General features: G+C 36.8%; 3 protein-coding genes across 3 annotated transcripts; 2 read left to right on the top strand and 1 right to left on the bottom strand.

Annotated features, from left to right (window-relative positions):
• Positions 1 to 8,811: 8,811 nt before the first annotated feature.
• On the top strand, positions 8,812 to 19,684 carry LOC110941224 (SWI/SNF-related matrix-associated actin-dependent regulator of chromatin subfamily A-like protein 1). The gene is made up of 24 exons (XM_022182849.2): positions 8,812 to 9,129; positions 12,944 to 13,004; positions 13,095 to 13,186; positions 13,275 to 13,330; positions 14,313 to 14,388; positions 14,580 to 14,646; positions 15,320 to 15,386; positions 15,482 to 15,548; positions 15,632 to 15,715; positions 15,805 to 15,846; positions 15,934 to 16,089; positions 16,148 to 16,225; positions 16,866 to 16,934; positions 17,026 to 17,091; positions 17,200 to 17,328; positions 17,472 to 17,528; positions 17,769 to 17,858; positions 17,928 to 17,993; positions 18,155 to 18,223; positions 18,708 to 18,812; positions 18,907 to 19,032; positions 19,100 to 19,158; positions 19,228 to 19,264; positions 19,358 to 19,684. Exons 1-24 carry the CDS (start codon positions 8,947 to 8,949, stop codon positions 19,535 to 19,537), a joined length of 2,082 nt encoding a protein of 693 aa, XP_022038541.1. The 5' UTR covers positions 8,812 to 8,946; the 3' UTR covers positions 19,538 to 19,684.
• Positions 19,685 to 21,701: 2,017 nt separating this feature from the next.
• Positions 21,702 to 23,886, bottom strand: LOC110941225 (diacylglycerol O-acyltransferase 3). The gene is made up of 2 exons (XM_022182850.2): positions 23,420 to 23,886; positions 21,702 to 22,519 (listed from the first exon to the last, which is right to left on the bottom strand). The coding sequence occupies exons 1-2, from the start codon at positions 23,795 to 23,797 to the stop codon at positions 21,908 to 21,910; spliced, it is 990 nt and encodes a 329-aa protein (XP_022038542.1). The 5' UTR covers positions 23,798 to 23,886; the 3' UTR covers positions 21,702 to 21,907.
• Positions 23,887 to 41,642: 17,756 nt separating this feature from the next.
• LOC118492156 lies at positions 41,643 to 45,311 on the top strand. The gene is made up of 4 exons (XM_035989966.1): positions 41,643 to 41,829; positions 41,974 to 42,300; positions 42,366 to 42,878; positions 44,980 to 45,311. The coding sequence occupies exons 1-4, from the start codon at positions 41,643 to 41,645 to the stop codon at positions 45,309 to 45,311; spliced, it is 1,359 nt and encodes a 452-aa protein (XP_035845859.1).
• The last annotated feature ends 23,992 nt before the right edge of the window (positions 45,312 to 69,303 follow it).

The raw sequence follows: 69,303 nt of genomic DNA, 5'->3' as shown, positions 1-69,303 counted from the left end.
CTTGAAGCTGATTTTAAGGCAAAATTCTTAAGTTCAAGTCTAAATATTATCCTGAGTGCTATCGGATAATTATTAAGTTCCTAATTTTCCATTAAACTTTAGGTATTATTACAACACCTAATTGTTTAAATAAGTGGCTTAGCTTATACTAAGGCATCTTTTCTTATGTTCAAGTCTAAATGCTATCAGATGTCCTGAAAATCTCCGCACCCTCAATGCGCCAAAGCGGCTGTCCTGAAAATCTCCGCACCCTCAATGCGACCGGCGTCTTCCAGTCCCGAGCTCTAGACTGGTGGACGGCCGAACGAAACAAGCGTGGGAATGACGTAGCTTATGAGCTGACTTGGGAAGAGTTGAAGGCTATCATGATGGACGAATTCTGCCCTCCCCATGAACGCCAAAAGCTGGAGGACGAGTTTTGGAACATCAAGCAGAAGGACAGAGACAACGCTGCTTTAATTGCTCGCTTCAAGCAGCTTAGCATCATCTGCCCCGATCAAGTCAAGACGCCAGACATGGCCATCAAGAAATACATTCGAGCTCTACCTGATTGTGTTGCCGACTTTGTTCACGCCGTCAAGACATCCTCGATCAAAGAGACTTACTTGCTTGCCGCCGAGATCAATGACAAGCGAGTAAAGTCCGGTTTCTGGGATAAGCCATCCAAGTCTCTGCATCAAGCCACCACCACATCGACCGTCGACACCACCACTGCTCAACCCTCCAAGTCATCACGTCGAAAGAAGAAGCACAACAACAACAACTCCAGCAACAAGAACTGTGTTGTGACCACAACTGTTGCCCCTCTGCAAGCCGTACAGGCTCAGCAGCAGTCTCATCACTGACCAGCTCCAGTGACCAATACACCGCCAGCGAAGCGTGCTTACACAGGTCCCCACCCGCTCTGCCCGACATACTCATATCACCATCCGGTGGGAATCGCCTGTCGTTTCTGCGCCCACTGCAACCTCTACGGGCATTTCACTACGAACTGTCGCTATGGTCCCCGTCAAGCCCCAGTTCAAGCCGCCGCTCATCAAGCTCTACTTCCAGCCCCTCAAGGCCAACCTGCAGCTCAAGCACCAGTGTTCAATGCTCGAGTCTGCTTTGCATGTGGTGATCCTAACCACTTTGCAAACATGTGCCCGAACCGGGTTGTGAAACAAGAGCCCCAACAGCAACAGCAGGAGCCTCAACAGCAGCAACAAGCAGGCCGTGCCAGAACCTTCAACATCAACGCTCGTCAAGCCCAGGCTGACAACAACGTGGTTAATGGTACGTTCCTTGTGAATGGTATTTATGCATCATGTTTGTTTGATACTGGAGCCGATAACTGCTTTGTGTCGTTTGAATTCGAGAAGCTCCTTAGTCGTAAGCGCTCTTATCTCCCATCGTCATTCGAATTCGAAGTTGCTACTGGAAGAACCGTCGCCGTTAACTCTGTTCTTCGTGATTGTACCCTCGAACTCAACGATCACATCTTCCCAATCGATCTTATTCCGATGCAGCTCGGAAGTTTTGACGTCATAGTAGGCATGGACTTTCTTCGCGAAAACCATGTTGAAGTTGTGTGTTTTGATAAGATGATTTGATTCTCGCTCGTAAACGGTGATCTATTATGTGTGTATAGTGAAACAGCTTCGAAAGGTCTCAAACTCATGTCATGCGTCCAAGCTAGCAAGTATCTCCGCAAGGAGTACAACGCTTTCTTGGCCAACATTGTAGTAGCGGAGAAGGAAAAGAAAAAGAAGGCCGAAGTCAAAGACGTTCCAGTGGTTCGTGAATTTCCTCAGGTGTTCCCTGATGATCTTCCCGGGCTACCGCCAAGTCGTGATATCCACTTTCGTATCGACCTTATTCCTGGAGCTAACCCTGTTGCTAAAGCCCCTTATCGACTCGCGTCATCCGAAATGAGGGAACTCTCAAACCAACTCCAGGAGTTACTTGAAAAAGGCTTTATTCGCCCGAGCACCTCTCCTTGGGGCGCACCAGTCCTCTTCGTCAAAAAGAAGGATGGGTCGTTCAGGATGTGCATCGACTATCGGGAGTTGAATAAGTTAACCATCAAGAACCGTTACCCTCTACCTCGAATCGACGATTTGTTTGATCAGTTACAAGGTGCATCGTGTTTCTCGAAGATCGATTTACGCTCAGGTTATCATCAGTTACGTATACAAGAGGAAGATATACCCAAAACCGCTTTTCGCACTCGTTACGGCCACTATGAGTTCGTTGTTATGCCTTTTGGTCTAACCAACGCACCCGCGGTTTTTATGGATCTGATGAATCGCGTGTGTAAGCCTTACCTTGACCGTTTCGTCATCGTATTCATCAACGATGTCTTGATTTATTCCAAATCGAAAGTCGAACACGCGCAACGTCTACGTTTGGTTCTCGAGTTACTCCAGGGGAACCAACTCTATGCTAAGTTCTCCAAGTGTGAATTCTGGTTGGAGGAGGTTCAGTTTCTGGGTCACATCGTGAATAGTCAAGGTATTCATGTTGACCCCGCGAAGATTGAAGCAGTTAAGAGCTGGATTACGCCAAAGAACCCGTCTGAAGTCTGTTCTTTTCTTGGATTAGCGGGTTATTATCGACGGTTTATCGAAGGATTATCTAAGATCGATGTGCCGCTTACCGCTCTTACCCATAAGGACAGGTCTTTTGTTGGGGGAACTGAACAGGAATCTGCTTTTCAAGCCCTTAAGCATATGCTTTGCAATGCTCCTGTTCTCACATTGCCAGACGGAAACAACGATTTCATTGTCTATTGTGATGCTTCCAACCTTGGTCTTGGCTGTGTTCTCATGCAACGGGACAAGGTTATAGCTTACGCATCTCGTCAGCTCAAAATCCACGAGAAGAACTATACAACCCATGATCTCGAGCTAGGCGCAGTTGTTTTTGCATTGAAGATTTGGCGACACTACCTGTATGGTACCAAGTGTACGATCTTCACCGATCACAGGAGTTTACAACACATCTTCAATCAGAAAGAACTTAACATGCGTCAACGCCGATGGGTAGAACTTCTTAACGATTACGACTGTGAGATTCGCTATCACCCGGGCAAAGCAAATGTTGTTGCCGACGCGCTCAGTAGACGGAGTTATTTGCTCAGTATTCGCAATACCCAAGCCCAGCACAATCTCGAAACTCTCATCCGCGAAGCCCAGCATGCTTGTTTTAACGAACGCACTTTGAAGAAAGAGAGGATCTACCACGATGGAGCTCAACTGGTAAGCAAAGCAAATGGGATTTTCTATTATCTGGACCGAATTTGGATCCCTAAGCGGACGGATTTGCGAAAGATTATAATGAACGAAGCCCACAAATCTCGATACTCTATTCATCCCGGTGCCGATAAAATGTACCAGGATCTTCGTTACAAGTACCTGTGGCCGGGTATGAAACGGGATATTGCTCTCTATGTTGGGAGTTGCCTAACCTGCGCAAGAGTTAAGGCTGAACATCAGCGACCTTCTGGCTTACTCGAACAACCTCCAATCCTTATATGGAAGTGGGAGAGTATAGCTATGGATTTCATAACCAAACTTCCGCCCACGCCATCAGGTCACGATAGCATTTGGGTTATAGTTGATCGTCTGACCAAATCAGACCATTTTTTGCCAATACGGGAAGACTACAAGGTAGAACGACTAGCCCGAATCTACACCGATGAGATCATTTGTAATCATGGTACGCCTCGTGACATCATTTCAGACCGTGACGCTCGGTTTACTTCGCGATTGTGGGAAACGTTTCAAGTAGCTCTTGGTACGTCGCTTAATTTAAGTACCGCATTCCATCCTCAAACCGACGGACAGACTGAAAGAACGATCCGTACTCTTGAAGACATGCTCCGCGCGTGTGTCATAGACTTTGGTGGTAGTTGGAACAAATACATACCGTTAGTCGAATTCTCATACAACAACAGTTATCATGCCAGCATACAAATGGCACCATTCGAGGCTTTATATGGAAGAAGATGTCGTTCGCCTATTGTATGGCACGAGATCGGTCATTTGCAACTAACTGGTCCCGAGCTATTACAAGAAACGACTGACAAAATCCTCCAGATCCGAGACAACTTGTCGAAAGCCAGGGATAGACAGAAAAGTTATGCCGATAGAAGACGTAAGCCCCTTGAATTTGACGTTGACGACTACGTACTCCTAAAGGTATCACCTTGGAAGGGTGTGGTCAGATTCGGTAAGAAAGGGAAACTAGCGCCTCGATATGTTGGACCTTTTAAGATTCTGGAAAGGATCGGAAAAGTCGCCTACAGACTCGAACTACCGGAGGAACTTAGTAACGTCCACCCAACTTTCCATGTGTTGAACCTCCGAAAATGCCTGGCTGATCATGATCTGATTGTACTTCTCGATGACCTTCAGATCAACGAAACGCTACACTTTGTGGAAAAGCCTGTCGAAATCATGGACCGCCAAACCAAGCAACTCAGACGCTCGCGCATCCCTATCGTGAAAGTCCGATGGGAAGGCAAACGAGGCGCCGAGTTCACTTGGGAACTCGAAAGCGACATGAAGGCTAAGTACCCGCAGTTGTTTAAATGAAGATCTGAAGCGTGAAATTGGTAAAATCATTCACGGTGCTGTGCAGCTTTCAGCCTAATTTCGGGACGAAGTTCCCTAAACAAGGGGAGGCTGTAACACCCCGTGTTTTCGAATGTCAAAGTCAAAGTCCAAGTCAACTTTGATCTCTTTGATTGTAATTAGTCTATTTTATATTTTATTTGTATTATGTGGAGTAAGTGTTGTTAATCTAAGGAATCGAAGTAATCGAATGTTTAATCGACGCAAAACGATTTACGATATTGAATAGTAGGAAGTAACAATGCGATAAAGTTAATCAATCAATGATCAAGCTAATCAAATCATCAATCGAACTCAAAGCTCGAATTACGCGAATATTGATTGTTATTATACGTGTGTGTACGCCTTATGTGTTACTTGTGCATGTTTACTTTATGTATTGTGTGGTGATCAATCGAATCAAATCGAATCGAAACTCGAAACTCAATCAAACTCAATCGAAATCAAGTTGTGATAATTGGTAGAGAAGGGATTACGCGAGATATAGATGATTGTATGTTAGATATAGTGGTTGGGACGTATTATTTAAACTGAATGGTAACGATAGTTGTTATGGAAACTTCTGGACAATCTGTTTCGCTCAGTGTCATGCCCCGATGATTCCGCCATCGGTTGGGGTGTGACAGGTGCGGTCGGGTTTTTTTGCCTAAAATATACACTAATTTTTTTTCAAGGGGTGCGCCCACCCACCTTGGGCATAACCTAGGTCCGCCAATGATTATAGCCTAAAATTATGGTGATTTTTTGGTCGAAAAATCATAGGTCGTCTTAGAGGAATACGAGTCATGGAACAAGTATGAGCTGTGTGGAAACTCTAATCTAGTTAGACCATTGGGTGGACTTATAAAGTGGTTGGTTGATTCGAATTATGTCTGCTAGGGTTAACTAGGTAAGGAGCCGAGGAGCAATCAAGGCCTACGAACAACGGCAAATACATGAATTTTCGGTAGGGTGGCAAGATATAACAATCCTTAATGAATTTTTACTAGAGACAGGTGAAAAGGTCTCTTGATAATCAATTTCCTCTTTCTGAGTGTAGCTCTTTGCAACCAATCTCACTTTATAGCATACAATGTTCTCATTTGGATCCATTTTTGTTTTAAATACTTGTTACATCCTACGGGTTTAACACTGTTGAGTAATTCCACCAAATCCCAAATGTCCTTTTTTCTTCATGGATTCAAACTCATCATTCATTGCTTGCTTTATTCCATTCAGAAGAGTGGTCACTGTTAATGGTTTCGTTGTAAGAAATATGATCATTAAGCCAAACGATAAAACGAGCATTACTATGAAGAAAACGAGAATTTTTCATGACAAAGGCCAAAGCACGGGGCGTGCCTAGCATGCCACGTCCCTCATGTTTCCCCTTAAGTGAATCCAAACGAAGGTGGTCTCTAGAAGAGTTGACCATGCCAGTGTATCACCAAGCACCGCCCGTGCCAACTGAGTATGAAATAGTATGACTGAACAAATCCTGACACAGAGATTTTTGTATGAAGATAGGATGTGCCTCACGATGCACGGGTCTTGCCAGCTCTCTAGATCAAATTATAAACTGGCAGCTTGTGCACCCATTTCACCTTCCCTTTATTCTTGTTCTTTACCATTTCTACATGAAATTCTATCTTTAGTTTCACTTTTTTGGTTTGATATATGGATTCACAGGTTGTATGTTTACTCCACTCTTGTATGTTTACTCTTAATCAACCAAGTTTGAGTATGTTTCACCTTAAATCCATGAGTGGCTAAGTTCTTGCAATCAATTGGAGAAGATGGACCCTTAATGACTTTTTGACTTCTCTTTTGGACAACAATTTGGTGTATGTTAACCAGTCTTTTACACTGAAAGTGAATTCTCTAAAATGCTTAAAATATTCCATTAACTTTATGTTTGTTTACTTAAGCATTCATGTTAATAATGTCTATGTGGTATAAAACATGTTAACTACTTGGAAGGGAGTTAAAAGTTATGGTTTGGATTTTGGGTTTTAGAAGTTCTTGCCTCACGTGAAGAGGTTGTATACTCGAAATGCAAGGCCTTTGTTTTGTCCATTGCTACTACTCTTTAGAAGATAGCACCAAATCAAGTGGTCCATAGTTGTTAGTGTGCTAAACCTCTTGTAAAAGAGCTTTACTCGACATTTTAATTCCGACATTGCGATGATTGTCATGTGATAACGATTGTGACAACTTTCCAATATCGTTGAGGAGTGTGATGCCCGTAACTGGGGTCCTCTCACCGTTTTGCATTAACGCACGCACACACATATTAGCTTATTTCATCATTACGACTTTAGATGGTTGTCATATAACAAGTGATCGTGACAACTTTCCACAGAGGCGTATGATTTAGTAACCTTAATCGAAGCCATTTCTACTTTTGGATAGTGATTGTTTCGAAGTCCATAATCAAAAGTCGATTGTGTCATTAAGGGGGAATCAAGCCCAACTTCTTGTGATTGTTATCAAATATTTATCTTTTCCTTATTTATGCTTTTAAAAATAATCAAAAACAACTTTTACCTATGGATTCGACTATACATTGACCATTTACTGGTCACTGATGGGGACATTTTCCTATCGCTACACTACGTTAACGATGGGGACATTTTCCTTCGTTTATTGTAGCGAGTGATTGTTTCCTGATATTAAAACTATGATAAAATTAACTAGTTAACAAATGGTAAATTTAAAATTTCAAAGTCATAAAATAGTTATTATTTAATCTATACTATATAATAAAAGAAACCTGATTTTATACACGTGTTATTCATTGAAGATGTCTACATTTGTAATTTTCTACCTTTTCATATTTAATATTATTATTTACCAAATTGACACTTTTTTATTTAGTTTACCCTTATCTCTTATTTTATGAAAAAAAATATATATCGATTATTCTATCTCTTATTTTCATATTGCATTTTTTTAAAATTTAGTTTGTACTTATCTTTTCCGATCAAATTGGACATAAGTAAAATTATTGGGTTTCACATTTGTAATTAGTTATTTTTTTATTAAGATGCTATCGTTCTATTTGCTCATGTTCAAAATGATCAGAAAAAAAACTCAGTTATTTTTGTTTCTAGGAAATCATAATCCTTTTATTTGATTCAATCATTCTATAAGTTTTAAAACTAAAATATAATCTATCATAATCAAATTCACATTTCAAAACCCTCAAAATTCAACCATTCAATAATCACAATTACTCACACGTATAAGCCCATATATAATCTAACCTACTTTTAATAAAGGATTCCAATTAATTCTACGTGAAATTCATAAACACTTTTTGTTATACACTTAAATTCATATATAATCTAATCTAACTTTTAATAATGTATATATGTGTGGACGCTTGGAGGGCAAAAGTGAAATTGCACTAATTTTAACGTTATTTCACTAAATTTGTGAAAATAACGTTAAAATCGGCGGACGGTTAATCATGCATCATTATCATGTGGTGGCGTTGATAGCAGAAAGACAAAAGGGAACATGCACTAATCGGTCTTTGTCCCGATTGCTGAGTGTTATGTGCCTTATGTCCAAAGCTTGATGCAAAACTACTATCGAGTCAGGGGTGTTACTGAAAGCAGCCTCTACATCTTACTCTCCTCAGACCCTACCTTAGCTTTGCTATTTGTGTGATTTACCGAGTATGATGATAATGATGATTTAGTATAATATATAATTAGATTTATTCAACCCGTATAATACACGGGGTTTATAAAGATATAATTTTTTTTATTATTTAGTTTATAAAATTACATTTATCAAACCCTGTGTAATATACAAGGTTACAAAATTACATTATTTAACTTGTGTAATACACAGTGCTTTTAAAAATATAACTTTTTTTATTATTTAGTATATATAATTAGATTTATTCAACCCGTACAATGCACGGGTTTTTATTATTTGGTATATAAAATTACATTTATTCAGTACAATATACGAGGTTCTTAGAGATATAACTTTTTTATTATTTAATATATAAAATTACATTTGTTCAACCCGTGTAATAAACAAGATTTTTAAAGAATAATTGTTTTAATTTAGTTTATAAAATTACATTTATTCAACCCGTATAATACACGGGTTCTAAGTTTACTTATAAAAAATTGATCATATGCAAGATTCGATTTGAATTGGATAAATATCTAATTAATAAAGTTTTAAGTGATATGTGCAATTGCCGCTGTTAATAACCGAGCATCACAAATCGTTTTAAATTGATGGATGAAGAACATTCGTGCGCGTAAGTAAAACCCTGGTTTCAAAACCCTCGAAATTTGAGAGTGAAAGAAAGAAAGGAGAAACAGTAATGGAAACGGACGATTGGGGATTTAGTGCGGAGGAACTCGATTTTCTTGAAAAGGATGCAATCAATCGAGTCGCCCAACGAAATAGCAGTGCCGCCGGTGCTACCAGCACCAGTACTCATGGACCTTCAAACTTTTACAACGCCGCTAAGCCAATCTACCAATCTACTTTTAATAACAACAAGGTCAATATTCAACTTAAATTTCTCTCTTTTTTGTTCAATTTATGTCGATTTTCGTATTTATGTCATCTGTATGATATTATTATTGTTGATTGATGTATCTTCATGATGTGCATATCTGCTAGTGAGTGTTGCGATTTTCTATTATGATGTGGATTATATCATAGTTGTCAATAGCGGTCGCTATGATTGCAATAGCAAATAGCGTAGCGTATAGGTCGAAGGTCGCTATAGGGTATGAAGCCATAAATAGCAGGATTTCAGTTATTTTTTAGATTTTTTAAATATAAATAGCGATTGAATATAGCTATAAAGTAGCTGGATTTTAGGTTTTTGTTAAATATACATGTAAAATAGCATATATACCAGGGTATTTTGATATAATATACATACAAAAAATTTTAAAATTTTTTCCAGTGGATCGCTATTTATAAAATAGCCGCCCGCTATTTGTCGCTATTCGTTATGTAGCATATAGGTACCTTATCGCTATTTGTTGCTATTCGCCATTAACAACTATGGATTATATATACCTAAATTGTTGCTAAATTTAATAGAACATAGATCAAGGAACAGTTATCGGTGTAACCTAAACTTGTGCGAAAGCAAACCACTGGGTCTCGGCTCAGTGGCCACCGACACCCGTTTAAAACCGGCCCGAGGGCCCTTGAGGTCGCGGTTTCGAAACCTGGTAACCCCAGGCTCTTCGTTCCCCTCGAGTTGGCAGGGTATTCACCGCCAGGCAGCGTTGTCGGGTCGCTAGCTTGGGAAATGGGATCACTTCCGCGGTCAGGGGTACCGTGCATCTACCCTTTTAAACTTGTGCGAAAGCAGTGGTCAATCAGTTTGCCCTAATTTGTCTATGAGAGTTGTGTTTATATAGAAAGTTGGCAGAGTAGGTCATAGGTGCATGTAGATCGATATTTCTCTGGTATTAGTTGTATGATAAGATGATAAGAGAAGGCAAAACTATGTCAACTGATGCGGTTTTATTTGGTAATTGTGCTGGAATAAGATCTGATGCATCGTAGCGCACCAACCATGTATTACATTTTAACCATGTAATATGAGTACATGGAGGAGGATATCGTGCTAAATAATAATATGCGAAAGTGTTACTAAACAAAACTTGACTTGTAACTTCCCAAGACTGTTTTCAGAAAAAAAAAAAGTGCTCTTACATTATTATTACATGATTCACTTGAAAGTTGAATGTAGTAGTTTCATTCAATCAGGGATATCCGACCTCGAAAAAGCATGTTAATCAGTTAGTCGTCTTGCTGTTGAAGTATATGTATCCTGTAGGCATGGCATGATTCGTTTTTGTAATCGAGCACATAGTCGTCGAAGGCGCAAAAGGGGAGCCTTGGGTCTCACTGCAAGGCGCTTAAAAAGCGAGGGCTTTTTTAGGCGAGGGCCGCGAGGCGTATAGTATCAAATTTCAATTTTTACGGGTTTTAGACATGTTTTAGGTTTCTTTAGGGCTAGTTTAGGTTGATTCCAGGCTTGTTTAGGGTTGGTATAATTGGTTTAGACCTGTTCAGATTATTTTTGGCTGGAAAACTTGGCCTGAAAAATGGCCTAAAGGGCCTGAAAGTGGGGCTTTTGAAGCGAAGCGAGAAGGCTGCGCTGGGCTTGAAAAGTGGGCCTGGGTGAGCCTTGACAACAGAGATCGAGCATGAGGTCGACTAAGAGATTATAGAAACTTTTGAATCAAACCAACTACATATGTATTGTCATGTCTTATGCTGTAGTGAGGCTCTCACTGTGAGGCTATTTGAAGTCACATGAGTCATGATTGCTTTTCGTAAAATTGTAAGTGGAATTGACTTTGGTTTCATCACCTTAATGTATGTTAATATAATTAAAAAGATTTTCACTCGTAAGTCCTAACTCTAGTTTGTGAGACTAAAAGCTAGTTTGACTTATAGAAACATGAATGCCTAGTAATTATGTAACTGTTTTTTCTCTGCATGTTTGTTATTTCTGGGTTTGTTTTTTCTTTTGTACATGTCTTTTAAAACACTAATGTTTATCAAAAGTTTTCCCTCCGTTGGTGTAATACTAGTATCCCAAGTACGTATTTTGTTGGAAGAACACAGATACAAGTCTAAAGCCTAGTAATCACTTTTGTAATCGGTAGCAACCAATATGAGCTTAAGAGGGAAAACACATATCCTTTTGTTTGAACCTATTAATGCCGGTTTGGCTTGCAAACTTCTTTCCTGTGGAGGTAGGACTCCACCAAGGGTCTGCGTTGAGCCTTTTTCTTTTTGCGGTTGTCTTGGATGAGTTGTCCAAGTTGATTCAGGAGACAGTTCCCTGGTGCATGCTTTTTGCAGACGATATTGTGTTGATTGCAGAGACTAAACAGTGCCTGAACGCGAGGGTAGAGGAGTGGCGTGTAGCTTTAGAGGCAAGGGCCTAAGGATTAGTCGATCTAAGACTGAGTATCTACACTGTGATTTCAATGGTGTAGCCGATGACGATGACACCCGAATCACCATTGAGGATCAATTGGTCCCGCAGGCAACTAAATTTAAGTATTTGGGGTCGTTTGTACAAAGAGATGGTGACATAGATAGTGATGTAACCTATTGCATACAGGCTGACTGGTGTAGATGGAGGGCAGCCAGTGGGGTATTGTGCGATAGGAGGTTCCCAACTAAACTAAAGGGGAAATTTTACAGGGTAGCAGTTAGGCCCGCTGTGCTATATGGAACAGACTGTTGGCCTATCAAGAAGACACAAGCGTGCAAGATGGTGGTAGCAGAGATGAGGATGCTGAGGTGGATGTGTGGACACACGAGGTTAGATCGGATAAGAAATGAGGTTTTTAGGGAAAGATTAGAAGTGGCTAGTATATTGGATAAGATTAAGGAGGGGAGATTGAGATGGTTTGGGCATGTGAAGCGGAGGCAAACGACGACACCAGTTAGAGTAGTGGAAACTCTTACTGTGGAGGGGAGGAGAGGAAGAGGCAGACCCAAACTGACATGGGATGAGCAGATTAGGCATGATTTACTAGAGTTGAATCTTTCTGAGGACATGGTCCAAGGGAGGACTTCGTGGAGGCGTAGGATTAGGGTTAAGGACTTCTAGAGGATATTGCAGTAAGGTCTTAGGTGTATTTTAGGGATGTAGGTTTTTCTTATTCTTTAAGTGACTTTACCGGTGAGTGCCTTCTTGTGTTTATGCCCAAATGATGTTGTATGCTATCATACATGATTTACAGTATATTGTGTCACTCTGATCACTTTCTTGGTATTGGTGGCTTCCTATTTCTATATTCTTTGACTTGGTGTGTTGATATGCTGTTTGTTTTGGAGCCGAGGGTCTCTCTATAAGCAGCCTCTCTATCCCTAGGGATAGAGGCAAGGTCTGTCTACATCCCACCCTCCCCAGACCCTATAAGTAGCTTTGCTATTTGTGAGATTTACTGGATATGGTTGTTGTTTGGCTTGCAAAATGCTTAAAATGTGTTTTATTGATTGTTGAGCTCATGAAGTAGCTTGAGTTAAAAAAATGATTTAATAGTGAAGAAATACTGAACTACATTTCTGGTCAGATCACTTTCATGTCATTTTAATATGTTATGATTACAATTACGCAAGATCTCATGAATAAGACATAGTATTAACAGTATAAAGCCCCTTGCATAGAAAAAAATTGCCTAACAGGTTTGTCAATTGGCTTGTTAGTAGTTGACAGGGATTGTTTTTAAACGAATATACTTATGTTGAACTAATGTCCCTTTATTCATATATCTTAACTGGACACATGCATGAGAATCTGACTACTTTTATTTGGAAAATAGTTAAATTCTTTGCCAATTGCTTCAGGGAATCCAGCAGCGGCCACTACAAGAAATGTATCTGGTGAGCTATATCCCCAAGTTTATTTCTTATATGGCTGTTTTCATGTGTTATGTAACTTAGGTTATAGATTTGTGGTTTTCCTTTTTCTAGGAGACGACTGTTCCAAGTCTCGGCCGAAAGTGTCTATTAAGTTTTTTCTACATGCTAGTGGAAACATTGCTGCAAAGTTTGTGTATAACGAGGTGCCTCTTCAGCCTTACCTCTTAATAGATGTTCTAGTAGATTGCTAATAGATATGTAAGAGTTGTATCAATATTCAATTATTCTCAGGTACTTGTTGCAGCATTGCGTAAAGTTACCAAAGCAGCTTGGAATAGAGATGAAAGGTTTCCTTTTCGCTTTCAAGTGCCCACACTATTATTATTTATTTATTTATTTATTAACATATAAATAAGCAACTTGAACATGCATATATGTGTTGTAACATGTGCTTAGGGAGTTTTTCAAAAAAAAAAAACTAGAATTTTCCTTTTTAACCCTAAAGTTTTTATCTTTAACAATTTAAGTTTAAAGTTTAATCTTTGTTTCCTTTTAACCCTAAAGTTTTAATATTTGACAATTTAAGTTTAAAGTTTTAATCTTTAGTAATTTAACCCTTTTGATTAATTTGATTTTTCACTTCTAATTCAAAAGTTTCTATCTTATACGATTTAACCACTTTGATTAATTTGATTTTTCACTTCTAATTCAAAAGTTTCCATCTTTTGCAATTTAACCACTTTGATTTTTTTTTACTTATGTGTGGTAATCTTGGCTTTTGGGGGTTTTTTAAACAAAAAATGGTTATGCATATGGTTGTTAAAACCTTGGCTTTTGGGGGTTTTTTAAAAAAAATAATTTTTTTTACTTTTCACCCAAAAGTATTTCATAAATTACTTTTAACCCAAAACTATTTGTTTTTTTTACTTTTAACACAAAACTTTTTATCTTTTGCAATCTATCCTCACAACTTTTTTTTTTTATTTTCAGCTTTGGTCCTTTATAGTTTTTGTTTTCCGCAAATTTTTCGCTTTATACTTCGTTCTAAATTTTGTGACTTAACACATCGGAACGTGCGTTTTTGGTTTAACGTTTTTACGTTTCGTTTTAAATTTTACGAGTTAACACGACGCAACGTGCGTGTGTGGGTGAACGTTTTTACATCGTCTATTTTTTCCCGTTTGACAGGTTCAACATAACGTGCGCGTCTTAAATCGACTTAGTTATAACTAAAGAATCCCCGCCGCATTGCGGCGGGTCGTAATTCTAGTTTCATTTTATTTTGTAGTTTTTTTCTCCAAGTTTTGCCAGTTGCTTCTGTTCATGCAGATTGTGGCTGTTCCCGTTGTCATCTTTAGCAGAAGCGGAAAAAGTTATCGGAGAAATAACATGTTCTAACATTGAGGTGATAAAACTGACAATTTTTTTAGTTATGCTATATGTAAATGATGTTTCCTATTGATATCACACAACATCTTTAGTTATACCCGTGGTTAATCCACCTATGGGCATTTGTATCCTATTGCATCTAATCGTGACACATGATTTATTTATTTATTTTTGTTATTTTTCAGCTGTTTGATTGGAATTTTGCAGGTAGAAACTCTAGATCCATTGTTGCACCGTGCTATTGCTTCTGCCTCCGCTGTTCCAGATCTTCGAGGTACATGTTGTCATCTTGTAAAGCTCGTATGATGATATGGTTTCTAGTCAAGTGTGGGCCGTGTGGCTTGTTGAGAAGAAGTGAGGAAGTCATAATTGGCATGATTATTATCCTCATCTTTAATGCAATGGTGTGTTCTATATATATACTAACACACATAGTGATGTTTTTGTGGGGTGGCTATAATATTGAATTATTTCTAAAAAAACTAGAACTGGTTATTGTTTGCGGGCCTGTGTGGACATATCACACAAATATGCATGTTGTAACTAAATAATAAAGTGTACAAGTACCGGCAGGGGTGAGCATGGTTTAATCAAATTTTCTATTCTATATTTCTGTTAGTGATAGTTGGGCACAGTTATATTTGCATGTAATCATCATATGATTTTGCAAAACAGGTTTATGACGTTAGTATCCATAAGAATGCGATAGTCTTTACAAACTTTGATTAAATTAATATCATATCTATCAAGGATTTAGATCATATTAAATGTGATAAAATCTCTATTACAGTACTGCAACACTCAAAGAAACAAAAGTGTAAAGAGAGAAGAGAAAGTGAACATTAGTGAATCTTAGATCGTTTAACGTGCTCAGTTTTATCTTTCTGTCATTGCTTCTCTTGTTAAACGCGTTCATGATTCATCTTTTTTGTTCTGTTGTTGCTCAGACCGTTATGACCGGATGCCTGATAGCATTGAATCAAAGCTTTTACCATTTCAGCGAGAGGGTGTTAGGTATGTGATAATATGTGCTTTCTATTGTTCATTATCATACCACATTGATTTCCTTATGGCTATTTTCAAATATATTGTGTTTTCTGTTATTGCAGGTTTGTGTTGCAGCATGGTGGGCGTGTCCTCCTGGCTGATGAAATGGGTCTTGGAAAGACTCTTCAGGTAAACTATATAATGACAAATGTTAATGTTAATATATAAACATACAGTGTGCAACACGGTAGCATCATTCTTTATTTATGCAGGCTATTGCTGTAGCGGCTTGTGTTCGTGACTCATGGCCTGTTCTTGTTCTTACTCCATCTTCATTGCGGCTTCAATGGGCTACTGTCAGTTTTCTCTTTTAATCCCTGTTTCCTATGAATGTGACGAGTTTGATCATTATGCACTTACAAATAATGGTTCACCTTTTACACAGATGATTCAGCAATGGCTAGACATTCCTTCATCAGATATACTTGTATGATATATTCGTTTTACTTTTACTCTCTTTCTGCTAATCTTTTCATTCTACCTTTGCATATGAAGAAAATTTCTCATTTTGCAGGTAGTTTTGTCTAGTTATAGTGGGTCAAACAAGGGCGGCTTCACAATAGTTCGATCAAACACCAAGGGAAATGTACGTCTTGATGGATTATTCAACATTGTATCATACGATGCTGTTCCCAAACTTCAAGGCATTCTAATGAGCTCAGATTTTAAGGTACACAGCCTGGTACTTTGTATCAATTATTTATGTTAATGACGAATTCTTTATTTAGGTTGTGATTGCCGACGAGTCACACTTTTTAAAGAATGCCCAAGCGAAACGAACTAGTGCATCACTTCCCGTATTACAGGTAACTCTCTCACATCTCTTTCTATTCAGGAAGTTTAGGATTTATTTGTATACTTTACAAAGTAAATAGATACATTTGATACATGTATATCCTGGGGAAGGATCAAATACAAAACAACCTTAACCTAGGAAGTTTAGGAAACCAGGTCAAACAAACTCTGATTGACCTGATTCCAGCGGCGTTGGAACCATCTCGTCGTATCCTATTCAAATATATATAGGGTTTAGCTTTTAGGGTTTAGAGTTTAACTTTTAGGGTTTAGGTTTAGGGTTTAGCATTAGTATTTAGGGTTTAACTTTATGGTTTATCTTTTAGGGTTAGCTTTAGGGTTTAGGGTTAAGGGATAGGGTTTTTGGTTAGGCTTCGTCGTTTCGATGAGCCGGTTCCAACGCCTCTGGAATGAGCTCAATCGGAGTTCGTTTGACCCGGTTTCCTACACTTCCTAGGTTAAGGACATTTTGTACCGGATCTTTACCCCATACATCCTCGTCACACATACGCCATATACATGCACACCCTTATAAATAATATATCTACAGTCTACACATCAACACTTGGTATCCAGTTGTAATGTGAGTGAACTTTAGTGACAGTGTTAACAAAGTAAAGCTGACATGTTTACTATTTTCATGAAATATAGAAAGCTCAATATACAATGCTGCTTAGTGGAACTCCTGCCTTATCTCGGCCGATTGAGCTATTTAAACAGGTCATTAATTTTTTTCTAGACTTTATGTATTTATTAAGTGTCATGGAATTAATATTGTTATCTGGGTTAAACCTTTGCATGTTTTTAACAGCTTGAAGCATTGTATCCTAAAGTATACAAGGACGTTCATGAATATGGAAAACGATATTGTCAGGGTGTAAGATGGATTCTTTGCTAGCAGTTCCTATTTTCATTACAACTTTTTTTCTCTTCCAGAAATTAGTTGAGGAAAGTTCACTCTGATACTTGTGATGTTTTTTTCCAGGGAATTTTTGGAATGTATCAAGGTGCAAGTAATCATGAAGAACTGCACAATTTAATAAAAGCAACTGTGATGATACGAAGACTCAAAAAAGACGTTCTCTCTGAGCTTCCTGTGAAACGAAGGCAACAGGTATCTATTTTATTCAACAGATTTGATTCATGAAACAAACGTCATTTGTTACATCATCATATTGAACTGCATAGAGTTATGAAATGAACGTCGTGTATTTTGTAATTATTATCATCTTTTTCCAAATATTCTCTTATTTTCAGGTTTTCTTGGACTTGGCTGACAAGGACATGAAACAAGTCAATGCTTTATTCTGTGAGGTAGTTTAAACTAATTAAACCACACTGGAAAAAAGGTTTACTGTTTATATTGTTGACTAATAACAATGAACGGTTTTAAGTTGTTCCCTCTTGTTTGGAATTTCATGGTCTACTTTGTCCCAATATCATTAAATTCACCAAGTCCCTTCATTTCAAATTGGAAATCGTCATGTCTTCTTGAAATTTGAGTTATTATTATTATTATCACCCATGTATAATACGTTTTTTTCCATCCTACAGTTGGAAGTAATTAAAAGCAAAATTAAGGCATGCAAGTCAAAAGAGGACGCCGAGTCTCTTAAGTTTACAGAGAAGAATCTCATAAACAAGGTACACATGCAACCCTTAAGCTACTTTATCATGTAAAGTTATATATTGTTCATTTTCTTGTCGGGCCAGATTTATACAGAGTCTGCAGAAGCCAAAATCCCCGCTGTTCTGGACTACCTGGGAACTGTCATTGAGGTATATATATAACATTATTCAAAACCAGAATTAGCAGCTTGTCGTAACAATCTGATCCCATGTTTAAATAGTCAAACACTGTTCTTTTCTACTGTTTGTTTATAAAAGTTATATAACCACTTAGTGAGTTAATTGGTCTCTGTGATGTACTTGTGGTGCAGGCAGGGTGCAAGTTTATCGTGTTCGCTCATCATCAACCAATGGTCGATTCAATACATCAATTTCTTCTGGTAAGACAATTATTATACTTTTATGTCTCGAGTAAAATGCCACATTTGTCCCTGAGGTTTGGCCAGTTTTGCGACTTACGTCCAAAGGTTTGTTTTTCCGCATTTGGATCCAAAAGGTTTGAAATCTTGCCATTTTCATCCACTCATTAACTCCACCCGTTTAATCAGGGGGTATTTCCATCTTTTTGTTAACTTAAAGGGCAATTCGGGGTCTTTTTCACTTTTATGTAAAAAGACCGAATACTCCTGAAAAGACTGAATTGCCCTTTAAGTTGACGGAAATACCCCTAACTTACCGGAGAAAAATGGATGGAGTTATCGAGCCGATGAAAATGGCAAGATTTCAAACCTTTTGGATCCAGATGCGGAAAAACAAACCGTTGGACGAAAGTCGCAAAACTGGCCAAACCTCAGGGACGAAAGTGACATTTTACTCTTATGTCTTTTTAAATGCTAGATATTTATTAGCTTTGCCGAATTTCAGAAAAAGAAGGTTGGTTGTATTCGTATAGATGGTGGCACTCCAGCAGGATCAAGGCAATCCTTGGTTAATGATTTTCAGGAAAAAGATAATATCAAAGCTGCAGTGGTATTGAATTTTCTCCTCTATATTCCACCTTTAATGTACATATACATTTGTGAGAAAGAAAATGTGTTTATTAATTTATTTTTATTATGTCTAGCTTTCAATCAAAGCTGGTGGTGTTGGGTTAACATTAACTGCAGCAAGCACAGTTATATTTGCCGAGCTTTCTTGGACTCCAGGCGACATTATTCAAGCTGAAGACCGTGCTCACAGAATTGGCCAGGTAATTATAATTTTCTTTTATGAAATCTTTTAGTTGAGCAATAAGCAACGTTCTTGTGGATTTGCAGGTGTCATCGGTGAATGTGTACTTTCTCCTAGCAAATGACACGGTTGATGACATCATATGGTATGTCTATTACTATCTTTTGAATATTATTGTTCTTCATGCACTGAGATCAATTACTTTATCGTTCAGGGACGTTGTACAAAGCAAGTTAGAAAATCTAGGACAGGTAGGTCCTTGCTCCTTTCAGATTGTGTTTGTTATCTTTATTCGATGAAAAATTAAGAATAATTGATTTATTGTGATATAATGAACTGTATAGATGCTCGATGGCCACGAGAATTCCCTGGAAGTTTCCGGTAACCCGTCTACTATCAGTAGAAGCCCTGCAAAGCAGAAGACATTGGATTCCTTTGTGAAGCGTTGTAATTCACTCACCTCGGAACAGCCTAATCCAAAACATCCAAGGTTGTCTGGCACGGACGGAAAACAACCAATCTGATACGCAGTATTATGTTTTTTGCTTAACATATTTTTTGGTTTTTAGTATGTTTAGTCTTCTTTGTCTACTGTCTAGTCTCTAGTGTTTGGTTGATCTTTGATATCATATGGTAGTTTCATAGGTTAATTTTTCTATAATTTGGCTTAATCATGTCATGTAGATACATATAGAGATGCACTGAATGTTGGTGTCTTATCGCTGACGCTTATGTTTGGATTGGACATAGGTTGTCTTAAGGCACAGCAGTGACTCGCTTGTTGCTAGAAACAAGGTGTAAAAATGCTTATGTAAATGAAAAACGGTTGCAGGAAAAATGAGAGATAACACTAGCATAGAAAATTTGAAAACTAAGACCACATGCATATTTTTACAAACAAATAAATAAAAATAAAAACTTAAGTAATAAAAAAAAACATAATTTTGGTGTTGAGTTGATATTGAGTGTTGCACAATGAGAAAATAGTTTGAACATAAAAAATACAAAAACATTGCAACTCTTTAACAGGAAAATAACTACCGTTAAAAAGAAAATGATTTCGGCTAATGTCCCGAGCTACAGAAGTTAGCTGAATAATCTACTGCTGTTGCTCAATCAATTCACTCACTCACTCAAAGAAGCTTGATAAGCGGAATTGGCAGGGTGACTCGACCAGACTCGGTCTCTTCAATGAAAGGTATTTTCTTCGAGGCGTCTCATGTTGCTGCTGCTTTCTTGGATTTTATTTTGGAATGGAATAAAAGAGTTCCCAAAAAGGTTAACATATTCGGGTGGAAGGCAAGCTATAACGGGATTCCCACTTTGACCGAGCTCGTGAAAAGGACCGAGCTCACGAAAGGAATGTTAACATCGATTCTGTCCTTGTGAGTTTTGCTTGGAGTCGGATGAAGCGGGAACCCATATTCTTGTTTCTTGCTTATGGGCTTCTCAGATCTGGCATCACGTCTCCTTGCGGTGTAAGACTGCTCCGATTTATGCATTTACCGTGTCGGATCTCCTGTCTGTGCATGAAACTTATAGATTGGGTCGGCGAAGAAAGGAGATTTTATACAGAATGATTCTTGCAACTTGTTGGTGCATTTGGAAGGCGAGAAATGATATGATGTTTTCGACAACCAAGAAGATATCAAGCTGATTTTGGAAGTCATAAAAGCCTTAAGTTTCTTCTGGATTGATAACGGGTCCCATGTTAAAGACTTGGTTTGGAGAGATTGGGTTAAATGCCCTTTGTAATCCGACCGACCCAGGGGTTAGGGAGTCTTCCCCCACGTTGGGAAACACTGAAACTGTGCAGCTGAAGACAGGAAGGCTATGATTGAGACACCGGGGCGTGAGAACTAAAAGACTCCGCGCTATAGGACGAGTTGTCTTCCTTTTGTTATTTGTTTTTTTTTCTAGCTTCTTGCTAGCATGGTTGTTATTTGTTTTTTTTTTTTTCTAGCTTCTTGCTAGCATGGTTTAATGAAAGTCGCCGTTCCAAAAAGATAAGCTAGAATAAAAAATAGATAAATTTTTCTCCATGTTTTCACTACGAATATTGGCGCATCTTTATGGCACTTTTATAAGCAAGGAACAAGTTGTCTTGCTTATGGCCTAGGCACTAGTGACTGAGTTTGAATGAAAAATCAAGAGGGGACTCTCAAAATCTAACTCAGAGGGGGCCGGACTCTTAAAAATCCAATATTTTACACTAAAAAAATCAAACATTTTCGATAAAATTACACTACAAAGCGAAAAATCAGGCGTGTCTTCATACGGCTATAACTAAAGGCGTGTCTTCACGCCTTGTGCATGTATGAGACGCCTTGGCACGCGTTATTCAAATTAGATTGGGCTATGTTATGATAATTACTGTTTGGGACTTGTTATTAAGTGACCCCGGCTGCTTTCGTTAGACTGTTTATTTGATTCAGTTTGTTAGGACTGTTTAATTGATCATAACATTTATTCAACGATTTGTTCAACTAACCCTTCATGATATATTTGATTCAGTTTGTTAGACTGTTTATTTGACATGGACATAATTTGGAAAAAGAAAAGATGCTCACATACCCAATTCAAATAAGAAGAATATTCCTTAGAACAATTCTTTGATGAAATCACATTAAAAAAAATATAATTTTGGCATTTGTACTATTCTAAAAGTTATAAACCATGAAACCAACATTCAAAGTTCTAAATACCGAAATTATCTATCAACAATTAATTTACAAATATTTCATATATGATATATAATCATCAACTTAAATCTATTTACATAATCATATCTCTCTCCACCCCTAAAAATCTATTAATCAAAATTCAATCCAACCAACAAACATATACAATTTGAATTTGTTTCATAAGTAGTGTAGTAAACTGGAATCAAACACTTAAGATAGTGCTGGCACCATATCAGAACCCCCACCAAAGAAATTGGTCACAATGGTCTCAACATCCTCGAGTCCAACTCCGATGCACAGCGAATTCGTCACTGCAGGCGCCACATCTTCGCTGTGCACCTTCACATTCGGCCCGTCTCTGCACTTCCCCATACATTTGCAACCCACAACCGTAGCTTCTCCGCCCACTGCCGCTTGGAAATTCTCCAACAGCATTGCAGCTCCAGATTTCTTGCATTTTCCCCCCATACAAACCTCTATCTTCTTACCACAATCCGCCTCATTTACACTGTTACCAATCTTGCAAACTGCGGTCTCTGCAACTAGGTTTTCGGCTTTTTCCAAAACTTGGACCACGGATGTTGTTTCTTGATGGGTGTTAGTGGTTGATGTTGGGACGGTTTTCAGTTGGCGCATGTTCACGACGTTATCGCAATCAGACTCCGAAGAACTTTCGGACGAAGACGAAGAGGAATCCTTGCAATCCGTCTTCGTCTTTGTCATCATTTTCTTTTTGGCCTTCTCTTCTTTCTTCATCCTCTTGTATTCCATCTTGTCTTCTTTTAGTTTCTGCAATTGTCCAAGTAGTACCTCTGTTGCTTCCTGCACATTCATGTTAATCACAATTAACCAACTGAACTTCAAATTGACAGTCAACCTTGTATAGTTTGTCTCTCTTCCTAGGTGTGTCTAGTGGTTAGCTATCTATCTATAAGGGTTGCTATAGATACACCAATGATTCTATACAAGCACCATAAGATAGGCCAAAAATGTTCATACAGGCCGTATGGGTATGTCCTTGGTCAAATCATTCATTTATGTGACAAAGGCCTCATATACAATCTATATGAGGATTTATACGACCCATATAACATCATACAACCGACCCACTAACCATCCACTACCATATAAGGGGCTGTTTAGAGCTTAATGGTTCAGACTGTTTTTTTGCGAGCAGATGTCTGTCTGAACGGTTCAGACATTTGCCTCTAAATGGATAAGGGGATGTTTGTTTACCTCTGAATGAGGCTCTTAATGGTTCAGAACTCTTACTAGTTCAGCACTTAATGGTTCAGACTGTTTGTTTCGTGAGCATATGTCTGAATGGTTCAGACATTTGCCTCTGAATGGTTAAGTATTATACAGAGTCTGAATGGTCAAGACCTCTGCTCTGAATTGGTCAGACATTTGCCTCTGAATGGTTAAGCGTTATACTAGCTCTTAATGATTCAGATCTCCTACTAGATCTCCTACTAGTTCAGCACTTAACCATTCAGAAGTTGCCAAACAGCCCCTAAGCATTATACCGAGTCAGAATTGTTAAGACCTCTAATTTGATTTGGTCAGACATTTGCCTTTGAACCATTAAGCATTCGACTGACTCTTAATGGTTCAGAACTCTAGTTCAGTCCTTAACCAGTTGCCAAACAGCCCGTGAGATTTTACTAAATCAAGTTATGAAACTAATAAATCATATGGAATTTTAAACAAAACTAATCATACCGAGATCATCTTGCCCTTGACTTGCTGACCCAACCCATTATCATCATCATCCTGATCCAAACAAAACCCCATCTCAGAAAAAGTATTCAAGCTCTTCGACAACCCCTTCAACAACTTCAACTTCTTCTTCATATCCTTCTTCTTCAACACCATCTCATCTTTCACCGCCATTCTGGTCCCCTCATAATACTTTAAATGACCCTTATCAGAATACTCACCCGCAACCACACACACACCCAACCACTTCCGCTGCTTAACACCCACCGAATTAGGTTTTCTCACCGTCGTACACAACCGCGAGTGGCGGGAGCTGGACACGTCAGCAGCGGCGGAAGAGAAACACGGCGACTGACGGAACACAACTCCGGCGACCTCCATTGATATTAAGTTCGATTGATTGAGTTTTGTTGGATTGGATTGGATTTGTGACGCAAAAACAATTTGATTGAATCGATGGATTTCGTTTTATACAAGAAAGGGATATCTTTTGTGAGAGTGTTTTTTTGAATGTGACGGTGACTTGAATCTGGGCCGTTGGATGGGTTAACGCGGTTTGTGTAAGACGTTAGATGTGACGTGGCAAGAAATGTTCGCCTAACACTCGCGCGCTCACGACGGTTATCTGTTAGACATGCTCTTTGGGCTTTATGGCATGCGCGTTTGGGTAATCTATGCCGTTGGTTTTGAGATGTTTTTTTGTTGGTGATGACGTGGAGTTCCATGTAGACTGCTTACGTGTCGGTTTTCAAAATGTTACTGTTTTATTTGTTTTTTTTTTTTTTTGCGTTTTGCACATTAAATGCCGAAATTTTGTTTTTTTTTATTTATTTAAAATTTGAAAAAAAAGGATTATTGATGATAATTACTAATTTAAAATTGAGTTAATTACATGGTTAGTCCCTGTGGTTTATAAGAAGTAACAACATCAGGTACTAATAGTTTAAAATCACATTCTAGGGTATCAACTTTTAATTTTGTAACAACCTAGGGTACTAAGGCTAACTTGTGTTAGTTTTTTTGTTAGGTTCAAGGACAATTAAGTCATTTTACATCTAAGTGGCCTAATTATGTAATTATTTGGTTAACTAGGGACTGTTTTTATAATTTACAAATAAATAAATACATTCTTGTCCTATGATTAAATGTAACTAAGAAATATATTAAACCTGTTGGTTCCATACTTCTTTTTACAGCAAAAGAGTTTGCTCCATGTAATCTGTGATTTGCAGTTTGCTATTCATTAAAAAAAAACCATTAACAACTTCGATATCTATATTAGCAATTAAATTAGTTTGATCAGTTAAATTAGTTTCATCAAAACAAATAATGATATGTTCGTCTTTTTCCCAAAATTACACCTCATACACCTACGAATAACTGTTCTTTGTTGAATAATCAATTGGATAATAAAAAGTCCTGCAGTTAATCAAGAAACATGGTGATGCTGAACATAAGGAGATGCAGCGGCACTATCGATCGCAGTGGCCCGGCAGATTGAACACCTCAGTTCACCCGATCGAATAATTCGTTATAGAGCACTGAATAGTCCGATGAAGACAATCATCGTTTCTAAAATCGGTCTTCCCACCCACACCGTTGCACCATATTCTTTGTTTTGTGAAAGAAAATTGCGTCAGAGAGGACGAAAAAGCCAGGTGAACGGAATCGGAAAAATGGAAGTATATGAAGGATGAAGTTTGGGTGCGATGATGGTGGGCCGTTGTAGAAATGAACTCGCCGGAGATGAATTTAAAAAAACTAACCGCCGGAGAGAGAGCTATCTGTGTTTAAGTTTTTAAAATTAAATTTTATTTGTTTAAAATTATTTTATATAAATGAGTATTTTACATAAATGGCCCTTGAAGTTATAAAGGGCAATTTTGTCATTTCATAGAAATCTAACAAAAAAACTAACATAAGTTAGCCTTAGTACCCTAGGTTGTTACAGAATTGAAAGTTGATACCCTAGAATGTGATTTTAAACTATTAGTACCTGATGTTGCTACTTCTTATAAACCACAGGGACTAACCATGTAATTAACTCTTTAAAATTTGAAAAAAAAGATTATTGATGATAATCACTAATATTAAAAAAAGTAAATTGCCAAAATCATCCCGTTTGCGATTTTCATCCAAAATAACTTTTTTTTCGCTATATTGCCCTTCACTTTTGCATTTTTTTTTGTTATTTTCATTTAAATGTTTAACTGGGTTAGAATGGCAAAACGTTGCAAAAGTAAAAGGCAATATGATACAAAAAGTCATTTTGAATGAAAATTGTAAATAGACCCAAACCTCAAGGACAAATTTAGCAATTTGCTCTATTAAAAATTACATGGTTGTTACTTTAATAATACTAGTAGGGTGCCTGCGCGATGCGACGGGGACGACACTTTGCATTGCGGCACTCGTTTCTGGTAGTTTTCTTATTAGTATAATAATTATGATAACATTATTGTGGTGAATATATGTCATAAGTGTTACACATATGTAAAGTTTTTTTATAAAAATTAATAATCTAAAGACAAAAAATATTGTTTTTTTATAAAAATTAATAATCTAAAGACAAAAGATAAAATATAAGTTGTTATAATTGTAAAGTATTTTATTGTATTGGTTACATTATAAAGTATAATTTTATTCTTTAAAGTTCATAACTTTTATTAAATATCCACATAGTACTCATCCATTATACTTTAAGTTTAAAATTTTCGTCTTTATAAAAATAACAAAATACTATTTGATTTGTAAGTACGTTTTAGAGCTTTAACTTAAATTGTTAAATTTCGGTTTTTACAGATATAAAAATTTATATTTTTATAAAATTTCAAAATCTGTTTTTATAAAAAAAAAAATAGGATGTTAAGAGTTTACATCTTTATTAACTTTATATCATACTAAGTTCAGATTTTTAGTTACTAACTAATCTTATCTATAGAGTCTACTTTTAACTTATAATCCCTAAAAATATGAAACACAATCTACCATGTATCTAGTCAAGTTGGTAAACAATTCTTTTGAAACTAACTAATAACAATATAGTTGAACTTATAATTCCTAAAAATTTGCAACACATTTTAGTATTTATCTAGTAAAGATTGTAACTTTCTAGTGTGTTTTATTTATATTACTTGTTACAAAAAATGTTTATAAAATAATTATTTTGTTATAAAAACAAAATGTTTTGTTTATAAATAAAGTAAAAAAAACTATTTTACACATGTAAAGTTTCGTTTTAAAGTTCATAACTTTTTTTAAATATCCACACGGTACTCATCGAATAAACTTTAAGTTTAAAATTTTTGTTTTTATGAAAATAAAAAAGAGTTGTTGACTCGTAAATACGTTTTACACATTTAACTTTAATTGTTAAATTTCGTTTTTATATATATATAAATTTATATTTTTATAAAATTTTAAAAACAATTTATATAAAAAATAGGATGTCAAGAGTTTATATCTTTATTAACTTTATATTATAGTAAGTTTAGATTTTTAGTTTAGCTTTAAAGTTTATTACTTTATTATTTTTTAATTAAGAAATACAAATTATTAGATTAATATCCAAGAATAACTGCAATATTTTATAATTTCAGTTTGACCTATATCTAACTGCAATATCTATTTATTGCAACTTTAGGATATTAACTTATATAAGTTCAGTTGACTTGTAAATTTAGGATACTAACTTTATGTTGAACTTTATTAATATGGCCAATAACTGCATTATATTAACACAAAAAATAAAGTTCAAATACAAAATAAAATTTATTCATACGTCTAGATCAAATATAACAACGAAAAATGAAAAAAAAAAACATAAAAACACTTGCTCGTTTTTATATTAAACTGCATGAAATATGTTTCGCTTCTGAATTGACACTCGATGTATTTTTAATCGGGTTTTCTGGTTTGTGCTTGAATCGACAGTATTTTCCAATTCCTCTTCTTTGTCATTGTCATCAGAATCGTCTAAATTAATAACCTTACTCCATTTCCATTCAAAGAGTCTCTTGGATCTCTTCCTTTTAAGTCTCAAACTTCCGATCCTTAAAAAGGACAAAAATTGAATACAAAAGTTAAAAAAGATTAAATAAACCTTAAAATTACCTCTTCACTAAGTTCACGTTGAAGATTAGACTTGTATGGACTAAACATTGCACCATAAGAAACAATATCAACACTTTTATCACCATCATCCTGCAATAAAACACACATATAATAACATAACGAACATGTTAATATGAAAGATGTACGCAAAAATAATATTTAAAAGGCAAATTGGATTTAAATAATCCCAACTAATTTAATCACCAATAATAATCCGAACTATTCACTTTTGTTTGTAAAATACTCCCAGTTAAAAAAACACTAACTAGGTTAAAAATTTGCTGATGTGGCTTGCCACGTCACCTGCCACATCAGTTGCCACGTCGTAAAAAATGCCACATCAACTGCCACATCAGCTGCCACGTCATCAAAAATGCCACATAGGCTGCCACATCAGCTGCCACGTCATCAAAAAATGCCACATCAACTGCCACGTCATATGACACATCAACTAAAAGGGCCACATCAGATGCTACATCAGCAAATTTTTAACCTAGTTAGTGTTTTTTTAACTGGGAGTATTTTACAAACAAAAGTGAATAGTTCGGATTATTATTGGTGATTAAATGAGTTGGGATTATTATTGGCCAATAACAGTGAGTTGGGATTATTTAAATCCAATTTGCCTATTTAAAAACCAGCAAAATAAATACCTTAGAAGCTTATTCGACAAATGGGTTGTTTAAATTCGCATGTTCATCATGCAACTGAATCTGAAAAATCTAATAAGTTAACATTCACATAAAAGTAAATAAAAGAAAACAATTATTCACTGCTGCGATATAACAGAACTGACCTTAGAATTTTCAATCCCGCATGCTTGGTTTTTCGCAATAATTGAATTCAGAACTGGATCTATTTTTTTAACTTTGTTTAGTAATAGATATAGGGTGTCCTGCTATTTATTTATAGTAGTAACTATACAAGTGCATTAGGGTTTAATTTTAGATTTGTCACCCCTTTATTAGGAAGTTTGTTGTGGTTAGTTTTAAATTTTATAAGATATATCTAAGTATAAATATTAGGTAGTTTTAATAAAATAAAATGTGACACATAATATATTCATTTTATGTTACGGTACTTTTAATTCTTTTTCTTTTTGTTTGCATAGATGGAGCAAATCTTTGTAGATTAGACACATTAGATCACATGTATTAATTACTTGTAGATTAAAACATTATCGATTTGTACCTTTTAATCCGTGCGTCGATATTGAACAAGACAATTACCGAAACGTCGACAAAAATGTGTAGGTCGTCATGCTATCTTTGGATTTTTTAAACGGTATAGTTTATAAGATACTAGGTTATAACCCCGTGTATTACACGGGTTGAATAAATAAATTTTATATACTAAATAATAAAACAATATATATTTAAAAACCTCCTTTATTACACGGGTTGAATAAATATAATTTTATACATTAAATAATAAAAAGTTATATCTATAAGAACCATATTGTATGGGTTAAATAAATGTAATTTTATATATCAAATAATAAAAAAAGTTATATCTTTAAAACCACGCGTATTACATGGGTTGAATAAATGTAATATTGTTTACCAAATAATAAAAAAAAGTTATATCTTTAAAACCCTCGTGTATTACACGGCTTGATGAATAAAGATAATTTTATATACCAAAAAATAAGAAAATTATATTTAAAATAACTAATGGGTATACTCAGTACACAATAGATATGGTAATTGCGGAGATAATTATTGAAAAGAAAATACAGTGATCTAACAGGTTATTCAAAAAGCAAATAAGCAGCCATTTGAGTGATAAAATATAAATTATATTGAAAAAGCCCCGTAATAAATATAATTTTATATATAAAGTAATATTGAAATTATATATAATTTGTTTAAAATTATGTAATAAAATAGATATAATAATTTTTTAATAATGAAAATAAAAATAAATAATATATTAATACAAAGTTTGATTTTAGTGATAATAATTTGGTTATTTAAAAATATCTTAAATTAACAATTTAAATTTAAGAATAATATTTTATTAGAAAAATAGAAGTATTCTATTCAACATTTAAAGTAGAATAAGATTTAATATTAATTTTTGTTTATTTGGTAATCGAAAATAATAAGAGTAAATGTGTATATTACAAATAAAAAGTATGTGTTTGTCATATGATATAGAAAATCAAATAAATAATATTATAAATGAGAAGTATATATTAAATTTAAATTAAATAATAATTATCTATAGTTAAGTAGAAGAGATTAAATAAAATAATATTTAGTAGAAGAGTTATCTATAATTATTTAAAAGAGATTAAATTAGATAATAATTATTCATAAGATATTAAACTAAATAATATTTCATAGGAGGGTTATCTATAATTAATAAGATGAAATTAAATTTAAATAATAATTATCTATAAGACATGGCCTAATATGATGACAAGTGTCCCAAAGTTGGTTTCTTTTATTATATAGTATAGATATAGATGTTAAGAAACGTAAAAAAATTATAAGTTTGTTGTGGATGGATGAATTGTAACTAATTATCTATAATTTTGTTAAAACCTTAGGGATTTAAGTGTAATAAGTTTAGGGGCTAAAAAATAAATGGCATTTAAAGGACCAAACTACCCTCATTTTAGGGGTCTTTCTATAAATAAAGGGGGGGGGAGTTCTTATTTTTTTGGTATCTTAAAATACCTCTCCCTCATGCATTATAATATAGTATAGATAATATTTGTGAATGTATTTTTTTTAAACCTTCGGTATATATAACTAAGAGAAACAATTTTTAAAAAAGCAAAAGAAACATCTGTCACACCCCATATTCATCCCAAGTTCGAACTTGTCCCTAAGCATAGATGCAAACACGTTGCAAACGAGCTCTAACGGGCATCCGCCCAAAACATCACTTAAACTTTGCATTAGTTAAAGATGCACTAAGAATTTGGATTCTTTTTCGATGAATTTTATTTTGAGGTTATCTCAATATGTAAATCACGAATTAGTATAAATACATCATTTAATCACTTATTCGCACCTTACATCATAGTTTTTGTTAATTCTGATTTCCTTTTTAATTTGTCATGTGACTAAATATCATTCTTATTTTTTTCCTATATGAATATTTTAGATTTTAGATTGCACCACATTTATTTTTTATTCTTATTTCCTTTCTAATTTGTCACGTGACTAAATATCATTTTTCTCTTTTTCTATATCAATATTTTAGATTAGATTTAGATTAGATTCAGTCCACATAAGCCCGTATATATCATATTAGCATTTAATATCATCCGCTATTTATTTTACAACATGACTTCTGTGTACTTGAGGTCAGGTAAGATTTGTGCACCAAAGGTGTTGGGAAAAGTTTGGAGATGATCTACGCGTACTTGTTATGTGTCTATACAAATACAATAGACTATTTCAACAACTCAAACTCATGACCTTTAAGTCAAATGACAACTACCTTATTGTTAATTCAAGGTTTGTTTGTTTTATTTGACTGTGGTATTTTATATTTTTACATGTTATATCATCTAATTTGATGTAATGTCTTGTGAGTAGATTTAAAAAAAAAAAATCATCTAAACAGATTCGAAGAATATTCTATGTTTTGTACCGAATATAATAACATAGAGTTGATTGATGTCTTCAAGGCTTGTAACGCCTATTTTATAACCTTTTCCACTTGCAATAGAGAGGTCCACAAAGGAGACAGGGCGCACACGGCACACATGATTTGATCTTGTTTCGGTCAACGGTCTCATCTAAAATACAAGTATACTAGGTTAGAACGCTATGTAATACACAGGTTGAATAAATGTAATTTTATATATTGAATAATAAAAAAAAATATCTTTAAAAATCTCATTTATTACATGGGTTGAATAAATGTAATTATATATATTAAATAATAAAAAGTTATATCTTTAAGAACTCTGTGTATATTGTACGGGTTGAGTAAATTTAATTTTATATATTAAATAATGAAAAAAGTTACATTTTTAAGAACCTCATGTATTGTATGGGCTGAACACATGTAATTTTATATACCAATCAATAAAAAGTTATATCTTATTATATCTTTATAAACCCTGTGTATTATAAAACCTTCGGACTAAACTGACAAAATAACCCAAAACACAGGGACTAAAATGGCATTCAACTCTTTACATTATATTAATTTATATTTAGTGTACGTCTTTTGTTAATGTCAAGATAAATAATTTTGAAATCTAATAAATATTTTAAAAGATTATATTATCTCCTATACGAATTGTGTAAATTAATTTTATAATTTTCTTTTAATTAATATTAATTATCTATAATTAAGTAGGAGATAAAGATGAGAAAACTAAAAAATAGATGACTCCAATAAATGACATGTGTCCCAAAGTTGGTTTCTTTTATTATATAGTACTAGGTGTACACCCGTGTGAATACACGGGTTTGTTCTAATGACGATCGGAATCAAATACTAAAAACCATATTATAATATATTATTTAAATTCTTTGTGTTTAGTTACATATCTTTATAAAACAGTGTTAAAGACAATATGTGTTAGTGTACATGTTTGATATAGAAATAAACTTAGTGGTTTATAATGGGCAAAGTTTTTTCCTACATCTATATGTAAAATCTGATGTGAGTAAATAATTGCAAGAACATCACATTCGCATTATAGTTATGAATTGAGAATTTCAAATTTTATAAGTCATAAGTGAAGCTACAAAACATTCAGAAACAAAAGTCCTCTGTCTCTGTTTCAATTCCATATTGACCTTGAAACCATATCTGCAAGTGGCGTTGAATTTCTTGATTTCAAACCCCAACCTACATAAAACTGACAATTACTATCCAGTAAGTTTCAACACAATGTGATTGAAAAATCATATAAAACCATCTAAGTTTCAAGATGTATTAAGGAAAACCGTTACCTGAGATGTAAACGGAAAGAATGTGATGGCTCAATGGTTGTTGCTTTGATTAGATGCAATGAGACCTCACAAAAAGAATGTGATGGCTTAAGAATAATTATAAGCTTATTAACAAATGAGACCATATTAATTTAAAATTTAACCTTATGATAACCAAGAAGCAATCTTGGTATATTCTGAAACATAAAGCATCCTTGAACATGGGTCATCATCCACGGTCAAATACTAAAAAACAAATTATATCCCTGCATGAAAAACAAAAACGATAAATTTAGGGAAAATAGAGGATCTAATTCTACAGCTCCAATAAATGCAGGGGTGTTCTCAAATAATGGTTCATAGATGTTTGAAAACCGACAAAGAACAACAAATGTCCACAGTACTGCTTTGTTGGACATTTGTCGGTCTTCAAACATCTAGGAAGCATTATTTAAAAACACAACTGAATTTATCGAAGCTGTAGAATTAGATCCTCCACTATTGCGTTATCACCTTTCAATCACATTTTCCCTAAATTTATCAATTTTGTTTTTCATACCTCGCAAAGCCACCTATCCGGCTGCAAAGAGATTGAGAAATCGTGAAGTATAACCTGTACTTAATTATATGGCACCGGATTCTCACTGATTCAAGAATCTCAATATCACCTAACAACAAAGAACGAATTTACAACCATTTTAATAACAATCCATAATTCAGATTATTAACTTCTGAATGCACTAACCGTTTTTTCCTGAAGAATTGTTGTCCAGTCTGTTTAATGTGGTGTCAATTGTATTGTTATTCCGCTTATTCACTGTATTAACACATTAAAATCTTAAAACATAAAAGCAAACAAAATGTTCCAAAAAAAAACACAAATAGTTAGTTATATGCTACCAACCTTGAAGTGTTGCACCGCAGCTCCACATGTGTACACCAGTTTGTTGCTTATGAAACTAACCGTCATCGTAATCAGCAAATTGTTGTTATCATCAAAACAGGTTTAAGAGAAAAGTAAACTGAATGAAAAACAAACAAACAACATTGAATTCTATAAACATCATCTACATCAAAACAAAAATCATCACCACAAACAAAACCAACCAAAAAAGATGAAACCTTTATGAAAAACAAATTCTTGAAATTACCAATCACGATTAAGAACAAACAGACCTTTCAACATCTTCAGGCGAAAACCTTTATGTACCAAAAAGATGAAACCTTTATGAAAAACAAATTCTTGAAAAAAGATGAAACCTTTATAAAAACAAATTCTTGAAAAATTTACCGACGTCCTCGAATCCTAGCTAATTAGGCATCTCTAACATTTTACAAAATCCATTTTCTTGTATAGATGTGACAACAATTATACACGATCCCTTTTCAAAACCTTAATCACCAACACAACGTCGGCGAAGGTCATTAATGGTGCAGTTGCAAAACATTTATATTGTCAGAATACCAGGCTCAGATTGTGCATAAAGATGACAACACCATGGCTGCAAGAGAGGTTGCATGAACAATTGCCATCCTACAACCTTGCTATACCATAATGCTATCTTCATTCAATTTTTGCTCAGATCTACAAAATCGTCATAGCCTCATGTTGAAAGGACAAAAAAATGCACTTTGCATTCATTTTTATTTATCATCACAGTCAACTCTAAATGATTTGCTAAAGTAATACAAATGATTTGAAAATGTCAGACCTCGCGTATATTCGGGCAGACATTTCCTTCATCATGGTTTTAGACTCAGGTGAGAAGCATCTCATCAACATCATTGACTGAGTATCCCTTAGGTGACATCGATATAATTATCATCAACCAAACATCAATTAAACCCAACGCTACCTAGAACAGCCGCGAACGGCAGACGACAATGATTAGGCCATATTGCATCAACACGCCAGATCTTGCCATCATAGCTTCAGATGACAAAAGCATCTAACGTGATCAAAACTGAACCGATCAATTATCAAAACCAAAAAAATCCTAATTGAATTTTAATGTAACAACACATACAGATTCAGTTAACACATATAGAATTCAGATGATACAGGATTAGGTAATAATCTGTTTTTTTAGGAGGCAAAATTTGAAATGTATAGGGAGTTGTTTTGGCCATTTAATGCACTCAGAAGTAATCATATCAACTCTCTCTTTCTTCTCTATTCAAAATCAAAGGCCACATTACTATTTTTCTTCTCTATTCAAAATCACAGGCCACATTTCTGTCTTTCTTCTCTATTCATGGTGAAGATGCAAAACATTTATATTGTCAGACTGTCAGGCTCAGATTATGCAGAAAGATGACAACACCATGGCTGCAAGAGAGGTTGCATGAACAATTGCCATCCTACGACCTTGCCATACCATAATGCTATCTTCATTCAATTTTTGCTCAAATCTACAAAATCATCATAGCCTCATGTTGAAAGCACAAAAAAATGCACTTTGAATTCATTTTTATTCATCATCACAATCAACACTAAATGATTTGCTAAAGTAATAAAAATGATTTGAAAATGTCAGACCTTGCTTATATTCGGGCAGACGTTTGCTTCATCATAGTTTTAGTCTCAGGTGAGAAGCATCTCATCAACATCATTGACTGAGTATCCCTTAGGTGACATCAATCTAATTATCATCAACCAAACATCGATTACACCCAACGCTACCTAGAACAGCCGCGAACGGCAGCCGGTAACAATCTGGCGTGTTGTTGCAACAAAACTTTTGTTAACAGATCTCGCAATCATAGCCTCAGATGACAAAAGCATCTAAGGTGATAAAGTTTTACACCGATCAATTATCAATATCAACAAAATCCTAAATGAATCTTAATGTAATAACACATACAGGTTCAGTCAACACAGTTGAGATGATACAGGTTCAGGTAACAAAAAGAAACCCTCTGTTGTAGAAGCAGCCAGTGAGAATGTTTTGATGAAATTTTGTGGAGGGGTCGGTGACATTGTCGAGGGTTGTCAGGAAATGCTATCACTATTGGGTCGTAAGACTGCCACCTGCCCGGCTGCCCCAATTTTGTCTTTAATTGTGAATCTCTTATCCATATCAATACGATTCATATTCGCCCCTACCATAATTCTCAAATACGTAAATGGAAGGTAATCCGCTTTTCAACCCACCACCGAAGCTTTTGATTCCACTTCCAACATATCCACTCCAATACAATAAATATTGGACTTGGATAAGTTAATTTTCAGTCCTGCACACATATAAAAAACCTAAAGAATCTTAACCACATTCACAATATTTTCACATGACCAATCACCTAAAATAATGGCATCATCTGCACATAAAAGATGCGTGATCCTAGGGCCGTCGTTTGGAGTTCTAATGCCTTGAATAATATTTTCTTCAGTGGCCTTTCCAACCATGCACGAAGCTTCCATTACCATAAAAAAAAAGAAAGGGAGAGATAGGGTCCCCTTGTCTCATATATATGCCACATTAAAATTCGAACGTAGGAGATCCGTTTACTAAAATAGATGACCTAGCCAACTTTAAAACCCCTATAATCCAGGAACACCAAATAGGCGGGAAACCTATCTGAGTCATAATGTCTACCACAAACAACCAATTAACATTGGCGTAAGCCTTTTGGAAGTCAGTCTATGAAATAAACGTTTTTTCATGTTCTTTTTGCACCATGTGATAACTTCATTAACAATTAGAGGCTCATCCAATATGTATTTCCCTTTCATGAATGCCGATTAGGACTCCAAAACTACCTTATCTACCACTTTTTGAGCCGATTAGCAAGGATATTTGAATTGACCTTTCTAATCACCCCTATTGCTACTAGGTTGATAGGACGGTAGTTGTTTAGCTCCACTTGGTCTTTAACTTTAGGAATGAGGAATATAAACGACGACCCATTTACTCGATTAATGATACCATCCCTTGTAAAAACATTCCACAATATTTCTAAAATCTCTTTCAAACAACCACCAAAAAGTGTTTAATAAATTTCATATTAAACCCATCTAGTCCGGGAATCCTATCATCCCCATAATCGAAAACCGCCTCCTTAATCTCTATGCGAGAGAATGGTTGTATGTGAGCCAAAACCCAAGGGAACCATTTTCCCTGCCTGATGGAATAAGTTTAAGTTCAATCATAAGGCCAAAAGTTTTCCCCCTTGAAGGCTTCCCAAACAATTGCCCAAACTGCTAGAACAGAACTGCTGCATCAAACAATTGAGAAGAAAAGTACAAAGTGCTAGATTGTAAAAGTGTTGGGTCAACAAGTCAATAGTCCAGTCGACAAAGTCAATATTAAAACCCAAAAGACCAAGTCAACAAAGACCAGAAGTACTGATTTCTAAAGGGGTTGGAATCCTTTCGGCAGTTTTGGAAATCCAGTTGTTTTCTTTGTTTAGGCAGTAGTTTCAATGTAACAGTGGTTTAATTAACTATCCAACAGTTTTCCAAATGGCTGCTAGTTACACCATTTAATGAGTTGTTAAGGGGCATTCATGGTGACGCCACCTGTCACAACCCCCGACCCCACCATGGCCGGGCGCCGTGACAGATAACGATAGTGGTACCGGTGTTTATTAAATTCGCAGCGGAAAATTCCATCAGGACCGTAGTTAGGAAAATTTCAGAGTTGTAAAACACCAAAGTTTTAATATTAAACAACCAGGATAAAACCTATATTACAATTAAAGGTTTTTAAAGGGATAAATCCAATTTTGATAAAACACCATTTTTTTCTTTATTCTGGTAACATAGTCACTTTATTTAAGCCTTCAGTGCTTCATAGCATGTTCCTTTACCTTCACAGTAACTTACCTGAAACGCGTTTAAAAGCATTTTATTAGCAAAAAATACTGGTGAGTTCATTCATTTGTATAAAAAGACATAATATTGTAATTTAAAGCATTAAGGGTTTTTACATTTGTTTATATCTTTCAATTACTCAAATCAGTATTTATCACTCGGTGGCAGTTCCTATGACTTTGGTCATATCACTCATTGGCTAACCCGTTGTCCAATAGTGAAGATTATCAAGTAGTGTATACAAAACCCCAGATACTGACAGTAATTTCAGAATACAAAAACTTAATCACTGTAAATACAACTTGGAAAACATTTAGGGTTTTTGAAAGCATTTTGATAAAAAGAGAATGACTCGCTTTCTAGATTTAGGGTTTTGATTATTACAGCCTCCTGGTATTAAGCTTGGGTTCCTAATAAACACACCATGCAACACGTATTAGTGTATTAACCCAACTCAAACTCCAATGATAATCACGAGATCAAAATCCCAACGTAGTTAAGAAAATATAGCGTTATCCAGGCAGCACTTTGACATCCATTGATGGGTTTCAGATCGATCGGATAGGGTGTCGTACCAGTGATCTGGGTTAACACACAGATTACGGAGCAGAGTTTTAGGGCTTTGGGTATTAGGTATAGTAAAAAAAACAATAATAAAGCGAGAGAGAAATGAAATTTTGAACAATTCTGAATGTTAAATTTACGTCCAATTTATAGCTGTGGATTCACCACGTCGCGTCATGCGACCAAATTAGTCCATCACTGCCATGTAGGCATGCCAAGTGGTGGCCACATGTCGTCTGTCGAATAGTGAGGTGTCGTGTGACGCGGCCAAACCTCTTTAAAACTGTCACGTAGCGCGACGAGGTATAATTTTTGGTTTCCTCGTTTCTCGTGCTGGTTCTCGTGGTACACGTTCAGGGTTTCGGTTATGATTCGTTATGTCCTTTTCGAGGGTTGTTACACCACCAGCAATTCTCTCCTTTATATATAGTTCAGTATGTTTTGTAATTTGCAACTCTTAGAGCTGAAAAATAAAAGAACTTAGAGAGAGAGAGTGCACTTGGTGAGCGGGAGATACTGTACTTAACTGTTTATTCTGAAACATCTGAATAAATTGAAATCTTGTTGCAATCATTCCCAAATCAAGTTATGTATATGATGATGTGTTTATTATCAATATTTGATTGAATTACTAATTCCTTTAAACTGTTTTATAAAAGACACTCACTATCACACACTCTGAGATCCAACAATTGGTATTAGATCCGGTTACATTGAATTGACTTAAATGTTGACTCAGAAGACAAACTAGCTCGTATAGGTAACTGACTGAGTGATCAAAAAGGACTTAAGAAGAATTAGACCAATTGGAACATTAAGTTGTTCTGATACTCTGTTTTTGAGTAATTCTCAATAAAATTCAAAGAGATGTCAATCATGGGTTTGATTGAGGATAAAGTGGGTATAAGTTCTTTGATGTATTGCAAAATAGATCCTTTATTCATGTATAATTTGTATAGATTTCCATTATTTTTAGTTCCGTTTTAGATAGAATAGGCATACTATTGATCAAATTGCGTTTTTTCCAGGTCTTGGTACTGAATATTGCTGAAAATGGAGTGAAAACGAGCCAAAATGCTGAATGTCAAGTCCTGGAACAAAGTGGAAAAAGAGTTGGAATTATTTGAAGTTTTTGAGAATTGGAGCTGGGAATTGTATGCAACATTCTGTGGAATTTGTGCAGTGGCGTCGCGCCACGGAAAAACATGATCATGGTCGCGTGGCGCTAGCATTTAACAAATAAAATCTGAATTTTATTATCGTTGCGCTACGCCACGAGTAAGGGTAATACCCGTCGCGTGACGCGACGGGGTTATATTACGGCGGAAATTCGTTACGAGCTGGGGTTTCTTATAAAAACTCAAGAAACTTAATCATTTAACCCTAATTACGAATTGGAGCAATCTTGGGCGATTTTGAGAGCTTGGTTTGAGCACTATCGGAGATCTTAAAGCATACAAATCAGTGGTATGAGTTCGGGACGAAGGATCGAAGACTATACGGGTTTTCTAGTTCTTTGTTTTTTGATTTTCATCACGAAACTTGTTATCATGAATTCTTTGTTGAACTTCTTTGATTTGTTTTCGTTTATGAACATGCTCGGCTAAACATTCAAGCCACCTAGACTTAGTTGAATGGATTGAATAAAGTTTTTACCGTTTTCATTATTTGCATGAATGTTATGGATTGATTGTGTGTAGTAAAGAGTTTGTTTTATTGACTTGATGCGCATGCGTACTTTAATTTGGTTTATTATTGTCATTTGCTTCGTATGATTCTTAGTGACGGTCTTTATCACATAATAGAGTCGTGCCAGGGTTTTAGATTTTGGTGAGTATCTACATCACATAATAAATCTTAACTCTTTAGGGTGGAATTGGCCAATAACCCCTAGAAGTAATTGTTAGTAATTTGCTAGGTTTTAGTGTTTTGCTAGTCCTTATAGCTGGAAGGTGCGGGGCTGTTGATAGGTCTTACCCGGAGAATTGCTTTAGACAGTCCTTGGAAAAGGTCATGAATTTAGTTGCCCCGTCGGTTTATTAGTCTATCAAGTTAAGTTAAATAATCCAAAATACCCTAGATCTATGATTGGAAAAGAGTAGGTCAACATTAGGGTACTTACACAATAATTAGACAACTGGAAAGACGTCTAATAACCGGTAGGATTAACGGCCTAGGTAGCGCCATAAGTTTCACCTCGAGAAGGGTTGAGGGGCTTAGTTGGTGTTTAATAGGTTTAGTACTTTAAGACCCCGGTTCCATAAATCATGCATTTAACTTAATTGGTAATTCTTTAAAATCAATCCAGGATTCTAGTCTAGGTGGTCTCGTTTATCATATAAGAATCGTCTTTGCTTTCTTTCGTATTAGTCTAGTTTTTAATTAATTATTAATTATTTAGTCTAAATAGATTTCCTTATATTTTCCGAACCCCCCCCCTAAAACAATTAAACATTTTAAGTCGTGTCTGTCAGTATCCATTAGAGTCTAGTTTGCGTGATACATAAAGTCTCGTGGTTCGATATCCGGACTTCCTAGGGTTATACTACATTGATCGGTACACTTGCCGATTGTGTGGTTTTAGGTCGAGTCTAGAATTAAAGCTTTGTAGTGTCTAGAATAGAGAGTTATTTAGTTATTTTTTTATAGTCTGTTTAGCACACATCAAGTTTTTGGCGCCGTTGCCCAGGACTCATGGCAATTGCGTTCATTAGCTTTGATAGACCTTATTGACATATACGTGCTACGTGTTTGTTCTGTTTTGAGTCTTTGTCTTTTATTTTTGAGTCTTAGTGACTAGTGTTTGCTTTTCTCACATTCAGGTTTTTGCTTGTAGTGGATGCCACATCTGCACTCGCACGGACCGCCGAAGCCGCCAGTCACCGAGTCATCGTCTCGATTGGGCCATGGCCCACAGTTCAGTACTTCATCCTCTTCTCAGTTTCCCAATTTCGATTCTACTCCGTTACCCACCCCACCTCCTACCCCACCACCTTCACCAAACCATTCACTTAAAACCTCACCTAAAGTTTCCCCACCTGATAGCCCTACTTCTAGCACTTCTAGCATCCTAGAAAACTTAGAAAACATGGCTAACGCTAGGCAAACCGTCCATCAGCAAGCCACTCAGAACTTCACCGGACTTGCTTCACCCATTACCGTTCCACCCATAGTTAGCGAGAACTCATGGGAGATTCCATCTTATGCCATGCAGGCCATTACCAATAGCATCCAGTTCCATGGCCGCGAGGACGAGGACGCCCCGGCCCACATAAACCGTTTCTCCCGTATCCTAGCTACTTTTAGCCTTCACGGTGCCCCTAATGATGCTACTTACTTGCAACTCTTCCCATTTTCACTAGCCGGGCGTGCGGCTACTTGGTTGGACTCTCAACCAACCGGTACCTTTACCACTTGGGCGGGCCTTCGTCAAGCCTTTTTGAACAAGTATTTCCCGCCTGCTAAAGCCTCACGCCTTCGTGACCAAATTTACTCTTTCCGCATGGAGCCCGACGAGCCTTATTACCTTGCTTGGGAGCATTTCCAAAACCTTTGTGCTCGTTGCTCCCAACATGGTCTTTCCGATTGGGCCCTATGTGAGAAATTCTATAACGGTCTCACCCAAGAGACTCGTGATCGGTTTGATACTATGCGGGGGGGGGGGGGGGGGCATATGATGGGTATTCTTACTGTTGCTGAGTGTTTAGAGCGTTTTGAGGCATTTGCCCAGTCTCAATCTCAATTTTAATCGCGAACCGATCAGCGGTATCAAAGTAGTAATTCGAATAATACTACTAGTGCACCCGCCCGACGGGTGAACCATGTCACCATGGATCCTAGTTTAGCCGCTGTTTTGGAAAACGTGACTAGGGAACTTAAGGAGATTAAGGCTAAGGTAGACAAATGTGAGTTTTGCCGAGGGGGTCACGATACGAGTGCGTGTCCATTGCTAGTTGGTGAGGAGCAAGTTGATTTCGTAGGAGGAGGTTTCGGTAGAGGTCAACCTAATAGGTTTGGTAATAATAATAATTTTGGTTTGGGTTGGCGAAATAATAATAATAATAATAATAATAATAATAATAATAATAATAATAATAATAATAGTAACTTTAATAATAATACCAATTTTCGCTCAAATGGACCCCCTGGTTTTCAAATAGCTCAAAATCCAAATAGGGGTCAAGGTTCACTTTTTGGTGGGGGTTCAAATGGGCAGTTCAACAAGGGGTTCAATGGGCAGGTCAAGGATGGGGGGTCAGGTAGTCAGGTTCAGCCATGTCAAGGTTCAAGTTATGATCTAGGAGGTAGCCTAGAGAGAATGGAAGCTATGATGAGCCAACTAGTTGTTAGGGACCAAACCACCCAAAAGACACTTAGTGAACATGACCTTATGCTTAAGAACCATCAAGCCTCTTTCCAAGACCTCCAAAGGGTCGTAGGTGATATGTCTAGGAAGTTAGAGGAGAGATTGCCCGGTCAGTTTGCGGGTAACACCCTACCAAACCCTAATGCCCATGCTAAAGCCATTACCACTCGTAGTGTAAAACCATAGGGAACCCTAGAGTTGAAGAGAGAGTAGTTGATGAGGATGGGGATATTGTAGACGAGGAGATAGAGATGGAGGCTCCCGGCAAAGTGCAAACGAGGCTAAGCCCAGCAAGTACCGCACAGCCCGGTGAGTCTCAAGGTGAGAAGGAAGTTGAGAAAACGCCCGTAGACATTAGACCTTCACCCCTAGTGGACCATTCGAGAGTCCCGTTCCCTTCACGTCTTAGGAACCAAAAATACTCAAGGGAATACGGGCAATTTTTAGATATCTTCAAGCAATTGAAGATTAATCTTCCTTTCATCGAGGCACTTCAGTCGATGCCTAAGTATGCAAAATTCTTGAAAGATCTTCTTAGGAATAAAGAGAAGTTAGGGGAGTTGTCCAATGTCCCGTTGAATGGAGGGTGTTTCGCCGTTGTGTTAAATAAGCTTCCCGAAAAGCTTACCGATCTCGGTGTTTTCCCTATTCCTTGTCTATTTGGTAGTAATACCAACACTAAAGCTTTAGCCGACTTAGGTGCTAGCATCAATTTGATGCCCTTTTCTCTTTATGAGAAGCTAGACCTGGGAGAGCTTTCACCTACCCGAATGACATTGTCCTTAGCTGATCGGTCCATTAAATACCTTAGGGGCATAGTGTCACGGCCCCCGACCCGGTTTGACCCGTCTCAGGAGCCGCGGGACAGAAATCCTGCGGTATTTTAATTTAGGCGGCAGCGGAAGTCTTTTAAAACAGGATCTTTAGTATTTAAAACTGCTCATTACATAATTTAGGGATAAAACCCAGTAATTTACAATAATGTGATTTCCATGGAAATCTTTATTTTTAAAACATGTTCCTTTATTTATTTACACTGAGCCACTTTTCTAAGCTGGTAGTGCTTCCTGGCACTTTTCTTTGCTCACAACAGATTACCTGAAACATGTTTGAAAAAGGTTTTGTCAGCGGGGAAATACTGAGTGAGTTCATTCAGTTTTTAGGAAATGACCCATAGTTATAAATTACAGCATAAGAGCGATTACAATGGTTTACATCTTTATCTTTATCTGGCTTTCTGCCACAATGGTGACAAGTCACAATGGTGACGATGGTCATACCACTATTAGGTTAATGAACTCTAATAGTGACGTTTCTCCCTAGTAGGTCAATGAACCTAACTGGGAGAAATAGTAATGTGCACAATACCCCACTAACCAATAAATCAAGATATCCACGACTTAGTCCCTGTAACTATAATACTTTGAAAATAATTTGGAGTATCGTAAAACAGTTGATAAAAAGAAGAATGACTCACATTGCAGATTTAACGAGCAGTGTATAAGCCTACTGATTAGCCTTGATTATTTCTAATTTAACAATAATGCACACAAAACAGGATTAGTGATCAATACAGCAGTTACGATAATTTCCCGAGATCAAATACTCGCAATGAATGACCAAGTGCAATACTTCAACTCATTTATCAAAGTGACAAACAACAAAGTATAGTACTTCAACTCGTATATCGAATTATCGACAACGACAAAGTACAATGCTTCGGCTCATTTATCGGATTACCGACAAACGATAAAGCATAGCCCAATGTGGGCGGCACTTAGGCATTCCTTGGATATATTGATCCCGGAAACTGAATCGTAATAGCGATCGAGTAATTACCCTGTTCTGTGGCAGCGATTCGATAATTGTGTGTGTGTGTGTTGGACTGTTTTGCTTATAACTCGATCTACGTAACTCCGATTTTCGTCGTTCAAGTGCCAAATTTCAAGTCCCAACCCCTGCTATTTATACTGAAATTTTGACACCGTCGCGTAGCGCGAGGGGGTACCCCTATAGGCGTCGCGCTACGCGAGTGACCACCCTACTTTCATAGAGTAGCCCTTCATGCATGTAGGCTTGCTGTGTCGACAGTTTTTAAATTTTCGAATTTTATAATTAGTTATGAGGATAATCGTTGGCTAGGGTTTATCCCCCCCTGAGTTTTAGGGGCCCTGATCCTGATTCTGAAAATTCTGAAAATTTTAGGGTTTGCGTAGAATCACTTGGGTGTCTCAATTAGGGTTTTCTTAATAGCTAATTACTATCCTAATTAGGGATTTTAGTGACAGTTGTTACACATAGTTGAGAATTTGCTAGTCAAGGTAGACAAATTTGTGTTTCCCGCCGATTTCGTAATTCTAGATATGGAAGCGGATGAGAGAGTCCCCATTATCCTTGGTCGTCCATTCTTTCGCACCCCCAAAGCACTTATAGATGTTCATGATGGTAAGATCACCCTTAGGGTCAGTGAGGAGAGAGTCACCTTTGAGATAGAGCATTCCATGAACCACCCGAGTGGTTCGGATGACTATAGTGGTCCTTGCCATTCCATCTACTTCTTGAATTCATTCATCTCATGTGTCGATCACTGTTTAGAGTATATCAGTGGTGCGGACTTAGTGGTAGGAGAGAAGGTAGAATAGGAGTTGAAGAGGGTAGAGGAAGTTGAAGAGGGTAGAGGAAGTTGAAGTTGAGGGAATTCCTTTAATTCCCGAAGTCTTAGCCGTTAGTGAGGACACCACCCAACCCCCACCCTTAGAGCTTAAGGTACTTCCATCGCATTTAGAGTATGCTTTCTTAGGGGAAGGTTCCGAGCTACCCGTCATTATATCGTCAAAGTTGGAGGAGAGTGAGAAGTTAAGGTTGTTGGAGGTATTGAGGGCCAACAAAGAGGTCATTGCATGGAGGTTGTCCGACATCAAGGGCATTAGCCCTTCCTATTGCACCCACCGGATACTCATGGAGGATGATTATAAACCGGTGGTGCAACCCCAAAGGCGGCTTAACCCCAACATGCAAGATGTTGTGAAGAAGGAGGTTCTTAAACTCCTAGATGCCGGGATGATATATCCCATTTCCGACTCTCCATGGGTTAGTCCCACACAGAGAAGGGAGGGATCACCGTTGTTATGAATGCTAAGAATGAGATTATCCCTTCACGAATGGTCACGGGTTGGCGCGTGTGCATCGACTACTGAAGGTTGAATGATGCCACCCGAAAAGAGCATTTCCCATTGCCCTTCATCGATCAAATGTTGGAGCGTCTCGCTGGTCAACAATTTTATTGTTTTCTCGACGGCTTTTCCGGGTACTTCCAGATCCCCATCGCACCGGAGGATCAGGATAAGACCACTTTTACATGCCCCTACGGCACCTATGCGTACCGACGCATGCCATTTGGGCTATGTAACGCTCCAGCTACTTTTCAGCGGTGCATGGTTGCCATTATTCAGGACTTGATAGAGAGTTCCATGGAGGTTTTCATGGATGATTTTTCGGTGTATGGTGACTCTTTTGATGCGTGTTTGAAGAATTTAGAGGGGATGTTGAAGCAGTGCGTGGAGACCAAGCTTATGCTAAATTGGGAGAAGTGTCACTTCATGGTGACGGAAGGTATCGTGTTAGGGCATAAGATCTCTAGGGAGGGTATTGAGGTAGATCGTGCGAAAATAGATACCATTAGTAGCTTACCTCCACCCACGAGTATGAAGTCGATTAGGAGTTTCCTAGGGCATGCGGGCTTCTATAGACGCTTTATTAGGGATTTCTCAAAAATCACCCGCCCATGACCCGTTTGCTAGAGAAATATGTTCCTTTCGTCTTCGACGAAGAATGTCTTAAAGCCTTCAACTTTTTGAAGGAACAGCTTGTGAGTGCACCTATTCTTATCTCGCCCGACTGGAGCTTGCCGTTTGAGCTCATGTGCGATGCGAGTGACTATGCCGTTGGAGCGGTTTTAGGACAAAGAAAGGATAAGCACTTCCATCTAATATACTATGCGAGCAAAACGTTAAATGATGCTCAAGAGAACTATACCACCACGGAAAAAGAACTCTTAGCCGTAGTATTTGCTTTCGACAAATTCCGCGCATACCTTGTTCTATCCAAAACCATAGTATTCATCGATCATTCCGCGTTGCGTTTTCTTTTCCAAAAGAAAGACGCTAAACCCCGACTCATTCGGTGGATTCTTTTGCTTAGTGAATTTGATATTGAGATTAGGGACAAGAGAGGGGCCGAAAACGTAGCGGCCGATCATCTATCGCGTCTAGAGGACCACAAGAGAAAAGAGATTCGTGAGGAGGAGATTGGAGACACGTTCCCTCATGAGTCTATAGAGTTTGTTGAGGCCGAGAAAGAAGGATTGCCATGGTTTTGTGACTTAGCGAATTACCTTTCTAGTGGAAATATTATGAGAGGAATGACCACACAACAACGTAGGAAATTCATTAGTGAATAAAGAAAGTATGTGTGGGACGATCCTTTTCTCTTTAGGATAGGAGGAGATAGGGTTCTTAGACGTTGAGTGTCGAGAGAAGAAGGATGGAACATCATCAAACATGTACATGAAGGCCTCACGGGAGGACATCATGGTGCATACGCCACCGCTCAAAAAGTGTTCGATTGTGGTTTCTATTGGCCTACCGTACTTAGAGATGCCGTTGAGTTCGTGAAGACATGTGATGCGTGTCAACGAACCGGCAATATTTCCGCCAAAGATGAGATGCCTCAAAACCCTATCCAAGTGTTGGAGGTTTTTGACGTTTGGGGCATCGATTTCATGGGACTATTTCCCAACTCCAAAGGAAACCGTTACATACTCGTGGCAATTGACTATGTGTCTAAATGGGTTGAGGCTCAAGCTCTTCCCACAAATGAAGCCCGAGTAGTGTTAAAATTCCTTAAAAAGCTCTTTTCCCGATTCGGTACACCAAAAGCCTTAATCAGTGACCGTGGCACTCACTTTTGCAACGCATTGATGGAGAAATTGCTTGCACGCTACGGAGTCACTCATCGTTTGTCTACCGCATATCATCCACAAACTAGTGGACAAGTGGAGAATGCGAATCGCGGTATAAAACGAATCTTAGAGAAAACAGTCGGTAAGAATAGGAAGGATTGGTCCGACAAGCTAGACGATGCACTATGGGCGTCTCGAACCGCCTACAAGACGCCCTTAAGAACCACACCGTTTATGATTGTCTATGGAAAAGCTTGTCACCTTCCCTTAGAGCTAGAGCATAGAGCGCTTTGGGCATTGAAAACCGTTAATCTAGACATGACCGAAGCCGCTAGGAAGCGTTTCTTTCAAATCCATGAGCTTGAGGAGCTTCGGGATGCGGCGTATGCTCGATCGTTAGGAATCAAGGAGAAAACGAAGGTGTTACATGATATGAAGTTGAGAAAAGTGAAGGGGTTTAGCAAGGGAGATAAAGTGCTTCTTTACAACTCAAGGTTGAAGCTATTTGCGGGGAAATTGAAATCGAAGTGGTCGGGAACTTATATGATTCACTACGTGTTTCCGTACGGAGCGGTGGAGATCATGGATGAGACGGATGGCCGTAGTTGGAAGGTGAATTGCCACCGTTTGAAGCACTACATTGGAGGAGCGATAAACAAGAACGAGATGGAGGAAACTCCTCTCGAAATTCCATAAAAAGCCGCCAATTAGTGTTTTGGGATGAACTCCCAAGTGTAGAGTATGTACCGTTTGTAAATTTCGTTAATTTCGTCATTTTTCGTAGTTTTTCGTGTTTGTGTTTCGTGTGTTTGAGAAATTTTGTAGGAAACGTACCATTGAAGAGCTGAATTTGCGGAGAAAACGACGTTCCAGGTAAGTCCCAATACTTAGAAAAAATTTGGGATGGTTTAGGGAAGGATTGGTAACACTTAGAATTTTTTCTAAGGCATAAAACTCAATTTTTTACGAAACCTTCTGTCTAAAAATCGCCTGATTTTTTTTTCTAAAATATAATAATTATGTCATGACAATAAGAAATTTGGAGTACATAAAAACGTAATGTTATTTAATCTAGGTTATAAAAAAAGAAATTATTAGTATTATTATTATTAAAGTTTCATTAGTAAATTGTATTTAAGATTAGATAAATAATATATGATAATAAGAATTTACATCTTAAATACTATACAGCTGAAGTAGATAAGATTTGGTGTAATAGGAAGTCATGGGTTCAATCCCTATAATATGTAAGTTTAGACATTAAAAAAATTATAATACAACTCATGTATGGTTTTTGGTTAAACAAGAAAAGTTTTGTTTATGTTAAGAGTGTTTCTCGTTAGAGTTAGAGCAGGAGAAATCTTGTTCGATGGGGGATAGAATCACGGGGGCTGCTTCGGTGGTGGCTTACAGTGGAATTGGAGACATGAACCATCGACAGAAGTGGAGTTAAATCAGTTGCAGGATTGTCTTCTTTTGATAGATGGGATTCAAGTGCTAGATTCGGCTGATAAGTGGTGTTGGGATACAGTTGATACAGATGGGTTCTCGGTTTCGGATGTCAAGAGATGGATTGATAGTGGTCGGCCAAACATAGACCAAGCGATTTATAGGTGGTGCAAATGGATTCCGATCAAGTGCAGCGTGTTTATGTGGAGAATGCTTATGGATAGGATTCCTACGAAAAAGGCGCTTTCTAGGCGGGATGTCAACTGTGGAGACGGTTTATGCAGTTTTTGTGAGGAGTTTGAGGAGACCGTTGACCATATTTTTACGGCATGTTTGGTTGCTACGGGAGTATGGAACGCGATAGCTAGATGGGTTGGTCTCCCTCAGTTCTACTTCTTTTTGGTGGCGGATATCCTCCATATGGAGTATACTTCTTCTTGGTCTAAGGAGAAGAAGACGGCGCTTCATGGGGTGCTGGTGATCTCTTGTTGGAGGATATGGAGGGCTAGGAATGAGAGGATATTCAAGAACGAAAGGCGGACCGTTGTTGATATTGTGGCGGACATTAAAGCTTTGGGTTTCTTATGGTTTTCTAGTAGGTATAAAAAGGGATTGGTGGGTTGGATGGATTGGAAAAATTTCTCTTTTGATGTAATGTAACTTTGGTTTTGAGTGTCTCCGTCTTGGAGATTTCCCGTCGTTTTTGGTGTTTTATGAAGTTCGCCTTTCAAAAAAAAAAAAAAGCTAACAAAAAAAAAATAATAATAAGCGCACACATATATTCAAATGAAAAGATAACTAGTATTAACGACCCCCGCGTTGCGGCGGGGTCGAACGCCAATGCCACACTACTATCAGCGACCACCAACAATGAAGTTGCAGCGTGTTAATACGAATAAATTAAAACGAAACGTAAAACATATAAAAAAATAACTAAGTCGATCTAGGATCCGAGCGTTACGATTAACCTGTCAAACGGAAAAAATAGACAACGTAAAATCGATTAACCACACACGCACGTTGCGCCGTGTTAACTCACAAAATTATTTATAGTACTTAAATGAAATACAATTTTTTCTTTAGTGGATACAACCCACTAAGAATTATGTGACAAATCATAATGCATAAATATGTTGCAAATTATATACCCCCATGTTGTGGTGGAGGCGTAAAACCGTGCTAAGTAGCTCCAATATTATATCACCGTGAACGGCCATCAACACAAAAAAGGTTCGTTTAAAAAAAGAAATAAAAAATGAAATATAAAACCAAACGAAAAGTAGACGATGAAACAATGTTGAACCAATCACTCTAAATGTAAAAATAGAAAACAATAACTAAGTTGTTCTAGAACCGCGCGTTGTGACGGCTTGTTGTATAGGAAAACTACGCGTAAAAACATTGAATCATACACGCACGTTGTAGCATGTTAACTCGCAAAATTAAATTTGACCAAAACATGATACAAAAAATTTGTATGGGTTAAAAGTGATTCTAACCAATCACTTTATATGTTTTACATTTTAAAGATAAAAGAACAAAAATATAAGTACAACTCATGAAACTTATGGTACAACCCTTGATGTCAACATATGTTAAGTACAACCCATGAAACATATAATACAACCCTTGATGCCAACATGTGTTTCAAATTGATATTATATATAAATAATAGAATCAAAATTTTTAACTGAATAATAGAATCATTTTTTTAATAAGGGGATAATATCCACCCTAAATGGTTTAGTCATCAACACCACGTGGCATGCAGCAATCCTTTTATGAAGTCTTGGGTCTAACACCTCAACACTTAAAACATTAGGCACCAAGAAATAAAGGGTATAAAAGTCAGAACAAAATCTCTAAATTTTACCATCTCACTTCCGTTTAATTCTCTCACTCTAAAATTATATATTCTGGCAAAATCGACTTTCTTGCAAACGTTGACAAAGAAGGTACAGTAAGTTATGAATTAAATTTAATTTAATTGTTATTATTCCCATGTACAGATAATATATAATAAGTTAATAACAAAACCAAGCTCTATATAATTTTGTAAACTACTGATCTATGCTAGTTATGTTCTAAATAAAATTACAACTACTTTTTAAGAAAATATGTTTTATTATGTAGTAAAGATGGGTATAAAATATTTTATAATAATGTTTATTTTGAATTGGAATCATATACAATGTTATTAAAAACAAAAATAATTATTTGCTATAGATAAACGGAATTTAAAATATTATATTTTAGCAAATTATATGTACGTTTTCAAATAAAAAGCTTAAACAAGTAACTATATTTTATAACCTACCAAATAAAACAATATTGGATTTTGTACAAGTTGTAAACTAATTCCTACTAATGAATTATTAAACAATATTATGAATATAAATTTACAGATTATTTGAGTCTGTATTTAGATGAATTTAACAAGTAAACAAAAGAAATTGGCATTTCTAAATATAAAAAAACAACAATATTGTAGGATTTCGCGGTTGTCTAGACGTAATCTGTTATCTCAGTTTGTGATCATCGCTTAAGGTACGGATAGAATCCTTTCCTTCAATGCATGTCATTTGGCCTTCGGGCATCTTATTCCTGATTTTTAAATTATGCAATAAGTTTATATTATAAAAATGTTACGAGTTTACAAAGTTTACGTGTTTATAAATGTACAAGCTTAAGATTATGTACATGTATTGTGTTACCCAAGTCAGTCCCTTTTCTGTGAGGATGACCACAGACCCATCATTGTGGCATAAAATGATGTGGCACCATCTATGACGGTGAGTTGAGTTCACGGCGTCTCTTCTGTTTCAGTCTACGGACTTCTGTTCAGAGGCGTATGGATCGATCCTAGGAAAAAGTAATTAAAGTCTGATATCTGGTGAATGGTCGGTGTGATTTTCCCACACTCCATTCATGTCTGGATACATGGGCTAGCTACTCTGTATCAACCTCTGTAATAAAATCAACCTTCTGGACTTCGGGTAAATCTGTATATCATATTCTGATAGTATTTGTTTAATATATTTTGAATTATGAAAACTTAGCCGTTTTGCTAAAACTAAGGATTTTTGAAGAACTTAGTTTTTTTTTCTCAAATAAAATAAGCCTTTTTGTTTCCCTCTACCCGCGCACTAGGCAAAACTTTCAAATTTTGCTCAGACGTACGTTTTTGTGTTTTCTTCTTTACGTCAAGTTATCAAGACAATTTGGGACGGGATACAGAAGAGTGCTCGAGTATATGAAAACGACATCGTAGAAATAAATGTATTAAATTAGATATCCTATTTCCATTGAGTTGTTATGCCTTGTAACACTTTCAAGTATAAATGGAATTATGTTTTTGATCTGACTCTGTAATAGTGACACGTCGACCCGTTCCGGGTTGGGGTGTTACAGTTATGGTATCAGAGCAAAGGCTCTTTCATGTAGAAAACTTAAACATAAGTTAAGACCTGTGAGATAATGGGTAGATGTGGGCTAGGAAATCTAATCTTCCGCTAAATCATTATCGTCATCCTTATGTATTTTTTTTCCTCTCAGATGTCTCGTCCAAGTCACTCCCGTCAGAAATCAAAGTCTTCTAAACGACGAAGCTTTGACAAGGCATTTCAACGTGCTTTCGAAAAGATGCTTCCTAATATTCTACAAACTTTCGATCAACATATTCATGATCAGGAGAATAACGTAACGCCTCCACCACCTCCACCTCCACCTTCTCCGCCTCCACGTTCTCCCACGCCTCCTCCATTACCTCCATCGTTTCCACCACACATCTCACCACCCAAAAACGATGTATCGTATAACAACACGACTATGTCCCCATCTGTCGACATCTACACTTGGCTCGCAAGATTCCAAAAGCCGAAACCACGTTCATTCAGTTCTGCGACTGTTCTAGTAGAGGCACAAAACTGGATAAACCATATCGAAAAGATTTTTGAAGTTATGGGGGTCGGTGATGAGTTCAAAGCAAGGCTAGCTACATATAAGTTAGAAGATGATGCCCAAAGTTGGTGGGGAACCGTCAAGCATGCACGATGAGGAGATTTTTATGTGGCTACACTTTCGTGGAATGATTTCAAAACTTTGTTTTATCAACAGTAATTCCCTTCTGCCCGTAGAGGAGAATATGAGCGCACGTACACATCTATTAAACAAAGGGAAGATGAGCCTATGGTCGAGTTTATGGCTCGATTCACAAGATTGGCTAGTTTCATGGGACCCGCTGCCGGAACCCCAATAATGCAAGCCGACAAACTAAAATGGGCGATATGTGAAAAGATCAAGTGGTTAATTGTAAATCAGGAATTTAAGGATATCATAGAGGTTGCAAATGTTGTACAGAATTTGGAAATAGCAAACAAAGACATGAAGCTACAATATGACGAGATTCACAAGAAGAACCAAACCTCATCCACTAGAGATCACAAGCCCCCTTTCAATCAAAACAATAACACCCAAAACTGGCAACAAACACATCAGAACCATAAAACTTCTAATCATCCTTATCAAACCAATCATAAGTCTCCAAACCAAAACCAAAACCACTCTAGTCCGTTATGCAACACCTGTGGGAAATTTCATAAAGGTGTTTGTTTCAAGGCCACAGGTAATTGCTTCAGGTGTGGACAATCTGATCACATGGTTAAAAACTGCCCTAAGCCGCAAGGATATGTTATCGGAAATTATGTTGAGCCCGCCAGTGTTGTACCACGCACAACTGGCGGAAGGGTATTCGCTTTAACCACCGACATTGCATCAACGGAAGCGGAGCTAGCAAAGAAACGTCTTAAGCATCATGAATTGATTGGTCAAGAACCTTGAAAGAAGACGAGAAGTTTTCACTCCGCCATGTTTGAAAAATGCAACAAGTATAATCCTATCCTAGAAAACTACACATCTATTATCTATAGAGATAACCATATCATCTAATCATATGTATGTATCGTTAGAAAATCTGGTTTAAGTTTATGCTAAGTTATGTTTCCCTAAAACACATGTGTTATCTAAAACCATGTTACCAGCGGCATATATAAAATAATAATCAGTTGTTTACTTAATATGTTATGACTATATATATGTATCAATTTCAAGGACGAAATTTTTTTAAGAGGGATAGATTTGTAATACCCTGATTTTTTTCCTAAAATATAATAATTATGTCATGACAATAAGAACTTTGAAGTACATAAAAATGTAATGTTATTTAATCTAGGTTATAAAAAAAGAAGTTATTATTATTATTATTATTATTAAAGTTTTATTAGTAAATTGTATTTAAGATTAGATAAATAATATATGATAATAAGAATTTACATCTTAAATATTATACAGCCGAAGTAGATAAGATTTGGGGTAATAGGAAGTCATGGGTTCAATCCCTATAGTATGCAAGTTTAGACATTAAAAAAATTATAATACAACTCATGTATGGTTCTTTGGTTAAACAAGAAAAGTTTTGTTAATGTTAAGCGTGTTTCTCGTTAGGTAACAAAAAAAAAAAACAAACACACACATATATTCAACTAGTAAATTACCCGTCGCGCGTTGCGGCGACGTACCCGATTCGAATCTGAACTACGTTTATGTTGAAACATATTATAGATGAGAAGTATTGACTAAGTCAAAACATATTATAGATGAAAAAGCATTGACTAAGTCGAATTGGCTATTCAGTGCCAAGTTTTCATCATGGTTATACTTAGAGGATCTGATGAGCAAACCTCTTACAATCTCATATAAATGATTCAAAATAAAAAGTGTACATGTATACATTGGATGCAGGTTGTAACAAACCTTGAAATTGAAGCATAAATCTGAAATAAAGTTGTAACGAACCTAAGAGTTCCAATTGAATATCCATCGGGAAAGGGGCGTATATAAACATCGAAAGCAAAATTGAAACTTTACAAATTAGCAACACAAACAGCCCAGGAGGCAAAAAGCAGTGCAGAAGTTAATTTTCATTAGCAATATTACCTGATACTTCAGAATCATCTTTGCCATTTTCAGCAATATCAATCTACAGGAACAGGTCACATTAAGGAAAGTTGTATTAAACATATTGTATTCTCAACTTCTGCTACTGCAGGAGATGACAATGTACCTTATGAAATTGACACTGATCTTGATGACAAAGTGAATGTGAATGTAAGTGTGACAAATTGCATTAAAACCTGTTGTACGTATATTGAATAGAAGAAAGTAAATGGTGGAATAACAATTACGTTTCTAAAATGCATATAACATACTTTATAAATACTTTTGTTAGTTGTATTCTTAAATGCACTAATATATGATAATCCAGTATATAATCATCGTATAAGATAATTACTAAATCAGACCTTTTTTGTTATGGAAAATAATTATATTTCGAAGAAAAAAAGAGAGTAAGGTTTAATATTACTTTGCACGCCATAGGGGTTTTTGTGTCGTACAGTCCCTGTAGATAATGCTCCTTGTGGTGTGTTAGTTAATTATAATGCTCCTCGAGGCTTTCTAAAAGTGAATAGGTACACGCCCGAATTTGTTAAAGAGCATATGCGTTAGTGATCAACAAATGCTACAGTTACAGAGAAAGAGGCAATTGGTGCACCTTAAAGAGAATGTTTAAACAAAACAAAAACAATATGTAGGGCAATCGATATTCCCGGCAAAAATGGTGCAAATGGAAAGTTCTCCTGGTGCTGCAAACTGAACAACAACAACCACATAGCATATAGTCGTATAAAAGTAATGGGCACATAAATTAAAGACCAAAAACTATTTGATTAAGTAAGATCTATTTTCACTTCGAGATTCAGAAACTCTATTACCTGAAATCATGAAGTCAGATTTAAAATCATTTACAAAAGTCATGGCCTTCCCATTTAATAATAACAATAATAAAAATAAAACCGCCAACAACAACACACTTTCAATAGAAATTTTAAATATGTAAATCATCTTCATTTCTAAATCAAATATCTACCAATGATTGGAACCCGTGAGAAGTAACATATAACATAAAATGAAACGAAATGTACCATATGATAAACTGATTGGTTTTCATAAGTAGCTACAATTTACATAATTCGGGCTTGTAAAAGCTGACCTGTTACCCTCACATACTGAACAAACGACCGAAGGAAGCTCAACGGTTTCAGAATTTATAATATCCACCGGCAAGGATTCCCTACACAACCATAAGCCCATGAAGGCATAAACATGTATAAATTAATTCAATCGTTAATGATGCGTGTGTAGTGTAATATATTTTAGATGTATATTTTAAGCCCTTTTTACACTTTTAGCCAAGTTTTAAATTTATAAAACACGATATTTACTAACACTAAACACACATATGGGCAAGTGCACCCATCGTGGACGTAGTATAGTGTTGGTAAGATACCGAGGTCGTCCAAGGACACAAGAGCTTTTAGTACCGGTTTATCCTCAACGTCTAATCAAATAAAAAATGTTAGAAAAGATTTTTAAACTAAGAAAATAAAAACTAACTAAATGCTGAAAATAAAATAAAAATAAAAACAGATAGACAAGATGAATCACTTGGATCCGACTCGTGTATTAGTATAACCTTTGATTATTTTCGCACTTTTGCACTTGTTTAAGAGATTATCTTAGTTATTGTAGTAGGGCCCTCTTTTGAAGGCGACGTTACCCTCAACCCAGTAGTTTGAGTCAGCAAGGATACAATCCTAAAGGGTCGGATTATTGAAAGATAATGAATTAAGTTATTAATGCAAATTATGGTAGGCCCCTCTTTTGGAGGTGACGTTACCCTCGACTAAGTAGTCTGAGTCAGCAGGGATACAGTCCTAAATAGTCGGGTTATAGTATTAATAGTAGTTAACTTATGAGGGGGTCAAAGAGTTTGGATCCCCGCCATCCAATACCTATGGGCATTGAAGGAGATCCTACTAAATTTGACCCAGGTCCCTTGCAGGACCTCTAACGCTGAACAAGGGCAAGACCCTTACCAAACCGTTCCCTTAACCCCCGACCAGGTAGCCAACATACCTCCATATAGACCGTGGAGATATGAATGGTGAAAATCTTTTATTTTATATAGACAGTAAAATAATGCCAAGACACCACGGACAAACGATAAGGAAAGATCACCTTCAACATAAGCAACTAGTTATTAAAGTCATTAATACAAAACCAAATAAAAAGTGCAAAAGATTAAAAATAAAAAGTATTATACTAAACACTTGTCTTCACCAAGTGATGCAAGAGACTTAGGCAAACATGACCTTGATTGTCAAGAACTCTTACGATCAATCTTGGATCCCGAGACGACTCACACACTCTATGATGGACAATGGATGATGGTGGTGGATGATGGTGTTGTGATGGTGGTGGGTGGTGGATGAAGTGTGAGAGAGGTGGTGTGCCAAGGGGTGAGTTGCAATGAAACCAAGCACTCCTATTTATAGGCTGAACAGAAGGCTGGGCACGGCCCCGTGTCCGCTGGACACGGCCCCGTGCCTGTCTGACACTCTCTCTCTTCATTAATTGTAATTCACAATTACAATTAATGCGCTTGCTGTACTTTCGCCACGCCCCCGTGTTCACTGGGCATGGCCCTGTGGTGGGCAATAGAAGCTTCTATAGGTTTGTCTTTTCTGCTGCTTCTTGGGCACGGCCCCGTGCTGGCTGAGCACGGGGCGTGTTCAGTCTTCTGCCTTCTCTATTTTGCTTGGGAGGATGCTGTTGAGGGGTCGGGCAATCCACTTATGTTCCTTTTCTTGTATTTATGTTAGATTTAGCTGTCTTTTTGCTTCTTTTGTGAATTTGAGCTCATTTAATCCTGAAAATACAAAAGGAAGACAAAAACACTCTTTTTCCAACATTAGTACTTAAAAAGGGTTAGTTTTATGCCTCATTTGATGTAATTTATATGTTGCATTTTACACACATCAGTTAACGTGTGTATATATACATGTTAACAATAACAACATAGCATTACTGGAAAAGCACAACAGATTCAAATGTCCAGTCTCTTTGTAAATTTTACCTTGGTAAAGCTGGGTGAATTAAATAGTAAGCGTTCGAAACCACCTTTGCCATCGTCGATCTGTCGAAAATCAAAACATGCAACCATGGGAGTATATTAGTAGAATAGTAGACGCCAAAGAAGATTCACGCAATATATCCTGAAAAGTCTCGATGCGTTGTTCTCGTACCATAAATACCAACAATTTCATTGACAATTATTTGTTATAACTTGTATTTTGTCTAAGAAATCTAATTGACTTGCATCAGTAGTTCTGATGGTGTTATCAGTAGAAAATTGGGCTTGTGTAACTGGTTCTTGATAAGGCACATGTGGTTTAAGTCTTGATAGGGGATTTATTACACTACCATCACAGGGGATTTATTACACTACCATCACTACAATTCATAACATTATAATCTTCATTAACAACAAAAGCTCACGTTTTTTTCTCTGTGATTTTAACAAACACATAGCATTTAATGCATAGAAGTATTAAAAGAAAGTATATATGTATTCCTTAAAGGTGAACCCGATGAAGTCACATCAAATCCCATAGATGGCTTTTGTTGATACTGTTGTTATAGATGTTGGTTATGATGTGCAATTTGAAACTCGCCCCGACCTTCCGATGACACACGATTAGGATTCTCAGTGATCGCATCTTTAGAAACAACCGGCGCACCGACAATGACCGTCGTTACCCACAAATGGCACCAAAAATGTAAAGAAGGTGCAATTTAAGAGTTTGAATAGAAAAATTACCAAACGTTAAAAAACTACCTTCAAAACCCACCACCACCACGACGTCAAACCACCACTCATCATCGCCCTCGCCGTTGAACCAACCACCAAACCCTCACTACTAACAACACTCTCCGTACATCGCCGTCGGAACCCTAGTCTCGGAAAAACAAAAAACCACAAAAACATAGTACCGCCACCATCTTCATTGTTACCCTTGTTCTCCTGAGCAGAACGGCCAGCCGGAGGCGATGCCGAAACACCTTCATCATCGTTGTAACTCTCTCTAGCTCTCTATAGTGTTTTGACTTTTGAGTTGCCTGGTTGAAATGACGGGCGGTGATCTAACACATGGTAGAAGAATACAAAAGGTACAATAATATAACTTAACATACAACTAACCTAAGCAAGAAATACAATGAAAGCACAATGTACAACCGTTGAATGCTTACAATTGTTACAAATTAGAGTATATATAAATTGAAAAGATAATAATAGAATCAAATTTTTTAATTGAATAATAGAATCATTTTTTTAATGAGGGGATAATATCCACCCTAAATGGTTTAGTCATCAACACCACGCGTCATGCATCAATCCTTTTATGAAGCCTTGGGTCTAAGAGCATTCACATCCAAGGAACTAATTATGTGTGTGTTGTTTTTAAAATATAAAGAGTATAAAAAATGGTTGTGAGTGGAGGAGAGAGAAAATGTTACTATTCATCTGTATATTTGGGGGGCACTGTTCACCCCCTATAATTTTTTAATATATTTTGAAAGTGATTGTGAGTGGAGGAGAGAGAAAAAGTAATGATAAAGGTATAAAAAATATTATTTAATTGAAAATGAGAGAGAAAATGTAGTGTTTTTTAGTCTAATTTAAGGTGAGAATATGATGAATTGGATGTGAATGCTCTAACACCTCAACACTTAAAACCTTAGGGACCAAGAAATACAGGGTATAAAAGTCAGAACAAAATCTCTAAATTTTACCATCTCACTTCTGTTTAATTCTCTCACTATAAAATTGTATTCTGGCAAAATCGACTTTCTCGCAAATTGTATTCTTGTATCTGGTGAATGGTCGGTGTGATTTGCCCACACTCCATTCATGTCTGGATACATGGGCTAGCTACCCTGTATCAAACTCTGTAATAAAATCAACCTTCTGGACTTCGGGTAAATCTGTATATCATATTCTGATAGTATTTGTTTAATATATTTTGAATTATGAATACTTAGCCATTTTGCTAAAACTAAAGATTTTTGAAGAACTTAGTTTTTTTCTCAAATAAAATAAGCCTTTTTGTTTCCCTCTATCCGCGCACTGGGCAAAACTTTCAAATTTTGCTCAGACGTACGTTTTTGTGTTTTCTTCTTTACGTCAGGTCATCAAAACAATTTGGGACGGGATACAGAAAAGTGCTCGAGTATATGAAAAAGACATCGTAGAAATAAATGTATTAAATTAGATATCCTATTTCCATTGAGTTGTTATGCCTTGTACCACTTTCAAGTATAAATGGAATTATGTTTTTGATCTGACTTTGTAATAGTGACACGTCGACCTGTTCCGGGTTGGGGTGTTACAACGCCACCACAAAATAACATCACGGTGGTGCAGCGCCACCCCTAGGGTCAACAAAAACCATTCTTGAACCCCCATAAGTTGAACCCTTATACTTGAACCATGTCGTGGCGCTACGCCACGACGAACCCTTATACTTCACCTAACCCCTTTTCTTCCTCACCCCACCGCCGATAACCCTTCACCCACCATATCCCACCGATTCCCACCATAAACTCCACCGTTTTCCTCCATCCGACCACCCTTGTGACCGGTTTTCTTCACCTAACAAAACCCATTAACAAGATTCACCTTTCAACCGTCATATCACTCCGAATCGGGACCCACAAGTTCACAAACATCCTTCCTTTTTCTTGCAAATCGGACACTCAGGTATGTTTACTTGCAATTCTCTCTTGTGTCTATTGATTAGGTTATTTGTGTTAGGCTTTAGGTCAGTTGGGTCGGTTCTGGCTCGTGTCAGGTCCGAAGTGAGCCACACAGTCTATGTGTCTTCGAGTCGTCTTGTGTCAGTCCTTGTTGAGTCAGGTTCGAGTCAGTTCTGTAGTCGAGTATGTGTTTGGGTCCGTAGGTCAGGGGTCGAGTGTTGTCGAGTCTTGTTGATTGATGATTATGTCGAGTCAGTTTTGTGTCCTTTATGAGGGTCGGTTAAGTGGTCTTAGTCCGTGTCGCGTTAACTTTGGATGCTACTTTGTTATGACATAACTTAGTCGAGTTAACTTAGGTTAGTTTTGGCTCTGTTTGAGTACACGGTCAGGTGGTGGGAGTTGTATTTGGTAGTCTTGTACTTGGTTTTGATCCTCATTTGTTGGTCTGTACTGATATTGACACACGTTAAACAGGTTGGTTAGGGAGGTTGGGTTGGTTGATGTTGAAACTGATGATATTTTGATATATATTATGATATGTTTTGCTAGTTTGTGATGTTGATTGATAGGTTGATGTTTAGCCGCTTTCGTTCGCGTATCCGAGATTAGGAGTTGTTTGCTGAGCGCGTATCGAATTGGAGGACTTATGTGGAAACGACTGGCACTTTGACAGTCTCACATACTCAGCTAAGTCGTTTCCCTTTTTGTTGTTGTATTTTATTTATTTATTTCGGTTGCAGTCTTTATTTTTAGGTAGTAGTTGAGTTGTATTTTCGTTCTTGCATTAGGGACAATGCAATCTCTAAGTGTGGGGATGGGATACATGTAAATAATCAAGTCTTAAATATGAAAAATACAAAGAAATTAAAAAAAAAATCCAAAAAAATCGAAAAATCAGAAAAATGTCATTTGAAATGAGAAGTTTGCATAAATAAAACGGAAAATGATAGAAAAGATAAATTTTTGCTCGGGGTCAAATAATAATAATAATAAGAGATTAAATAAATCGAGCTTGCGTCTAGTTAGGGATGTGTGGATAGGCCCGTGTTTGGTTTTAAGTCCCTTTGAGTTAATACACCTTAATTGTCGGTCTATTAGTGGGTTTTCGCCTGGGAGATATGGGAAATTGAAACTGCCGATAATAGTATAAGGGACATCGTTATAAGTTAAAACCGTTAGAGTTTGTGATCATGCGAAAAAAATAATAAAATAATGAGCTAGAAACTAAATGAAAGTAGCGCATTTCTATGTAGTCTGGGTTGGAGATAGTGACTTTACAACCGGATTACCGCTAGGATGTGTGAATCGACATTGCAAAGAAAAGAAAAAGTACCGAAGCCTTAGTAATCCGAGTTGGGGATAGCGACTCTATAGCCGGATTGCCTCTTGGTTAGGGAAAGCAACGTCTACGCTCATTGAGAGAAAAAAAAAGAAGAAAAGCAATGAAAAAAATGGAAAAAGAAAAGAAAAAAATGGATTGTAAACTCTCTTGGTTTTGATATAAGACGGTTGGGAATTGGTCCAGTGATCGTTCCTTTAGTTCTATAAGCTTGAGGTGGGAGTAGGTGGACTGTAGATTCTAGCGTGAGGCCCTAGGTAGACTGACCGCACTTAAATTAAAATCACATGATAAGGGCTTGAGATTGGACTTGGGTTTAAGGGGACAAGTATATTCGCAATCGCGGCTAACACAAGCTTTGGTTTTAATAAAATATACATATGATTTTAACCCGAGTGATTATTTATCTCTGATTCGTTGCATAATTCTTCTTTGAGGACGAAAAAAGAGTAAGTGTGGGGATATTTGATGTATTGCAAAATAGATCCTTTATTCGTGTATAATTTGTATAGATTTCCATTATTTTTAGTTCCGTTTTAGTTAGAATAGGCATACTATTGATTAAATTGCGTTTTCCAGGTCTTGGTACTGAATATTGCTGAAAATGGAGTGAAAACGAGCCAAAATGCTGAATGTCAAGTCCTGGAACAAAGTGGAAAAAGAGTTGGAATTATTTGAAGTTTTTGAGAATTGGAGCTGGGAATTGTACGCAACATTATGTGGAATTTGTGCAGTGGCGTCGCGCCACGGCAAAAAATGATCATGGTCGCGTGGCGCTAGCATTTAACAAATAAAATCTGAATTTTATTATCGTTGCGCTACGCCACGAGTAAGGGTAATACCCATCGCGTGACGCGACGGGGTTATATTACGGCTGAAATTCGTTACGAGCTGGGGTTTCTTATAAAAACTCAAGAAACCTAGTCATTTAACCCTAATTACGAATTGGAGCAATCTTGGGCGATTTTGAGAGCTTGGTTTGAGCACTATCGGAGATCTTAAAGCATACGAATCAGTGGTATGAGTTCGGGACGAAGGATCGAAGACTATACGGGTTTTCTAGTTCTTTGTTTTTTTATTTTCATCACGAAACTTGTTATCATGAATTCTTTGTTGAACTTCTTTGATTTGTTTTCGTTTATGAACATGATCGGCTAAACATTCAAGCCACCTAGACTTAGTTGAATGGATTGAATAAAGTTTTTACCGTTTTCGTTATTTTCATGAATGTTATGGATTGATTGTGTGTAGTAAAGAGTTTGTTTTATTGACTTGATGCGCATGCGTACTTTAATTTGGTTTATTATTGCCATTTGCTTCGTATGATTCTTAGTGACGGTCTTTATCACATAATAGAGTCGTGCTAGGGTTTTAGATTTTGGTGAGTGTCTACATCACATAATAAATCTTAACTCTTTAGGGTGGAATTGGCCAATAACCCCTAGAAGTAATTGTTAGTAATTTGCTAGGTTTTAGTGTTCTGCTAGTCCTTATAGCTGGAAGGTGCGGGGCTGTTGATAGGTCTTACCCAGCGAATTGCTTTAGACAGTCCTTGGAAAAGGTCATGAATTTAGTTGCCCCGTCGGTTTATTAGTCTATCAAGTCAAGTTAAATAATCCAAACTACCCTAGATCTATGATTGGAAAAGAGTAGGTCAACATTAGGGTACTTAGACAATAATTAGATGCTAGTGCATATGTCTGTTGACTTCGTCTTGTATCGAGTCATGTAATAGAATAGATAGACCAGGACACGTTGTTCGAGAAAAACAGGAAACAGGTCTGAACCAGCCACCTCGCACGAGGTGACAAGTTCGTGCGACCTGGCCAGGTCGTGCGACCTGGACCAGATCGTGTGAAGCTGGTTCGTGCGACCTGGGTTTCCTATAAATAGTGGGTCTTGTGTCTTTATTTGTAACTTTCTGATTCCGGTGGCGAAGCTCTGCCGAAGTGTCGCTAGCTCGTGTAACTGTGTCAAATCAATACAATCGACATTTAATCTACTTCTAAGTGTAAATTAAGCTGCAATGAAGATCAAATCAATGAATTCCACCTCTGATTTGGTCTAGAACTCTTCTGATCGACTCATTTGATTGAATTCCCGATCCTACAAGTGGTATCAGAGCTCAGGAGGAAGAGTTCTTACCATTTCAGCTTGTTTTCACAGATAAAATCTGATTTCTACTCATTTCTACTCATTTTTCTACACTTTTTCATCAAATTTACCAATATTTCACGGTTGAAATGATCTGATTTTGACATATAACACGTAAAACACTGTTTTAAACAATCCGTAAACAAATCAGAACCTAATTCAACCTAAAACTTGATAAAATTGACCAGATCGCGTGAAACACTTGTCAGATCGTTCGAGATACTGTCAGGTCGTTTGAAATTATCCTTCAGGTCGTACGGAGTGGTTAAAAGATCTTCAGGTCGCGTGAAAATTTGTTCAGGTCGTTTGAAGGTGAACCAGGTCGCACGGTTTGACATCATTTTAGGTCGCACGGATTGAGATTAGATCCAGATCGTGTGAGTTGGGTCCAGGTCGTACGATTTGAACAACTCAGGTCGCACGAGTTGAATTCCAGATCGTTTGAAAACTCATATCGTTTGAAAAGTCTGTTATTGGGAACTTTTTATACCGAAACATGGACAACAAATTTTATAATGCCCTGCCCCGGGTACTCCTGTTACTGTTGCTCAGAACGTAAACATGGAAAATGAAACTGGAACGTTACAGAAACCCCCAAAGCTGATGAACATTGAAGAATATTACAGTTGGCAATAACGATTCGAAAACTGGGTTCAAGCAAACCATTTAAGGTCTTGGGAGTGTATTAAAACTAAGTATGTTCGACCTCGTTCTGATGTGGGAGTTATAAAGATTATTTCTGAATTTTCGGATAAAGAGAAAGATATGTACAAGGCAGAAAAAATGATGATCAGTTTACTTCAACAAGCTGTGATTTTCGTATTACTTCAACATGATGGTAGTACACGTTCGATTTGGGAAGCACTTCGCACAAAATTCGAAGGAAGTACAGAGATGATCAAGAATAAAAAATCATTATTAAAGAAAGAATTTGAATTGTTTTCAAGTTTGCCGGGTGAAACTACAAAGACTCTTATTGAGAGATATTGTCATTTAGTGCGTTCAATGACTCGATTGGATATCAATAAAGACCGAGAGGAATGGGTTGAAAAATTAGCTGATGCTTTACCTCAAAATGAATGGGGTACATATCTTATGATTTTGAAGAATATCGGGGAGTATGATAGATTGTCAATTGCTCAATTCATTGAAAAACTTGAAGGACAAGATCTTGAACAACAAAAGATCGCTCGAATGAACAATTCAAGTGGTCAACAAGATATCAAGATGTATTTCAAAGGTAATGTTCAAAATGTTGAAGCTAGTCCAAAGATCCAGACCGCTTTCAGCGCAGAAAACTCATCCGGATCACTCAATCAAAATTCAATCAACAACAGTGGTTTTTCTTAATATCCGAGTGTTAATCCAAATGTTTCAACTTCAAATTATCAGTCTCAAAGCTCAAACAATGGTAATGGTCACGTGCTACAATGCAACATCGCGTTGCATCTTCAGAACAGTCAGAATTTCTCTGAAGAAGTCGCTAAAGGTCATATGGCATTACTTGTTACCGTGTTAGAATCATATGAGAGTTTGGTTGCGGGAAGAATCGGAAATCCTATGTTAACAAAAGAGTATTACGATCAGATTGATGCTGAAGAAATGGAGCTAATGGATATTAAGTGGTGTTTAGCAAGTGTGTTGAGGAGAGCTGAGAAATTTAAGCAGATTACCGGAAGAGATGACTTACGTGATGCTAATGTTTCTACTTTAGGTTTTGATAAGTCTAAAGTTACTTGTTTTCGATGCAGGGAAAAAGGACATTTCAAGAGGGAATGTACCAACTGAGAAGCAGGTGGAGCTCAGAATCCTTTCGGGAACAATGAATATTATCGGAAAGCAATATATCATCAAGTAGCTCAACAACCGTCATCATCTCGTACTATATCGATTGAAGATGGAAAGAAGAAAGCTTGTATTACTATGCCTCCAGATCAAGAAGATGAAAGATTGCCAGAGGGATTTAGCTGGGACAAATATATTCCGGCTGAAAGTAACTCAAAGTTTAGAGCATTTGTTGCACAGATCATTCAAGATCCAGAGTTGATGAAAGAATGGATGGATGTGTTTGCAAATGATGAGAAAAGTCAAGATGGAGAGTCTATTTCTTCAGAAGATAGTTCAGAAAAGACACCGGTCTTTGATCAATCATCAATTGATAACAGTGACAATGATGAAGAATTTAAACAAATAAACATTGGTAAAACTCATCTATCTCCTGAAAGTTTCAAATTTTATTTTGCAGATAAATTGGAGAAGCTAAAGGAGAAACGAGCAGCAAAAGAAAAGAAAGAGGTAAAATGTGAGAATGTTGCTCAGGAAGAGAAGTATGAACAGAGTGAAGAAGTTAAAGCTGTTGAGAAGATTGTTGAGATTGAAAAGATTGTAGAGGTCACAAAACCTTGTCTGAAATGTTTGGAACCATGCAAACATTGTGAAGAGAAAGATAAGAAGTATAGTGAGCTAGACAAGATGAAAGAAAAATTGTTGTTTGATCTTAAGTATGTGAAAGAATCTTATGATGTGTTGAACAGAACAGTCAACCAGTTGGAAAAGACAAACTCAGAAAGGGAAGATGCTTTGACAATGATGAATGCAGTGATGATGTCTAAGTAGAAGGCCATCAATCACTATATTGATGAATGTGCAAAGTTGAAGCAAGAATTAGAGACTGAAAAGATTGAGAATGAAAGAATCAGACGATTGCTAATGAGTTACTCAAGTTCTGATTACTTGATTGATAGAATCTATCCGACAGTAGCAGGTTTTGAAGCTTTTCAAGATAAGAAGTCGGAAGATACGGATACAGGGGCAAGTTCTGACGAAGAGAAAAAGAGCTCATTCTGGAAGCAATCAAACAAAGCGTTTCTTGCAGAAAAACAGAAACATGAGAAGAATGAAGCTAATCAGAAAAAGGAGACAAGAACTTGTTACCGATGCAAAAAAGTTGGTCATATTGCTTGGAACTGTCCAAAGGCAACCAACACACAACAGGGAGTGTCTTCTAAACTCAAAGAAAAAGTTGTTGATAAAACTGAACCACCAACTGAAAAATTCAAAGTGTTTAAAAATTCTACATTTGAAGTTGGTGAGAGTTCAAGATGTTTTTACAAAAGAAGAGTGAATCTTAACAACCAAACGTGGGTTGCTAAGAAATCAGAGGTTAAATCTGGCGATGAATCTGTTTCTTCGGAAGCAAATGAGCCACTTTCTGGCGATGAATCTGACTCGTCAAAGTCAGAGGAGCCACCAGTTGATCTAAAAAGAGAAAATTCAGTTCCGCCAATGGATAACGCAAACTTTCCACCATTCGGACTGAAAATTTAAAACAAAAAGTTGGAAAAGTAGAGATTTCGAATCAATTCTATTCTGAAAGAAAGAATTTGATGTCGAAAGAACGTTTAATGGCAAAGTGAAACATATTTTTGGAAAAATGGTCGATGGAAGGGCCAAAGGGGTAAAAGAATTTTATGAAGCAAAAAGGAATGTTCAAAGACCAAGTGAAATTGAACAGGTTACACCCAAAGTTGGTCAAGCTTGGGTGACTGTATTCTTTGCTTAAAAATCCTGACTTACCGGAACTCCCAGGTTGGTAATTGGGGAGTAGGAATCGGCATGTTTCTTATAAATGAAAAATGTTTGTGTGAAAAAATCTACAAGTGATTGTTTTTATAAGTGGTTAATCAAGGTCATTAAGTTGAACTTGATTTAACTTTCATACAAGTGGTTAAAGAAAAGGAAAAGTAAACTTACAAATGGTAATTTGGAAAACAATGTGATGAAACCCCATGTTTGTGAAATGACCAACAAATCTAATTTTCCGGAAAAACCATTTTGATTAAAACAAACTTAAGTGTTTTGAAATCTTAATGGGAAAATCGTTTGTTGTCAGGGGGAGTTCTGATTGTTTAAGTCAAAAGAATGGAGAATTGAAGCAATTCACATCATGTTTGTCATTTTATTTGTACAGTTTATTGCTTTTATTTTCAAATTTTCCCAGAAAATCAAAAATTGAAACATATTTTTTATTTTAGGGGGAGTAAAAAAATTAGAAATTTTGAAAATTTGAAAAATCCAAAAACATTGAAAAATCAAAAATGAGTTTTGTTATAAAAAAGAGGAGATGATAGTACATCAGTGGACTATCACAACATGCTAAAGAAATAGAAAGTCAAAATGTTTTTAAACAAGTCTTACTGATGATGTGCCAGTAGACTTCGCACGACTAGTAGATTGAATTTGAGATATAAACCTAAATATCAATTGATGTGTGTGTAGTGTAATATATTTTTATAATATAATTAAGTCCTTTTTTACACCTTTAGCCAAGTTTTAAATTTATAAAACACGATATTTACTAACACTAAACACACATATGGGCAAGTGCACCCATCGTGGACGTAGTATAGTGTTGGTAAGATACCGAGGTCGTCCAAGGACACAAGAGCTTTTAATACCGGTTTATCCTCAACGTCTAATCAAATCAAAAAGTTAGAAAAATGATTTTAAACTAAGAAAATAAAAACTAACTAAATGCTGAAAAAATAAAAATAAAATAAAAACAGATAGACAAGATGAATCACTTGGATCCGACTCGTGTATTAGTATAACCTTTGATTACTTTCGCACTTTTGCACTTGTTTAAGAGATTATCTTAATTATTGTAGTAGGCTCCTCTTTTGAAGGCGACGTTACCCTCAACCCAGTAGTTTGAGTCAACAAGGATACAATCCTAAAAGGTTGGATTATTGGAAGATAATGAATTAAGTTATTAATGCAAATTATGGTAGGCCCCGCTTTTGGCGGTGACGTTACCCTCGACTAAGTAGTCTGAGTCAGCAGGGATACAGTCCTAAATAGTCGGGTTATAGTATTAATAGTAGTTAACTTATGAGGGGGTCAAAGAGTTTGGATCCCCGCCATCCAATACCTATGGGCATTGAAGGAGATCCTACTAAATTTGACCCAGGTCCCTTGCAGGACCTCTAAACGTTGAACAAGGGCAAGACCCTTACCAAACCGTTCCCTTAACCCCCGACCAGGTAGCCAACATACCTCCATATAGACCGTGGAGATATGAATGGTGAAAATCTTTTATTTTATATAGACAGTAAAATAATGCCAAGACACCACGGACAAACGATAAGGAAATATCACCTTCAACATAAGTAACTAGTTATTAAAGTCATTAATACAAAACCAAATAAAAAGTGCAAAAGATTAAAAATAAAAAGTATTATACTAAACACTTGTCTTCACCAAGTGATGTAAGAGACTTAGGCAAACATGGCCTTGATTGTCAAGAACTCTTACTATCAATCTTGGATCCCGAGACGACTCACACACTCTATGATGGACAATGGATGATGGTGGTGGATGATGGTGTTATGGTGGTGGTGGGTGGTGGATGAAGTGTGAGAGATGTGGTGTGCCAAGGGATGGATTGGAATGAAGCCAAGCACTCCTATTTATAGGCTGAACAGAAGGCTGGGCACGGCCCCGTGTCC

This window comes from Helianthus annuus, chromosome 5 (assembly GCF_002127325.2).
Source record: "Helianthus annuus cultivar XRQ/B chromosome 5, HanXRQr2.0-SUNRISE, whole genome shotgun sequence".
NCBI lineage: Eukaryota > Viridiplantae > Streptophyta > Magnoliopsida > Asterales > Asteraceae > Helianthus > Helianthus annuus.
Note: the sequence above shows the minus strand (reverse complement) of the source record. Positions and strands in the feature narration are given on the sequence as shown.

Bases quoted from the DNA above. Each gene is read 5' to 3' on its own strand.
- LOC110941224 (XM_022182849.2), top strand. From the start codon at position 8,947: ATGGAAACGGACGATTGGGGATTTAGTGCGGAGGAACTCGATTTTCTT. The intron at 13,331-14,312 runs GTTTCCTTTTCG...CTGTTCATGCAG, and splicing joins GCTTGGAATAGAGATGAAAG to ATTGTGGCTGTTCCCGTTGT. The intron at 15,387-15,481 runs GTATGTGATAAT...CTGTTATTGCAG, and splicing joins TTTCAGCGAGAGGGTGTTAG to GTTTGTGTTGCAGCATGGTG.
- LOC110941225 (XM_022182850.2), bottom strand. From the start codon at position 23,797: ATGGAGGTCGCCGGAGTTGTGTTCCGTCAGTCGCCGTGTTTCTCTTCC. The intron at 22,520-23,419 runs GTATGATTAGTT...ATGAATGTGCAG, and splicing joins TCAAGGGCAAGATGATCTCG to GAAGCAACAGAGGTACTACT.
- LOC118492156 (XM_035989966.1), top strand. From the start codon at position 41,643: ATGGATCCTAGTTTAGCCGCTGTTTTGGAAAACGTGACTAGGGAACTT. The intron at 41,830-41,973 runs GTAATAATAATA...GTTTTCAAATAG, and splicing joins AGGTCAACCTAATAGGTTTG to CTCAAAATCCAAATAGGGGT. The intron at 42,879-44,979 runs GTGCTAGCATCA...ATGCTTTCTTAG, and splicing joins TAAAGCTTTAGCCGACTTAG to GGGAAGGTTCCGAGCTACCC.